Source organism: Panulirus ornatus, chromosome 66 (assembly GCF_036320965.1).
Source record: "Panulirus ornatus isolate Po-2019 chromosome 66, ASM3632096v1, whole genome shotgun sequence".
Taxonomy (NCBI): domain Eukaryota; kingdom Metazoa; phylum Arthropoda; class Malacostraca; order Decapoda; family Palinuridae; genus Panulirus; species Panulirus ornatus.
Genome location: NC_092289.1, coordinates 2,782,576 through 2,854,664, shown reverse-complemented (window position 1 = coordinate 2,854,664; position 72,089 = coordinate 2,782,576). Strand labels below are relative to the sequence as shown.

At 40.9% G+C, this 72,089-nt stretch overlaps 1 protein-coding gene across 1 annotated transcript; it reads left to right on the top strand.

Moving 5' to 3' along the window:
* Nucleotides 1-33,742: 33,742 nt before the first annotated feature.
* On the top strand, nucleotides 33,743-70,918 carry LOC139746881 (ER degradation-enhancing alpha-mannosidase-like protein 2). The gene is given in 12 exon segments (XM_071658534.1): nucleotides 33,743-33,932; nucleotides 38,285-38,395; nucleotides 42,804-42,989; nucleotides 50,689-50,792; nucleotides 52,531-52,670; nucleotides 53,507-53,618; nucleotides 58,137-58,355; nucleotides 63,504-63,595; nucleotides 66,120-66,284; nucleotides 67,124-67,313; nucleotides 69,791-70,516; nucleotides 70,519-70,918. Coding segments are annotated over 12 exon segments (2,430 nt in total). The 5' UTR covers nucleotides 33,743-33,795; the 3' UTR covers nucleotides 70,767-70,918.
* Nucleotides 70,919-72,089: the final 1,171 nt, after the last annotated feature.

The following is a 72,089-nucleotide window of genomic DNA, read 5'->3' as shown; positions in this document are numbered from 1 at the left end:
CAGAAGCAGACTCAGCTATTTCCGTAATGTGGGGATGTCCAAGATAAAGTGGAGGTTACGGTACTACCAGGCGGTGAAATTACAGAAATCCTGTCGAAGGAGGAAAGTTATGAGGAATTGTTTACAAAGAGATGGGCAGAAACTGGGTCGAGAGGATCACTTTTATGCTGGTGTATTTCTAATCACTTAAAGAGTCCTAGACTACTTAAGAAGGTTAAGTGAGGTTTCTAGGAGTCCTAGACTACTTAAGAAGGTTTCTAAGAACCCTAGACTACTTCAGGTTTCTAAGTCCTAGACTACTTAAGAAGCTTTCTAAGAATCCTTGACTACTTAAGGTTTCTCAAGTCCTAGACTACTTAAGAAGCTTTCTAAGAATCCTAGACTACTTAAGGTTTCCAAGTCCTACACTACATAAGAAGCTTAAGTAAGGTTTCTAAGTCACAGGCTACATGAGAAGGTTAAGTGAGGTTTCTAAGAATTCTAGGCTGCTTGAGGTTGTGAGGTTTCTAAGAACTCTAAGCTACTTGAGAACGTTAAGTAAGGTTTCAGCTTCTCATTTTTTTTTTTTTTTTTTTGCATTTCACTGTTTCCGCGTTAGTCACTATCATGAAGCGATACACAATGCTCCAAATCACGCTCTACCAAACTGCTGTTCTAAAACATAATATTACCGTTGCAACACCACACCATCACTCGACTGCCTAAGGCAACAACAACGACTATTCTACAATATTCTGTTTACGGTTTTGTCTCAAAGCACTTCCCATTTTATAGAATGATCCACATTGCATGAACTGCGTCTACTTCGTTTGCAACATCCTGAGAGAGAGAGAGAGAGAGAGAGAGAGAGAGAGAGAGAGAGAGAGAGAGAGAGAGAGAGAGAGAGAGAGAGAGAGAGAGAGAGAGAGAGAATGTCGATGATGATGTGTTTATGTGTCCGAGATGTAATCACAGTCATATATTTACTGTTGTTTATCTTGTCAACACAGGTAACTGTACCGGTGATTAGCCCGGAGTGATGTTGCCTGGTTTCGCTTACTTGAGGTTACAAGGGCGAGTGAAACGTTACCCCACGAGGGCTGCAGCATATCGTCCCAGACTATATATTAACGTTTCGTCCCAGACCTATCCTCACTTCAGTGGAGCACACCCTTGCTCCTCCTGCTACCGAGTGTAGCGCAGTCGTGGGAGACTGTGCCTATGATAAAAGTCATGAGTACCATCATGACCTTTTCAAAAAAAAAAGGGGGGGGGGGGTCTTAGGTAAACAATAAATAAATAAATAGATAAATAAGGCTGGAGTTGTCTGTCAACATGTTTCCAAAGGCGAGGAAAATGCGTGTATGCAAGTGCTTCAAATAATAGCTAAAACTTGTCCAGCGCCATTTTTCTCGAGTATTTCTGTCATTCCATGCCCCTGTGCGACCGACTTTATAAATGCTACAAACAAAGGTCACTAGTACTGAGGGAAAGTTATTGTACTTGATGGTATTCCAAAGCTAATGGTAGTACAATACGCCAGAGTCCCTACCAGACATCATACTTGCAGCGGAAGCCAAGTTTCTGCGACCACTCTACTGGTTGGTTGAGGTCCAGGCCTAGCTCCCTCCCAGGGTCACTGGGGCCGTCTTGGTCAAGTTTTATAACCGCCAACTGTTCCGAAGCTCTCGAACACCGTATCCAGTCGTTTACTATATTTCTTGACATATCTATTGGCTTCCTTTCTTCAGCTAACTGGTCATACACGTCTGGCGGTCGAGACGTGTATGGATATGCGTAAATATTTTGAACCTACACGTTAAGCAAGCCAGCAATATATACATATATATATATATATATATATATATATATATATATATATATATATATATATATATATATATATATATATATATTTAGAGTGATGCGAGGATGCGCCGCTGTCCGTCATGCTGGCCCCACCAAAAATTTAAGATTCATAGATCTCGCAGCGACAGTTATTGATGGTATCTCCATGTTGATAAATGTGAAGATATGTGCCATGTGTCGCCCACACACACACACACGCACACAAACATTTTAAAGTCGGAGGCAATCATTAACATTTGATATTCCACGTCTTTTGACGAACAAATATTACATCAAATTTCAAAATGCCAGGATGGTACACTACTCCCACTCTCTTTCCTTATCCCGGCGCGGGGCTCAAGACCCATCATCATCAGCGGCAGCGGGTGTGGGCGCCAGCAGGCACCAGGAACTGACCGAGTGTGGACGCAAGTGGACACACCACGTACTGGTCTCCAGCGCGGTGTGTGCCCGCGGGAGGGAGGACTCCCGCCCCGAGGCGACTCTTGTCTTACAGAAGGAGTCATGGCGAACCGTACCGCGGACTCGCACCAGACATTTTCATACAGCGCTACGTATATGTGGCTTGACGCAGACTGTAACAAACCCAAGAGTGACGCAGGTCCTACCACGAATTTCTATACGTAAGCGCATGGTTTCGAGGCCTCGCTGCATCGCATTAATGATTATAGTGACACTGACACATCTCCTTTCTAAACACACCACAATTAAAAGACTAAAATGCACTTTATCATACAGTGTACCCAGGGAAATAAATAAAGAACGGACAAAATTTGATATTGATACTATACGATCTACAGATAGGCTCCACCTGCTACAGAAGGAAACGAGTCTATATTTGAGAATTTATATCTTTTTTTTTTTCTGCAGACCGTATACGTTGACAAGCGTGAAAAAGTAGGTTTTCTTTTAATGTCATAAAGGGGCTAAATCAATGATGAATTACTATAACCATAATTACATATACACTGAAATGACTGTCCGACTTGCAAAGAGTTGGGACAGAAGCAGACATGCACAACCCATCAACAAGTGGAGTCAGAATATAAAACAGCGTAAACCTCCCTCCACTACATTACAGAACGTAACGTTATACACAATATACCTACCAAAATGTCGCCATCAGTGTGGCTTCCATAAACCTACATAATCTAAATGTCAAAACATGACCAGAGGTTTCATCTCTCTCGTGCAGAGTGAGTTAGAAATGTCTCATCTACCAATTGTCTTAATGGGTTTTCTCCCCCGTGTCCTTTGTGTATCGTTGATAATATCAATATGAAATTGAGTCTTGTAAAAAGGTTCATGGCGTCAACTGGCACTTACTGCGTCCAATCAACCAACACACGTTACGTCATCTGTAATTGTGGTCGTCCGCGTCACACAGTTAGGAAATCCTCAGCCATTTCATACATAAGTGGTTGGTCAGTCGACAGCCTAGTGCTTTCAAACAGCCGCCCACTCTGCTCGGGCAGTACATGTGATCGCCCCTCACACCACAAATCCATGAATATTGCTTGGGAAAATATAGGATAAAGAAGAAGAAGAAAAAAGAGAGCAGCGAAGTTATACATCTCACACAAACGTGATTCAGTTTGGCTGTTGGTGATGTATTGGGAGATTTGAATATCCCATTTATTTTCTTACACTGTAGAACACACGTCCGCGCGTTCATCCATCGGTTACAAAGGCTATATAAAAATGGAGTTCAAAACATTTTCTCCCCCTTCCACCGGCCACAAAGCGCCCCCCTTCACTCGTCATCCGTCAAAATTTGAGACGGGCGATGAATTGACAAGGCACTCCGCTTCCGCCCCGCTGCTCGGGGCCGCCTTTTTGATGGGTCGTGGTCAGAACTTAATAAACGAGAGAAACCTGATTCTTTTTGAGGTCTGCGGTACCTGCCTGCCTCCCCTATTCCTCTCTCTCTCTCTCTCTCTCTCTCTCTCTCTCTCTCTCTCCTCTCTCTCTCTCTCTCTCTCTCTCTCTCTCTCTCTCTCTCTCCTGCAATACATCACATCTTTTTTATTCAGCTCATCAGGAGACGCATCAATGAATGATAGTTTTCGTTTCGACAGTCCACAAGACTTAACACTACATTCGCTACACAAATTTCGGGGACGAAATTCTGCTTCTGCGTTCTATCCTGTTTGGAAGCCTACCTAACGACGCAATTACCTCTCCATTGTCTGGAAATACTGTGTTGGTAATGCACACAATCATAATGAAGCATGACGAAGGAATAATACACATCATTCTCACAAGAAAAGAATTTTCTTTTTTTTTTTTTACATAAGATGTTTAAGCCCTCTGGGAACACACCGTACGAGGTACTCTCTGCAGATGTGAGAAATTGGAACCACCCACCACCAAGGCTGAAACAAAGACAAACAAAGACATACAACTGTTTTGTTATTGTTTGGTTACTGGGATCTCCTGAAGGTACGCCCACCCAAACGTTTTTATGGGATAGGTGAGGCTAAGTTGGGCTGAGTTTGTTTACATTGTAACGCCACCATTCTGGCCGTCTTAAAAAAAAAGGAACAATTTAACGTGTTATTCTCGATGTGTGAATCTTTCCAGTGAGGAGAAGGGCGTCCCAAGGACCGAGTCAACTCTTCCGCAGACGTGTTCGGCTTTCAGGAATTCTCTCTCTCTCATCAAGCCTTCGTAAATGTGTGTGTGTGTGTGTGTGTGTGTGTGTGTGTGTGTGTGTGTGTGTGTGTGTGTGCGCGCGCGCGCGCGTAGGATGGCTGTGGTGGTGGTAGTAGTGGGTGAGCCCCGAACCACACACACACACACACACACAGCCACAAAATGAACCGGAGTGGAGTGCACCACGACCACCGAAGCTCCACATTCCTTCCACAAACCACGCGGGAAATACACTTGAGAGTCTCACCTCCGCCCCCCCGCCCCCCCCCGTGACTCACCTAAGAAAAGAAATTACCGCATGTACTTAAAGGCGAACATCCCCTCCGACAAAACGGGCTCAAGCTGAGGAACCACACCTTGAGCAACGACTCAACCAGGAGGCACAAGCGCTGTTTTCGTCCGTCACACACACACCCACACACACACGAGCAGGATGACGTCATTCCCATAATGTTCTGATCACGCCGCCACGCCCCCGCCCCCCGACACACACACACACACACACACACACGGCAGCGTGACATCATCCCGGTGATGACGTCCCACCACCCTTCAGAGGGAGTGACTTCACCCCCGTAGTGGTGGTTGGGGGAGGGAGCAGCGAGCCTGCCCCAGTCACGCAGGACGTCATGGGGGTCACCTGTCATATAACAACCTTGTGACGCGCGTGGTCAAGGCGGAATTACAATCGCGCGTGACAAAGTGTTGTTTCCAGCGGGGGCGTTTTGAGTTGCGTCCGTATCGGAGGGTGTTGCCCGTGGCGTCATTCCAGCGGAAGTGTTGGCTGGTGTGTTTCCAGTGGTTGTGTTCCCTGGGGTATAATAACTTCAGTGGGGTAGATCGCTAATCACGATGCTTCTTGGAAATACGGACACAGAGTGTGGCTGCTGGCGAGGGGGACACAGGCAACACAACCGATGTTATCAAAAACAAGGGCAGTTCTTAAGGAGCCAACCTCTGGTACGTTTTCCTTTTATGAGAAGATTCATGTTTTAAAGGTATTGAAATATTTAATGGAGGTGCAAGCTCCTGGTGGAATGACGGCGTTGGAGGATATCTTTCACACCAGTCTGCTCTTAAAATTAAGATCACTATGATCAGGTCTCTTCGCTTAGACGACTGATGACGTGATGTTTGGAATGGCCACATGCCGTACGCATCTTAATTCATCATCTACGTCTGTATTCCGGGTCACATATCGAGAGTTCTTGAAAATATTGAAATGCTGACGATACTGGTGGTTGTAGAGGTAGTGTATGTGGCTCTGATTATGAGTTGGTTTTCAGCAAGTTTAGAATTCCAGTCAACTGCTTGATCTGATAATCGGCGAAACAGAGAGGGGAGCCATCACCATATTGTAATGCAGTTCTTGGGACAAAACTTAAGTTCTATAACTGTACAAAGTATATCATGTATACATCAACACTGCCAACACGGGGCTAAACCTGAGATGAAAAAAAAAAAAAAAATCACACGTTTAATAAAGCTCGAGAGGGAATTACCGATAGCCAAATCAAACGCGTGGTTGTTCAATCTGTCATAATCCTAAAGTAAACCATGTGCTGCACACAGCTCAACAATCTTTCTAAAAACAGTATGGCTTACTGACGGGTGAAGGCTGTGTAGTGGATGTCTTAGGAAAATAATGCATCTTGTACGGGAACGTTCGTTAACAATGAGTTTGGATGGTTAGCAGGGATTTACTTAATAATGCTACATCATCATCATCTGCATACCTCAAGCTCAGCACTGAGTTGGTATATTTCACTTCCCTGCCAGTGAGTGCGTTCTTCAATACCCCACTTGCCGTTATCAAAGTAAACACTGAGCCATGGAGTGAAAGTTGTATACGTAATAATCTAGATTTACGTAATAACTGGTATGATAACATTCACATATTCCAACATGAGAGCAGTTGTAACATGTAAACACACACGGGGCGTCGAGGTGGGCCCACTGCTGAAGCGGGTGAGTGTGGGTGGCACTCTTTAAGTGTTTCAGACAACCTGTTGACAACGGACGCAACCCACTGGACAGTAAGCAACCACGACTGTACGTCAACAACATGTTGTTGTCTGTTGGTAATGACCCCTTACTCCCATGGTGTCAACATGAGAGGGCTTGAAGGACGCTGAGATGATATTCAGAAGTCTGATGATCCTGGGTTGTCAAGGGCAAGATCTGTTGGTGGTAGGTTTCGATTAGACCATAATGTCCGCATGAGTCAGCCACCTGCGGCAGGCTGGTGGGCGATGAGCTAGCCACCTGCGGTAGCCTGGTGGATGGTGAGCCAGCCACCTGCGGTAGGCTGGTGGGCAATGAGCCAGCCACCTGCGGTAACCTAGTGGATGATAAGCCAGCCACCTGCGGTAGCCAGGTGGATGATGAGTTAGCCACCTGCGGCAGGCTGGTGGGCAATGAGCCAGCCACCTGCGGTAGGCTGGTGGATGATGAGCCAACCACCTGCGGCAGGCAGGCGGGTGGAGCCAGCCACCTGCGGTAGTCTGGTGGATGATGAGCCAGCCACCTGCGGCAGGCAGACGGGTGGAGCCAACCACCTGCGGTAGCCTGGTGGATGATGAGCCAGCCACCTGCGGCAGGCAGGCGAGTGCAGCCAGCCACCTGCGGTAGGCTGGTGGATGATGAGCCAGCCACCTGCGGCAGGCAGGCGAGTGCAGCCAGCCACCTGCGGTAGGCTGGTGGATGATGAGCCAGCCACCTGCGGCAGGCAGGCGGGTGGAGCCAGCCACCTGCGGTAGACGGGCGGTTGATAATGGGTTATTTTTCGCTTGGAGTCTTGGTGGTGGTGGGCCTGTCTGAGACGTCCCTCAGTGCTGGGAGCGGATGAATTATTCGTGTGGCACACTTGGCACAGAGGAGGAGGACGACATCCAGGGCCCGCTGGTAAATTCATGAGCGGACTGAAGGCGCGATCGTCTCCAGCATCGCCATCCTAGTTGACTATATTTACCCAGCCATGACTTCACGCTGTTATCCTGGGGACGCATTTCTACGGCGAATTCCTTGCAGTGCTCTGCCTTGAAGTGGACGTTCTCACCTGGAGGTGTACAGCGAATGTCGGGATTGTACAATTTCAATGCAAACGTTCCCATGCTGGACATAAAAGTGCCACGATGAACAGTGTCCGGTAACTGTCCTCTTCATACCAGCCCTCACAACCTGACAGTCAGCACACTGCTCACTGCAGGAGGACCATGAAGGCCTAGTCTCCCAGGAGACGCTGAAGGACCCGGCAGAGGCAGCAGCAAACACTATCAAAAGGTGTAGATATGGGACACTACCTCCGTGGTGTAACGGTTACCGTCACTGGCTGTGGTGGGTTCGCGGGCCGCCCGAGGTCGAGCATGGCATAGGTTCGAATTCTAGTTGCGGCAGTCTGTCCACAGTCAACCTAGCTGTTCATTCCCCTAAGGCATTATATATATATATATATATATATATATATATATATATATATATATATATATATATATATGTGTATGTGTGTGTGTGTGTGTGTGTGTGTGTGTGTGTGTGTGTAAAATCACTGGAAAAACTAAACACAAAGGCTTTAAGCTTTCGACTGCATATTAAGTCATTTTCCTTGATATACAGCCGAAAGCTTGAAGCTTGTGTGTTTATTTTGCCGGCGAGTTTACTTAACTCAGTGTTTCACGAGTGCATGTAGTTTATGACAATATATATATATATATATATATATATATATATATATATATATATATATATATATATATATATATATATATATATAGCGTTAAAGAGATAGCTTTGATTACGGTATTCAGCTGCCTGTGTCGCCCCAGCTAACACACAAAAAAAGGCAGTTCACTGTCAATGCCTTCATATACCTGGGAAATACAGAATACACTGCACTCAACCAGAGAAACCATGACACTGTCGCGTATCACTGGACCAGTGCCTGTAGGCTCCATACTCCTGAGTGACAAGAACTTTTGACCTTTTGACCACGGGATGTTCTGAGCTGTGATGTTCTATGATTCATGATCTTCCCCAGTGTGGCTACATAATCTATCCTCGAGCCCCGTGATGTTGTTGCGGTGTCGCCAATCTACTAGCCATGATACTTCTGTGCCGCCTATCCACGAACTGGGTGGTTGCTGTGTCGCCTATCCTCCAGCCGTGATGTTGCTGTGTCGCCTATCCTCTAGCCGTGATGTTGCTGTCGCCTATCCTATAGCCGTGATATTGCTGTGCCGCCTATCCTCCAGCTGTGATGTTAGTGTCGCCTATACTCCAGCCGTGATACTGTGCCGCCTATCCTCCAGCCGTGATGTTGTTGTGTCGCCTATCCTCTAGCCATGATGTTGCTGTGCCGCCTATCCTCTATCTGTGATGTTTCTGTGTCGCCTATCCTCTATCTGTGATGTTGCTGTGCTGCTGTGCCGCCTATCCTCTAACTGTGATGTTTCTGTGCCGCCTATCCTCTATCTGTGATGTTGCTGTGAGGCCTATCCTCCATCCGTGATGATGCTGCACCGCCTACCCTCTGTGATGTTGCTGTGTCGTCTATCCTCCAGCCGTGATGACGCTGCGCAACCTATCCTCTAACTGGGATGTTGCTACATCGCCTATCCTCCCACCATAATGTTGCTATGGTGTCGCCTATCCTTCAACAGTAATGCAGCTATGTCATCTATCCTCTGAACCCCACACCGTGTCCATATGTCCAACTGATCCTCTTCCGCAGTGTTATCACCGCCAGTATAAGACTGTTCAACATACACCTTAACCCTGTCATCTGTCCACGGGCAGAGTCTGATCCTACTTCCCTGTAATGATACCCTAACCCCCGCAGACAGACTCGGACCCTCTGATGTCCGACGAACACATGAGTGACATTCTTCCCTGTCTTACCGACGGGATGACGACCCTCTGGATCCCGGGTCACACCCTTGTATTCCTGACCTCCACTCACTCAACCCCTGCTCTGTGACCATCGCCCACCTAGGGTCCCTCCGTACAATATATATATATATATATATATATATATATATATATATATATATATATATATATATATATATATATATATATGAGGGGAAAAATTTAAGGTAACAAAAGTATAAGGTAATTAAGTATACATGTCAGCTCCCAAAACAAAAAAGTCACTATTCAAGAAATTTTACTTCAAAAACTAACTTCAAAACCATTAAAAAATATAGATAATTCTCCCCACACAGTTCATTTCACAAGCAAAAATACATAAATATTACAGCAATCAATTTACTCCTTAAAAAAGAAAAACATAATCCTTGATCATGTAAAAACAGTCCAGCACCATCAAGACATAAAGGAAAGGACGTCAACACTTCCTGTGGTCAACAGCTGGGCCAGACTCGTCATACTCCTCCGTCCAGAACCACATCTGTTGGAAGGTTGGAAGGAGATGCCAACATGGATCCCACCACCCACACGGAGGGACTCCCTCCTGCGTCGGATCAGCAGCACCAGGGAACATGGTAGTGCCGCCAGACGAGACGTATGTAAGGTCCTTGTGAATCTCAACGCTGTATTTGACGACACAGTTGTTACGTTGTATCGGAAATACCGTATGTATGGTTCCCTCCCCAGGGTCGAAGGTTGGCAAAGGCCCCTCGGGACTACACCTGACCACCGGCGAGCTCGTACTGCTTCTCCAGCAGGGGTGGAAGGGGGGGGGGGGTGACGAAACTGCTGTAGCAACCTAACTCGAAGTCGAGGGGGCAACACGACGGGGTCACACACGATGTCTAGTTCCGTAGTTGTGTGTGTGGGTGTGTGGGAGAAGCTACACGTAGCCTCGCTCGTTAATAGCCTTCCTTACTGTGATCATGGTCAGCGCCCAGCCACAGACAGACTTGGAATGGCGACCAGGAAGAGCGTAACCCTCGCTGACGGAAACAGCGGCTAACCCGCCGTCACAAGACTCCACCACCACCACCATCCCAGTCGCACGAACGCCCAAGAGAGAGGAGGGAAGGCACAGCCTACACTGGCAACGAACATGGCGGCGGCGGTGGTGGCGGGAACGTACTCAAACATGACCCATCGTCTACCTCAGTCTTCAGGGCGGGGGTGAGGTAGGCGCCAGTCAGCAGAGCTAGACGTGTTCCCGAGGTGGTACCCGCAGTTCACTGTACGACTAATGCAATGCTAGGTCTCCTCCACGTTGTCCCAGTCGGTAAGAACACCTCTGATCGATGTGAGGCCTATGTCCGCCAGCAGACCAACCCTTGTCAAGTCCCTCATACCGAGCAACACAGCCAAGAAAATATATACACATAAGTCAAGCTTTCATCTCACAGACGCATTAAAATACATAAATATTACTGACTGCTTAACAACTCTTTAGAAGGTTAGAAAGTGAATATTTCAGAACTGTTTTTGACATTTACTTCAGTTCTATAAATCTTAAGTTCTGTAAAAAAAAAAAAAAAAAAGCAGTGTTCATTATTAAGCAACCTAAACAACTATATATCTGATGCCATAAAAATATTACTAGGAACATCAATTTTCCAAAAGAAGGAACAGAGAAGGGGGCCAGGTGAGGATATTCCCTCAGAGGCCCAGTCCTCTGTTCTTAACGCTACCTTGCTAATGCGGGAAATGGCGAATAGTTTGAAAGATCATCACCAAAAACATACCTGGGGTCCGGGTCAGCCATCAACGGAAGGCAAGCCAACGCGAGGCTAGGGTGGGGTGGGGATGGAGGGGTAGGGTGGATGGATGGACTAGAACCTAGGCTTCCAGATGCTTCTCATCGTCCACCCGCCGTCATTACTGCAAGCAATTGTAAATATCAAACATTTTTGTGATGCGTCAGATTATATTGCGATACGCCCTCTTTAAACATTAGTTTCCGAACAACTTAAAAGTCTCATATCAACACAAAATGGCCATAACAGGGATTACATAACCAATAAAATCACGGATTACATGCGATGCGGGACCTTGAACTGAGATTAACGAAATTTAGAATGAATGTAAACCAAACTCCCATTCACTTCCATGCCAAAATAATCCCTGGGCTTTCTTTAATCAAGTCGCACAGCCACGGATAGCCAAACCAGCTCTCTCTCTCTCTCTCTCTCTCTCTCTCTCTCTCTCTCTCTCTCTCTCTCTCTCTCTCTCTCTCTCTCTCTCTTCTTTGACAAACCACGGCTCTAAGAACACATGGGTGTGTGTGTGTGATTGTGCGTCATACTGTAAAGAGAAAAAAAAAATTTATCCCAAAGGCGCATCGCAGTAGTCGATATTCATGCAGTAAGTTCTGACCGATATCACAGTGCATGGAATAAATTTCGTGAGCAAATAGATAGCCCTAAGGCTGTGCAAATTTATTTCTTTTTCTTTATTAAGGTAAAATTCCAGTTTAGTTTTGCAGAGCAATATCCCCCCCACCCTTCCTTCCCACCGACTTTCATTACACCAGCATAAGTGTGTCACGTTATGAATAGGTTTTTGTCAACGCATTTAAATTTTCACTCGGGAGTGTCCTCCACCCCCCTGACGGCTTTCATATCCTGGGTACGGTATACGACGTTTGAACCAACTCCCATTATTTTGCCTTGAGGGAAATATCTTTTTTTCTTTTTCTTTCGGTAAATCCTATGTCCCTGGGACGAAGCGCTTCGCTTTCAGTCGTCAACTCTCGACGAAAACCATTTCAACGAACTCATCGTTCGTCGTAGCCATAGCTTAAAAAAAATTACGTCAGGTTAGGTTTGATCATATGAGGCTTCCTGGGCTGGTCTTGTGTTTATTAATACCAAACACAACGACGAAAAAGCAAAAAAAAAAAAAGACTTTACCAGCCTGAAAGTACTAGCCTAACTAACATCCTTTTAAAGTGAGCGCTACAAGAGGGTTAGGACTTTATTGACCAATCGCCTCCTCCATGAAATATGGAATTGCTCCTCTTTATCTTATATTCAAAGTAACTAAATTATGATGTATAATAAGTCGATGACTTTGACATGATCACGGGCAGGGAAATGAAGACTAGGAAAGGCGTGGAGTTTGGCGAAAAAAGACTAGGAAAGGCGTGGAGTTTGGCGAAAAAAGACTAGGAAATGCGTGAAGTTTGGCGATACTTAAACTATAAAAACTACCGAATCTTATATTTCTCTCTTGTGTCTCCCCTGATGATGTGATTATTACACGAAAGTTCACTTGGGAACTTACCGTGTTTCATTTTCCCCGTGGACCCATAGGAATATCTTGATCACGCGCAAAATTGTGATCGTTTCCAACACACACACACACACACACAAACACACACACACATGTATATATATATATATATATATATATATATATATATATATATATATATATATATATATATATATATATATATATAAGGGTGACTAAAGATATCTCACCCATTTGAAAACTAAGGCTCTTAGCATGAGAGGGTATGGTCTGGAGCCGTTCACATCAAATAACACAACAAATATTCAAATAATTTACGCCGTTCAGATAAAAAAAAAATATTCAATTAATCTAAAGAAATATTCTAATGGAAATATGCAAACCTATCTTTTCTCTTTAACAAACGTGTTACCCAGGGACTGGAAAATACGTGGAAATTTCGGTTTGAAAAGATACCTAAACCTACTTGATGTCTGTGATCCGGCACAGAATATCACTCGTAGTCGTCAGGCTTACAAGTGGCTAACGTAAACATATTCCGCGCCACTCAGCATAAAAAACCATTTCATTCAGAAAACACGAAAAATCATTATAAAAAATCAGACTTCATTTCCGGATTCGTGGGAACAACATACAAATAAAAAAAAAACAAATATGACGGTTTAACGTACATACATTTATAGTAAAGTTACTTGTCTTCGCCATATTTTACTTTGACCCACAGGTTTTCTTGATATTAAATATTCATATCGGATGAAGCAACTGATCACATTTCACACCACAAGCAAACCCACCTAAGACCCCACAACACCAATGCAGTTACGTATGGGTTGCTCTGTGCCAGCCAGGGCGCCCCGAGCACACAATCTATGCCAGTCATGTCACACACAAGACCAGGCTGTCACTGACAAGTGGCCGTACCAAGCAAGTGAGTCGCTGCACACGCACACACTTAACGATATGTTTTCATGTCTATTCTATGTAGCTTCGACACCTCAATATATCAACACACGCCCCCGTTAGCCTGCAATCATGAAGAATACGCTGGTTATTATAGTGATCCCTAGAACATATCCCTCCTGCAATGCCGACCATTACCATTTTCTGTGAACATTTTTAGCAAGAGCCTCGCGCTGAGAGATGTAGTGTGTATACATGGCGTTTGACAGCACACTTGAAATAATGAACATATGCTTCACTTGCGCTTTCTTCAGTCTATCGCCCTTGGGTGAGGTTCTTGACCCGTGACGTCATCTGCCACTCGAATACCCCACAGAGGATATCTATATCCAGATGAACATTCTATTCTGTGCTTCTTCCATGCTCGTAAGGCTAAAACTAATTCCTATGAACCTCACGTGAATATAAGAATTTCTTTTCTAGTACTTTCACGGACCATTACTTGCTAGACCGAGAAATACTCGGCAAGCTGCTGTCACGTGATTAACTGTGAAGCCGTTGGCAACTCGAGGGTAGGCCGTTTTGATAACTGTTTCTTTCCCTACACCTCGATGCTCTGGAACTCTCACCCAGGAAATGACCTGGCAAATCTAAGACAGGGTTTTTCACTTCCTCCACAATTAGCAAATGCTAATTCATCCCTTTCATAGTCCTCTCTCTATTTCAATTAATGTCGAGCCTTGTTGAGAATAAACAATTCCATTCCTGATTGCACTACGATTTATGGAACGATTCATATGGCGGTAACTAAGTGATCTGGTTCAAAAATAAAGATAACTAATTAATTATAAATTACATGATTAACGACAGACACAGTTTGTATCATAACCAATCGACCACCAATAATATTCACATAATGAAAAGGGACACATAAAAGGGAAAGAAAAAGACAAGTTGAAATGGCAAACATGCATGGCCACGGGGCGGACGAACGGTTTCAAGATGAAAAGGCATATTTTTGCTGTGACACTGTGTAGCTGTTCATTGCTTTTTTTTTTATTATTGTCAGCTTTTTCGTATAGCTGCTGAGAAATAGTTCCGAATATCTTGGAGGTGCTATGGATGACGGTATAACATGAGTGCGTACGGCTAGCGCTTCAGTAGTTGTCACGGACATTTTGGCAGTATTTAAACTGGAGTTTGAAGGCTAATGAACAGAGGAACCAACTACACCTTATAAAGCTGTTCAGAACTAACGAACATTTCAGTGGCATTATATGGCTCTTCAGATGAACATTTCAGTGGCATTATATGGCTCTTCAGATGAACATTTCAGTGGCACTTTATCGTGTGGTAAGAGCTGGTGAGAAGTATATATTCACTGGCTCGTTGCTAGACTTACAAAACAAGTGATGGCTACGAAAGCGATGTGGATTACTTCACTGTAGCTACATGGCCGTTTTAAGAGGGTATTGCAAAAAAATTTCAGTCACATTCTTCATGAAAGTAAGTGATAATAAAAATAATATTCCCCAGGACAACGGATGACAATTCAAAACAGAATAATATTCCAGTGAAAGTATACTCACCGTTGTTTGAAAGTTAAGCATTTCTAAAGCTGACAATGTTGGTGGCGACCATTTATGCGTCTACGTCTCACGTAAGACTCATCGAAATCAGTCATACCTCACCCAGTAAAATCGTAGCTACGACCTTCGCGGGTAGCATACAAAGTCTTCCCTTAAATCCCAGTAGCATAGTCACGTTCGGTTCATAACAGCCACCGAAGCCAGCCTCGTCTCACCCAGTAGAACTCTACGACTCCTTTCATTGATAGCACACAAATCCTATCCCTAAACCCCAGTATCCTAATCAATATAGCTATTCTGCAAAAAAAAAAAAAACACCCATGTCTTTTGCCTCACCTTACTTAAGAGGCCCCGGAAATGAAACAATACTTTGGGAGCTTCGTTAAGAACCAAATGACTTCGACCTTTACCGTGAACACAAAATATTGCCATGCCACGTTATCATATTCTAGGGCAGTCCAAACTGATAACCTTATGACCTTTTAATTCATTAATGTCGCCAAGGAAAAATAATCTGAGTGTAGGCGACTCTTCCCTCACTAACAGCCATAATCTCCCTTCACAGCACGAGGTTTTACAAGCTTGTGTCTGAGGCACAACACTGTTATAACAACCTTACCCAGTGGAGTTGGAATCGTCTCTCTGTAATCATTCACGCGCTTGAATGAGAATGCATTGATCAGGCACAACATGATTAAAACTCCTGCCTCGAAGAATATATACATAACTTATTATTCCTCTGCGAGTAGCCTTAAAACATACAGAAAGAACATAAACAACAACATTTAGACTTCACGCGCACCAACCAGGCTGGGCACTTGCTGGAGTTTACCCCTTTTGTTTCTACATTTGTACCCAGCAATATATGTGCCTGACTGCTGTGTAACTATAGAATTCGGATATAATTTCTACTGAACAGTACAAGATATTTTATCATTCTTATAATACTTTCTAACCTTGAATTGAGCCTGTAGCCATACAGAATTTCATTTTGTATCATGTACACAATTTGACAACAAACACATCTTATGTGTAAGCATTTCGTCCATAATGATGTTCTACATCACATAACTTGAGAAGTACCCCAACTTTGCCTCCTGTAAATAACTAACTTCTTAAATCATCCACAGTTAACTTGCTACATCCCCTCTTTACAAAACCCAGTCACTGTAGTTCAACCTTCGTTAACTACATTTATGATGTAGACAGATGAAAAATTCAATTCAGTCTCGCCACTCCCCCTAACATTTCCCCGACTGCTCAACTTGTAACAGTACTTCAATCATTGAGACCCCCCAGTCCCTGGCCCAGCAGTCGCCCAGTCTTGACCGTGCTGAACGTTCACATCAAAATCTTGGCTGGTTAGGCAAGTGTGATGAGATTTTCGTACGTTCTCGTGAGTGCGTTTCATCCCCCAACCATAATCAACTCAGATATCCCGTAATCTTTCGTCTCATTATGATGGGGTATATTCAATAGCAAAGAATGAATTATAAACCTTTAAAATCACGCTCGACACTCTTATTCTAATCATTAAACAATAAACTGCCTCTACTGAATACAAATACATTCAAAAACTAAACCCAATAGCGGAGCAAAGCTAAACTGGACTTTTACCCATATATTCAACATAACAATCCTTGTGAGAGAGATAAAAATCAAAATACAAATATGAAAACACTCAAAATAATTTTCTGCGTCCAGGGAGTTAGGTCAACTAAGCCTTAATGAGGTAAAAGGAGAACTCAATACAACGAACAGGAAGATGTGTTGTTCCCGTGACACGCCTGTCTAACAGCCAAACAAATACACGAACACAACATATGATGTTTCATATCAGAATACCTGTGTGTGTGTGTGTGTGTGTGTGTGTGTGTGTGTGTGTTGCAGAAGGAAACGGAGAGAAAAGAAAAAATAATTTCGTTCTTTTTCCAGTTCTAGGGAATATCGAGCCAAGCCTACCCCCACCTCCCTCCCACACGTCGCCAGGCACAACATAAATATCATTTCTTGACGTGATTTCATTTTAGATCGTCTGCCTTGTCACATACTTCTGGCCCGGCATTCCCACCATGCCCGCCCGCCACCCTCGCCCCAACTTTTATTTTCATTATACACCAAAAATTCTGATTCCACGTTGTGCGCCTCGCTGTTCCTTTCCTCCCAACTCCTCGCTTTCCATACTATTGCTTACCATCGCACATGGAGTCTTTTTTCTTTTTTACATTCTTTTCCACGAACGAAAAAAAGAAATCTTAGTAAAAAATCTTGGCATTACTTGCTTTCAGGTCTTTTGAACAGAAATGTATTCTTAATTGTTATACACCCAACAGTCCAAAAAAAGACATTCCTGGCAAAGAAACAAAATAAATTTTGTGCTTTGACGTTTTCAGAGCCATGCACTGGTCAAAATCTCATGGCTGCCTTACAATGACAGCAACGGAGTGTGGATGGTGCATGATTTTTTTTTCTTTAAAGCTGAGACGACACGGGCAGCTGAGGCCCTAATAGAAGCCATCCCATTAACGGTATCAATACATCCTAGCCTGAGCCAGGTATCCATTTTATCGACCAACCCAACTAACTGTGGACCGACTGCCGCAACCACGATTCGAACCTATGCGCTCGACCCTGGGAGGCCCGTGAATGCGTCACGGTCGGGAACGCTAACAGCTTTCCTTGGATACTCCGGTATACAGACAAAATGTATCGACGCAATTCTACGATGCTGAAAGATATGATATTATTACGATGGAATTCGGCAAGAACACTATACGCCAGTGTCATACGTCCGGCACCTGTACCGATTCGTTATCTTAAAATTTTAAATGTTTATTTGAAAGGAAAATAGACCAGCCAAATTACAGCGAGGTGCCTGTACCACGGATATGAAATTCTATTGCTCGTGTTCACAGACCAAGAATTGAATTACTGTACAATTATCGTATATTGTCGCCGGCAGAGAATCAACATATTTACCGGAAATGTCTGAGTGAGAAAACCAAACATGGAAAGGCACTTCATCACATGCAACCGCGGGAGCTCTTCTGAAAAGAACTTTGATATTTCTGTTTGCTTTTTCCACAACTCACAGACGTCATGGCGAAACTTGATTATAGACTTTTCTCAGTTGGCTGAGGTACGTATTTTACCTCAGCCATCGACCTTCTCAATAAATTCTCTCCACACTTGTCTGTCTCCCTTGTTTATCGTCGCTGGCAACATGCATTCGAGGTGAGTATTCAATATCTTTTCTGTGCCTTTCTATCTTGTTAAGGACGCAGCACGGGCAAAATATGCCCCAGTCAAGGCCATCTCAGGTGAAGAGAGAAAAATATCGTCCAAATTAATCAGGGCTCCGCGGGTGTTAGTAACCTTGACTCTTAAAGGTAGAAAGGTCAGAGTAAAAGAAAAAGGCTTCTCCTGCCATTATGAGGTAGAGTCAGCAGCAGACATGCGAGCCTGCGAGGAAAAAATCATCACTTGGATCTTTCTGTTCCTACTTTTAGAAAGTGATAATGAAGGAGGGGAGGAATTCCATCCCCCCCTTCCCCCTCTTGCTGTAGTCGCCTTCAGATACACGCAATAGATACGTATTCCACCAGGCCGAATGTATAACTAATAATAATAATAATAATAATAATAATAATAATAATAATAATAATAATAGCAATAATAATAATAATGACGAAGAATGGTTACCTAGTGTTTAGTTACTTTTAATGACTTTAATACCCCATTTCTCCTCACAGCTTCCCCATCTCCTCTGACGGATGTATAATTCCAACACATAACACAATAAACATACTTAACAACACTTTATCTAACCTCTCTTGGAAACCCAACATTACATAAACAGCTTTAGCCTGCATCAAAGAAAGTGGGTCCCGTCCAGATGCGGTAAATTCTTTTCCAGACAGTGGCTCCCATTATACAAGGGAATGGCTCGTCCTTGAGAGGCGTGTTCCCACATCGTGTGAAGTTCTAACACTTAAATACTTGAATATAATCATGTCTACAAGCCGTCCACCTTAACACCTCCCAGTCTGACCTCACAACCTGACCCAGGTGCCATGACCCGCAGTGCTGATTCACTATCCCCCTTCTTTTGATATTACAGCGAGTTCTGCTCCCTAGAACTGACTGCTTGTACTTCGCCATTAGCTAGACCGCGCGTAAGACTGCGCAAGCCACTGTCACATGGTTACCGCGTGCCTCTTGGCGACTCAAGCCTAACTCTTTAGACCTGACTTCGAGACGCAGGTATATATATATATATATATATATATATATATATATATATATATATATATATATATATATATATATATATATTTTTTTTTTTTTTTTCATACTATTCGCTATTTCCCGCGATAGCGAGGTAGCGTTAAGAACAGAGGACTGGGCCTTTGAGGGAATATCCTCACCTGGACCTCTTCTCTGTTCCTTCTTTTGGAAAATTAAAAAAAAAAAACGAGAGGGAAGGATTTCCAGCCCCCCGCTCCCTTCCCTTTTAGTCGCCTTCTACGACACGCAGGGAATACGTGGGAGGTATTCTTTCTCCCCTATCCCCAAGGAATATATATATATATATATATATATATATATATATATATATATATATATATATATATATATATATATATATATATATATATATATATATATATATATACACACACACATATATATATATATATATATATATATATATATATACACACACACATATATATATATATATATATATATATATATATATATATATATATATATACACACACATATATATATATATATATATATATATATATATATATACACACACATATATATATATATATATATATATATATATATATATATATATATTTTTTTTTATTATTTTACTTTGCTACTGTCTCCCGCAACAGCGAGGCAGCGCAAGGAAACAGACGAAAGAATGGCCCAACCCGCCCACACACACATGCACACACACACACACACATATATATATATATATATATATATATATATATATATATATATATATATATATATATATATATATATACTCGCTATTTCGTGCGTTAGTAAGGTAGCGTTAACAGAGTACTGAGCTTTAAAGGGAAAATCCTTACTCGACCCCCTTCCATGTTCGTTCTTTTGGTAAAGTAAATAGTGGAGGATTTCCAGCACTGCCTCTCCCCCTGCTCCGTCACCTTTTCGCCAACTTCGACACGCACAGAACAATAAATCATGGAATTGCAGCTGAGGCCCTAATCAAGGCCATCCCATTAACGCCATATTTTTTTTTCTTTTAAACTATTCGCCATTTCCCGCGTTAGCGAGGTAGCGTTAAGAACAGAGGACTGGGCCTTTTTTGGAATATCCTCACCTGGCCCCCTGTTCCTTCTTTTGGAAAATTAAAAAAAAAAAAGAGGAGAGGATTTCCAGCCCCCCGCTCCCTCCCCTTTTAGTCGCCTTCTACGACACGCAGGGAATACGTGGGAAGTATTCTTAATCCCCTATCCCCAGGGATAAACGCCATATAAATAAATAAATATATATATATATATATATATATATATATATATATATATATATATATATATATATATATATATATATACCCTAGCCTGGGCCAGGTACCCATTTTATCGACCAACCCCTAGGGGTGGATGAACAGCTAGGCTGACCGTGGACCGACAGCCGAAACAAGGATTCGAACTTATGCGCTCGACCCTGGGCGGCCCGAGAATGCGTTACCAGTGGGTAAAAATCATAATTCGAGGGAAGCACTAACCAGACGCCTTTTTTGACATACGTCAATTAACAGAGTTGCCCACTGCATGTTAGGCGTATGGAAGTCCTGGTATATTCTATACAAATTTAAACAAACATTTACGAATCTGCTTTATCAACTGATTGAGATATCTTACTCTAAATTATATATATATATATATATATATATATATATATATATATATATATATATATATATATATATATTTTATCATACTTTGTCGCCGTCCCCCGCGCCAGCGAGGCAGCGCAAGGAAATAGACGAAAGGCCTAACCCACCCACATACACATGTATACACATACACGTTTACATGTTTATGTGGGTGGCTTGGGCCTTTCTTTCGTTTGTTTCCTTGCGCTGCCTCGCTGGCGCGGGGGACGGCGACAAAGTATAATCTATATATATATATATATATATATATATATATATATATATATATATATATATATATATATATATATATATATATATATATCCTGGTGCTACCTGACAACGCGGAAAAAGGCGATCAAATTTGAAAAAAAAAATTTATTACAACAAATGAGAAATGGGTCCTGACTGGTATTATTGTAGGACAGGTAAACCCCATGTTAATCTATAAAAGCCGCCAAAAATCAGATGGCTGCTCGAAGTCTCCAATTATACGTGTCTACAGTTCCCATCGACTATGAAATAACGTATTTTATTGTCTATCAAAACCGAGGAATTTCAATAGGCTCCATGTTTTTATGCTACACTAATATTAGTTTGTCAAAAACATAAAAAGTAACAATGAACCATTGGTTTACATAGGGAATACCTAAATTCTGGGCGAGAGGCCACCATCTCAAGATGGCCAGGATACTGGCAAAATCCCCGGGGGGGCCCCTTGTTGAGGGGGGAGGGAGTCCAGAGGAGGAAAGATGAAATTCATACGTATCAAGCGACTAAATAACATAAATTTAAGGTCAATAAAATAAATTTCAAATAGATTACTACTTGCTGACGTTCACCCTGTCACCTAGGATACATAAGGTTGTCTTAGCAGGTCACTTGTTAATACATCTGATCTGCCTCATTGCCCAGAGCCCGCGCGCCAGCTCTTGGCGGGAAAAAGTTATCTGGAGGCAAATACCCGTCACTACGCCTCCCTCTGCTGACACTTTACTAGTCGTGCCTTAGCTCTACTTCTCTGGGGCTTTCCTAGATAATTACCGTCGTAAACTATTGCACTTGTAACATTATTTTTATGATCATAGAAATGTCTGGGTTACGTGTGGTTAGGTGGTGTCCATGATGCATCTCAAGTGATTCTTACATTTATATGAAATAAACATCAGAGGGAATTGAAATTATAATCTACGATTGCTATAACAAAACGACATGCTTGTAACATATGAAAATAACTCAAAAGTGGGCACATATTTGCACAAAACAATGGGCCTCAGCGACCATCTCACCTTCCCTCCTGGTCGTCTTCTTCCAAGTCTCCCACTTGGCGGCCGCCCGTCAAACTACGATCCTCTAACTCCCTATTACGCAGTAGTGTTTCTTTTGGTAATGCACTATAGATATCTTGACAAGTATGACTACTTATGAATTTTAAATCATGTTTTCATCATATCTATTTTTTCTATTTGTGACCAAGTCAAAATAATAGCTTTAGCCCCTTGAAAACTAGAGTCCAATTTTTAAGCACCATGGCCTGACCCTTAACTATGGCGGTACAAACCTTTTAGTACAACTATGGCTGTGTAACGCGTGTTCGACAGCGGGAAGTTTCTACCCTTGAACGCGCTCTACGACGCTACATTTCTTCGGTAAGATGGCCAGATTCATATAAGCTTCAGGTCAAAGGTCACACTCATACCCAGGAGGTTAATCAGAAGCGCTGAGCTGGGGTAACCCGAAACAATAATTCATGGCATACAGGAATGACGCAGGTAATGACTTTAACATTGTTTCTGTAGCGAGGGTCAAACACAGGATTCCTCTGGAAATATTTAGTAGATGTGAATCATACACGAATAAAGACGATATTTCCAGAAGTTTTGGTGAAAATCTGGCAAATTTTGTATTCAGGGGATATTTGAAGCTTCGAATGGTAATAAGACCGTATAAATTAATTATATTTCATGACCAGATCTTACCTACTAGTCTCCAGTACCAGTCTTGCATACATCCCAGTGAACAATAGATATGAAACCCCCGAAATTCCTTTATTTCTGTAGAACTAAATGCGCGGCTATTCCTGGCACATTTTCATGACGTAGCGAGGTTGGGATTTAACCGATTTAATAAACCACAAACTCAAGCCCTTGTTTGCACATGACAATTCCTAGATCTAACCAATGACAGATTAGGTTAGAATAGTAGAGGTTAGGCTTGTTTATGCTAGACTGGGTTGGGAAAGGTTTAAATTTGGTTAGGCCAGATTAGGTTTACCCCAAAACTTTTGATAATGTCACTTTATTTATTTACTCAGATTCAAACTTGCCTGTTACTTCGACACGCACAAATATAATAACACTAAGTCCATTTCATATATCATGTTTCTAGCCAAATTCAGTATGTTAAGAGGGTTTCATTTATACCGTTCTCCATGAAGTCAGATATGAGATATGTTTTATGATTTTTCAATAAATGTCTCATAATGAACAGGAATATCCACATATTTTCGATGAGGCTGTCAGACATCTTATGTAGCAGTAATACTTGTTCACAATACCGTTACATTTTGAACATTGCAACTTTTGAAACGATGAAGCGACCGTTACTAACTACGGTAAATTATACAATTTAGATGTGTTCATAGTCATAGCATTATCATAGTATTTATACTATACTAACACCACAGTACCAGTAGCATGTAATGATGTAATATTGATAATGTGCTTTGATATTATGCTGTAAAATAGACATTTTATATACTATACTGAGATGCAGCCTTAACTATATTTTGACAGCTTTAATACTGTATTGAGGTATCATAGCATTAATGCTATGTTGTGGTATCATAGCCTTGATGCTATGACAAGCGGGGAGGTTAGCCTCAGGGTGTGCTAGTCCCAGTAGGAAGTGGCAACCTCGCGCGCGCCACAGGTAGAAGCTGTTCATCGGTGCAGACATGGCGGCATTGTCCAAGTTGATCAAGAAAATTGTTCCCACTTGAAAATGCACGTCTGGCACTAGATTATATGTCTGTGAAGAGACCTTGGGTTCGTGGGGTTTTTTTTTTATGAAGAGATAAACGTAGTGAATTTTATCATGTGTACCATCAATCTCGGTTGTCTGATGATCAATTTCATGATTACTTACGTGTGAGCCAAGGGGTCCTTGATTTCTTGTTCACCACAGTCGAAGTGAGGCTGACCAAAGGTACAGACTACAGACATCTCATCGCTCCTGACCAGAGACTAGTTATTACATTATGGTATATAACTTTAACTCACGCTCTTTGTGTTTTGTTCAATTAGAGCATAGACAAGAAAACGAAATAATTTTACAATTTTTGGCTATAAAGAAGGAAATAAAACAAACCAGCTCTTGAAAACTAGTTCTCTATTGTAGATATTCATAAAAGTATTAAAACTAAAATAAATCATAAGCTGAATTTATAAATTTTACACTATACCAGCAAAAATACAACTGAATGATGGTGAAAAAGCCTAGAGATGTCGCTCAGAAGGTGCGCGACATTTTGGAACCTTCTGGATCGGTATGCCCCCCTCCTCCTTCCCCCTATATATATGACAGTGAGTCTCGTCGCGTCGCCTTATCCCACTCTCCCCGCTCAAGTCTCCCCACTCATCGCGTCTGGTGTGGCCATACCCTAATATCATGCTGTGACATAAGAACCTTAATACTATTCTTTTTTTTCCCCCGTTTTTCACCTGAGATGGCCTTTGACAGGGTTACGTTTTGTTCATGGCATGTCGGTCACTAAAGAAATGAAAATATTTGTCTAGTTTATATCAAGGCCTTCTATCGCTGAATTCCATTCTTATTACTTTACATTTACGTAGGTTGAACTTTATCATTCATATCAGACCAGTGTTGGGGTTTGTTTAGGATTCTCAAGTTGACACAATCGGCCCCTCATTTTAGTTATCTTGTGCCTCGTCGTCGTAGACAAGATCACTGGTCTCAGAACATAGACCTGCCGCACGCTACTGCTGACAACCCCTTTCAGTAAGATTTATAGACATGCGTCCTTTGTTCCCTTCTCTCCGGATTGTCTCCCCATCAGAGGAGTTCCTTCTTATCCCCCTCTCCCCTCCTTCTACTGGGATAACCTCTCAGTCTGAGTTCTTCCTTATTCCTGCCTGAAAATACAGCCATCTTCCTATGTGGTATAGTGTCAATATGCTTGTTGGCAGTCCAGATACAGACAGTCCACCCAGCCTTCTCTTTTGTCAAAAAATGACTCACTCTCTCTTAGAAATTTATAAAGTTCGTGGCACTGGAACCCCTTACCCAGAAACGTTGTCTCTCATTTGGGTAGTTTGTTCTCTGAAAAAGTCATCCATTTACCTTCTGATTATCTTTTCCAATACTTTGCAGACCACGCTCAACTGGGAAACCGATCTGTGTTTCAGTGCATTCTCAGTACTTTACCTTTCTCCAGCGACATCTTGAATAACAAGTCAGGTTGTCTGTCAGGCGTATCTACACAAGTCTTGCACGTATTGAGAAATCTTGGCAGGTCCATGAGCCGTATATTGGTCGAGGCTTCCGTGTATCGCTTTTCTAGATATTGCAATGTTTTGCTGGACCTCTTCCTCATTCCATCTCACAAGTGTTGGGGCTGAAATGTTCTCCAGTGGGAAGACATCTTTGATCGTTGCATTCAGTTCCTCACATAACCTTACATTAACAATTTATTTTAATGAATGTCCGGAAAAGTTCTGAATCTTCTACTTCCTTTTCTCCAATATTTTATTTTCACAGTTTCTCTATTTCCCTTTCTTAATTGCTCGTCTCGCTCCATGCTCTCCCATACCTTCCAGATGCTAGGACGCCATTTGGTAAAAGGCAGTTTACCAAATGGCGTCCTAGCTACGTCTCTTCGTTGTATATCAACTGACTGTTATATTTCTCTATTGTGTCTCCCCTGATGATGTGATTATTACACGAAAGTGCACTTGGGAACTTAACGTGCTTCATTTTCCCCATGGACTCATAGGAATATATATATATATATATATATATATATATATATATATATATATATATATATATATATATATATATATATATATATTTATTTATATATATATATATATATATATTGGAGGTGGAAAGATGGAGTGAAAAAGATTTTGTGTGATCGGGGCCTGAACATGCAGGAGGGTGAAAGGAGGGCAAGGAATAGAGTGAATTGGATCGATGTGGTATACCGGGGTTGACGTGCTGTCAGTGGATTGAATCAGGGCATGTGAAGCGTCTGGGGTAAACCATGGAAAGCTGTGTAGGTATGTATATATATATATATATAGGGAGAATAAAAAGATGTTCTGGAAGGAGGTAAATAGGGTGCGTAAGACAAGGGAGCAAATGGGAACTTCAGTGAAGGGCGTAAATGGGGAGGTGATAACAAGTAGTGGTGATGTGAGAACGAGATGGAATGAGTATTTTGAAGGTTTGTTGAATGTGTCTGATGACAGAGTGGCAGATATAGGGTGTTTTGGTCGAGGTGGTGTGCAAAGTGAGAGGGTTAGGGAAAATGATTTGGTAAACAGAGAAGAGGTAGTAAAAGCTTTGCGGAAGATGAAAGCCGGCAAGGCAGCAGGTTTGGATGGTATTGCAGTGGAATTTATTAAAAAAGGGGGTGACTGTATTGTTGACTGGTTGGTAAGGTTATTTAATGTATGTATGACTCATGGTGAGGTGCCTGAGGATTGGCGGAATGCGTGCATAGTGCCATTGTACAAAGGCAAAGGGGATAAGAGTGAGTGCTCAAATTACAGAGGTATAAGTTTGTTGAGTATTCCTGGTAAATTATATGGGAGGGTATTGATTGAGAGGGTGAAGGCATGTACAGAGCATCAGATTGGGGAAGAGCAGTGCGGTTTCAGAAGTGGTAGAGGATGTGTGGATCAGGTGTTTGCTTTGAAGAATGTATGTGAGAAATACTTAGAAAAGCAAATGGATTTGTATGTAGCATTTATGGATCTGGAGAAGGCATATGATAGAGTTGATAGAGATGCTCTGTGGAAGGTATTAAGAATATATGGTGTGGGAGGCAAGTTGTTAGAAGCAGTGAAAAGTTTTTATCGAGGATGTAAGGCATGTGTACGTGTAGGAAGAGAGGAAAGTGATTGGTTCTCAGTGAATGTAGGTTTGCGGCAGGGGTGTGTGATGTCTCCATGGTTGTTTAATTTGTTTATGGATGGGGTTGTTAGGGAGGTAAATGCAAGAGTCCTGGAAAGAGGGGCAAGTATGAAGTCTGTTGGGGATGAGAGAGCTAGGGAAGTGAGTCAGTTGTTGTTCGCTGATGATACAGCGCTGGTGGCTGATTCATGTGAGAAACTGCAGAAGCTGGTGACTGAGTTTGGTAAAGTGTGTGGAAGAAGAAAGTTAAGAGTAAATGTGAATAAGAGCAAGGTTATTAGGTACAGTAGGGTTGAGGGTCAAGTCAATTGGGAGGTGAGTTTGAATGGAGAAAAACTGGAGGAAGTGAAGTGTTTTAGATATCTGGGAGTGGATCTGTCAGCGGATGGAACCATGGAAGCGGAAGTGGATCATAGGGTGGGGGAGGGGGCGAAAATTTTGGGAGCCTTGAAAAATGTGTGGAAGTCGAGAACATTATCTCGGAAAGCAAAAATGGGTATGTTTGAAGGAATAGTGGTTCCAACAATGTTGTATGGTTGCGAGGCGTGGGCTATGGATAGAGTTGTGCGCAGGAGGATGGATGTGCTGGAAATGAGATGTTTGAGGACAATGTGGTGTGAGGTGGTTTGATCGAGTAATAACGTAAGGGTAAGAGAGATGTGTGGAAATAAAAAGAGCGTGGTTGAGAGAGCAGAAGAGGGTGTTTTGAAATGGTTTGGGCACATGGAGAGAATGAGTGAGGAAAGATTGACCAAGAGGATATATGTGTCGGAGGTGGAGGGAACGAGGAGAAGAGGGAGACCAAATTGGAGGTGGAAAGATGGAGTGAAAAAGATTTTGTGTGATCGGGGCCTGAACATGCAGGAGGGTGAAAGGAGGGCAAGGAATAGAGTGAATTGGAGCGATGTGGTATACAGGGGTTGACGTGCTGTCAGTGGATTGAATCAAGGCATGTGAAGCGTCTGGGGTAAACCATGGAAAGCTGTGTAGGTACGTATATTTGCGTGTGTGGACGTGTGTATGTACATGTGTATGGGGGGGGGGGGGGGGTTGGGCCATTTCTTTCGTCTGTTTCCTTGCGCTACCTCGCAAACGCGGGAGACAGCGACAAAGTATAAAAAAAAAAAAAAAAAAATATATATATATATATATATATATATATATATATATATATATATATATATATATATATATATATATATATATATATATATATATATATATATATATGTATATATATATGAGGTGCCTGAGGATTGGAGGAATGCGTGCATAGTGCCATTGTACAAAGGCAAAGGGGATAAGAGTGAGTGCTCAAATTACAGAGGTATAAGTTTGTTGAGTATTCCTGGTAAATTATATGGGAGGGTATTGATTGAGAGGGTGAAAGCATGTACAGAGCATCAGATTGGGGAAGAGCAGTGTGGTTTCAGAAGTGGTAGAGGATGTGTGGATCAGGTGTTTGCTTTGAAGAATGTATGTGAGAAATACTTAGAAAAGCAAATGGATTTGTATGTAGCATTTATGGATCTGGAGAAGGCATATGATACAGTTGATAGAGATGCTCTGTGGAAGGTATTAAGAATATATGGTGTGGGAGGCAAGTTGTTAGAAGCAGTGAAAAGTTTTTATCGAGGATGTAAGGCATGTGTACGTGTAGGAAGAGAGGAAAGTGATTGGTTCTCAGTGAATGTAGGTTTGCGGCAGGGGTGTGTGATGTCTCCATGGTTGTTTAATTTGTTTATGGATGGGGTTGTTAGGGAGGTGAATGCAAGAGTTTTGGAAAGAGGGGCAAGTATGAAGTCTGTTGGGGATGAGAGAGCTTGGGAAGTGAGTCAGTTGTTGTTCGCTGATGATACAGCGCTGGTGGCTGATTCATGTGAGAAACTGCAGTAGCTGGTGACTGAGTTTGGTAAAGTGTGTGAAAGAAGAAAGTTAAGAGTAAATGTGAATAAGAGCAAGGTTATTAGGTACAGTAGGGTTGAGGGTCAAGTCAGTTGGGAGGTGAGTTTGAATGGAGAAAAACTGGAGGAAGTGAAGTGTTTTAGATATCTGGGAGTGGATCTGGCAGCGGATGGAAGCGGAAGTGGATCATAGGGTGGGGGAGGGGGCGAAAATTCTGGGGGCCTTGAAGAATGTGTGGAAGTCGAGAACATTATCTCGGAAAGCAAAAATGAGTATGTTTGAAGGAATAGTGGTTCCAACAATGTTGTATGGTTGCGAGGCGTGGGCTATGGATAGAGTTGTGCGCAGGAGGATGGATGTGCTGGAAATGAGATGTTTGAGGACAATGTGTGGTGTGAGGTGGTTTGATCGAGTAAGTAACGTAAGGGTAAGAGAGATGTGTGGAAATAAAAAGAGCGTGGTTGAGAGAGCAGAAGAGGGTGTTTTGAAATGGTTCGGGCACATGGAGAGAATGAGTGAGGAATGATTGACCAAGAGGCTATATGTGTCGGAGGTGGAGGGAACGAGGAGAAGAGGGAGACCAAATTGGAGGTGGAAAGATGGAGTGAAAAAGATTTTGTGTGATCGGGGCCTGAACATGCAGGAGGGTGAAAGGAGGGCAAGGAATAGAGTGAATTGGAGCGATGTGGTATATCGGGGTTGACGTGCTGTCAGTGGATTGAATCGGGGCATGTGAAGCGTCTGGGGTAAACCATGGAAAGCTGTGTAGGTATGTATATTTTGCGTGTGTGGACGTATGTATATACATGTGTATGGGGGTGGGTTGGGCCATTTCTTTCGTCTGTTTCCTTGCGCTACCTCGCAAACGCGGGAGACAGCGACAAAGTATAAAAAAAAAAAATGTATATATATATATATATATATATATATATATATATATATATATATATATATATATTACTCCTGGGGATAGGGGAGAAAGAATACTTCCCACGTATTCCCTGCGTGTCGTAGAAGGCGACTAAAAGGGAAGGGAGCGGGGGGGCTGAAAATCCTCCCCTCTCATTTTTTTTTAATTTTCCAAAAGAAGGAACAGAGAAGGGGGCCAGATGAGGATATTCCCTTAAAGGCCCAATCCTCTGTTCTTAACGCTACCTCGCTGATGCGGGAAATGGCGAATAGTATGAAAGATATATATATATATATATATATATATATATATATATATATATATATATATATATATATATATATATATATCATACATATTCGCCGTTTCCGCATTAGTGAGGTAGCGCCAAGAACAGAGGACTGAGTCTAAGGGCCCCCTTCTCTCTTTCTTTTGGAAAAGTATAAAACTGGAGGGAAGGATTTCCAGCCCCCCGCTCCCTCCCCTTTTAGTGGCCTTTTATGACACTTGGGAAGTATATACCACATCGTTCCAATTCACTCCATTCCTTGCACGCCTTTCATCCTCCTGTATGCTCAAGCCCTCGATCGCTCAAAATCTTTTTCACTCTATCCTTCTGCCTCCAGTTTGGTCTCCCGCTTCTCCTTTTTCCCTTCACCTCTGACACATAGATCCTCTTTGTCAATCTTCCCTCACTTAGGAGGAATATCAGGGTATGGTGAATGGACAAGACTCTCTTATGTTCAGGGAGGGATGATGGGCAGCGTTGTCCGCTCCTATTAGAGTTTCGTGATCCTCTGCCGAGGCAAACAATATCGTGACGACCAGTGTGTTTCCAGGTCTTGGCCACATAGTATTGGTTGCCTAATCTCGACGCTGGGTATGTGCGACTTGACTTGTTGTTGGCTGGTAGAAGTGTTTTCTAAAGATATTGAACCCACTGAACTTGATTCTTTCGTGTTCTTGAAGTAGTGTCTTTTACAGCAGTATTATAAAGTTTTCTTGATATGTTGCTTCTGGAAGGTGTATCTTGCTCCTGATTCCCTGAATACTTCAGGAGAATATCTTCAGCAGTGAAGTACCGTGGCCACCACTGGTAGCTGGATGAGGTTAGGTTACACCATTAGGTGGACGTGCATGTACGGCTACGCGCTCATTGGTTGTAACGCGATGCTGGGGCGTGTAGATGTAGGATCCTGTCTTGGCCTGTATTCTGGTTTGTTGAGTTATGTGGTTGATGTTCCTTGACAGCTAGTGCCTCCGCGATGTGTAGGCGTCTTGTGTCTTGTTCACGGCGTTAGTACCCTTATGGATTTACTAATTGTCTCTCGTGTGGGGCAGTGTTGTGCTTTTGGGGGCAGATAGGTTGATGGAGCGTTCTTGTAGGTGTAGGGTAAGTCGTCTGGATAGTGTACATGTGCTTCTCACGTAGGTCATACTGGTAGGGAGCTCACAGTCTCCTTGTTGATGTTTGAATTCATAGATTACGTTGAATGCTTTTTTTTTTCTTTTTGTGTGTACAGCTTGTTACTTATGATGAGGTTGGTTGTACTTGTTTCTAGAGTAGATTACTAGCTTGACTCTGTAGTCTTGGGTTATTGATGTCTCGTAGTACACGTTCATCCATCATGTGTGCTGTGTTGATGTCTGATTACTCAGCATGGGTCAACCCGGGGCAGGACCCGCACAGGTTCAAATCAGGGGCTTGGCATTTGGCCCACACCCAACCCAGGTTTCCATCCTCCCCTTAGGGCTGGTCGATAAAAGGTTGGAGTGTTTGTGCATACATAGGAGTTTCGTGGCTGGCGGACTTCCTGGCCGGGCGACAGCAAACCACCCACTTTAAGTAAGCCACTTCGACCTCACTGCCCCTAACATGTGGTGTACCACCTGGGCGCACGCAGCATCCTGCCTCATGACATCACACAAGACCCTGACATCCTCCGGGTAGTCAAAGACTAAAGACTTCTTGGTGTCACTATAGACGACGGATTAAACTGGAAGAGCCAAGTCATCAGTATCAGCAGATCTTCCTCATACCGTCTGTACCTTGTACACCGACTGAAACCACTAGGCGTTCCACCCACTGAGCTCAGGAATGTATATACTAGCTTGATTCTACCTACCCTCACCTACGCCTCCCCGGCCTGGTCCTCCCAACTAACAGCTACACAGAGGGACCAACAGGAAAGGGCATGCAGAGTCATCTTTGGTCTTTCTCACACCACCTACTAAGAGGCCCTCATCTTGCTAAACCTGTCCTCCATCTCCGGCCAACGCAGGCAGCTTGCACGGTAGTTTGGCAATAAATTGCTAAAACACACACACACACACACACACATCACACACGTCACTGAGACCTCCGACACCCCTCCACCACAGACCGCCTTTCGTCATCACAGTCAACATGTTCCAACCAGAGTTCGTACAGACAGGTATAAGAACACTCCTATACCTACCACTGTAAACGTCACAAACAAGTGCATAGCTATGCGAGTGTACATCTCGGTCTCTTGTTTGTAAGGCTGTGTGGTATGTCAGTTACAGCATTGTTCTAACTATTCATTACTTTTTGTTCATCCTCTTGCATAATATATAAAAGCATACTATGTACTTTGTGAACATCCTTGTATATGTCACTCTGCCTTTGTAGATTTACGTACCTCATCCTTGTGTTTATCCAAAACAGTGTAAGTCTCCAGCCCACCTTGATCTTAAGCTCTTGTATGACTAGTTAGCTAGTAACTGTCATAACCCAGTTTTGTAATATCTTATAAGTCCACCGTGTAGTTTCTGCTAAATGACTGCCTAAATCTGATAAACCTTCATTAATATCTCCCAGCCCACACAGGAGGATTAACACCAAGTGTTTAGGCCGACTGTCGCGCCTTGGACTCTAATGCATGAGGGCCCGTTCGTAATGGTCAGTAACGCTAACCTGTACACCACCAGTGTGTTTACTGTGTTGTTCTCATAGTTCACCATCTCTTGTGTGTTTGTTAACTACAATCTTAGCGAGCTATTTTCAGTCTTTTTATATCTATGTTCTGTGTTCTACTTTATTGTCGAATGTAAAAGTTAGAAACGTGCGGAGTTGAAAGTTAAGTGCGTGTTCCTTTTAATTTTACAGTTAACTTTATGGTTATTTTACTTTTGATGTTTACGGTCATTTCCTGAAAAGATTCATCGTTATCAAGCGATAGATTGCTTTATTTTCGATTCTTCTTTTTGCTGTAAGTCAATCAAACATATAGTAAGTAACTACGATATGTTGTCTAGGACTCTCCGGCCTAGAAAGTAACCAATCGTAGCACACCATATGTCCATGTGAGTTTGAGTCAGCGTGCAAAATATGTAAAAGAGTTATTTACGAAAGATAGTTTGTGATGAACAGTTTAGAATATCCTATTTATATTACAGTTTAACTTTGGTCGAGGTGTACTGTAATTACCGGGGTGACAATCGAATTTCATGAATATCTATGTAGATTCGAATGTTATGTGTTTATATTAGTTAGCAGTATATTTCAGGCTTACAGAATAGAGTACTGTGAACATACACATCCCGTCAAAGTAAAAGTATTAAAGTAAATGTTTAATTATATATATTAAATGCAAGATATTTAAGATAAATGTAACAGCAAAAACGATAACTTTTGATAGTTTACGGTGGGTAAATGGCTTTTACCGGAGTCTTAAATAAGAAGATCCTGACGTATGTCAAAACATTGGCTTTGGCAATCAGTAATGCTATCAAGAAACACGATCATATATACTCTTATAGCGTATTTACAAATATGCTTTCTCGTTTCCTCTTCTATTGGCCTGACAGACCGAGAGATATTGAAATTAAGGTAAATATGTATCTTTATACCTTGAGATAAATATCATTATAGACCTTTCCATATGTACGATGTGATTATTTTCAGGACGTATATATCTCCATCTACATATGATCGAACTTTATTATGGTTAAATTGTTTACTTTGCCGTTGCCACTTTAGTAATGAAGTTCCTGTGTTGGGGGACAACAGACATGGTAAGGATATGACGTATTATTTCCGTTTCGGACATCCTTTGAATTTTGATAGGAGTAGATTAAATGCATTAAGTTGGGTTTGGTTCGGTTGATGAGGATGAAACTTGTTACCGTTTCTTATACTATTAAAAGTAATGTTAATGAGGAGGTCTGTGATGATGTAAGAAAGTGCCCAGAAAGAGTAAGGGAAACACAGAACTGTAGCTTTGGCGCTGCAACATAATCAACTTTGAATGTTAGTTAAATTTGTTCAGTAATGATTGTAATGATTGTGTAATACGTAGAAATATACAGTGGCACTTCCAGAGCTTTATTTGGAGCATGATATTAGATGGTATCGTAGAAGGCAGTTGTTAGGTTTATATATGCCAGTATCTGGGAATGAGTGGGGTTAATATAAGATTGGGTTGGTAGCACACTTTTAAAAGAGCAGAACCAATGAAACCTCACCTAACAGCCATAGCAGCCAAGATTTATGGTAACATATTTTCATTAAGAAATATTTGTTCCACGCATGATTGAGCTTTGCGCAAGTGCCTTTTAATGTCAACAGACAGATGACATGTTGAACAACCATATGATCCCCAATTATAGACCAATTTGATGTCATACTTCAACATTTCATTTCAGCTATTATGGGTTTTCATTGGTTCTTTTGCTTTTGTACAATGTATGATTTATAGTAAAGTACTTACTAAGTGTTTATGTGAGAAAGTTTGACTAAAAGTTACCTCAGGAATGTGACCCTTGTTCATAGTAGGTCTATGTTAAAATTGAATTTACTGTATGTAGTTTCACTTAAAAGTCACTTCTCCAGGACATATATAGTTTGGATTCCCAATAACTGCTTCATGTTTACAAAACTGGTCACTCTGGGTATCTGATTTAATCAGAATGTGGTTACTAACAGTGCTCGAATTTTAATTTTCATATCATTTTGGTACTGCATCTAGCAATTTCCTGTATGATAACGATGTACTTTGAGTCCCAAGATTTATGGTAACATATTTTCATTAAGAAATATTTGTTCCACGCATGATTGAGCTTTGCGCAAGTGCCTTTTAATGTCAACAGACAGATGATATGGTGAACAACCATGTGATCCCCAATTATAGACCAATTTGATGTTATACTTCAACATTTCATTTCAGCTATTATGGGTTTTCATTGGTTCTTTTGCTTTTGTACAATGTATGATTTATAGTAAAGTACTTACTAAGTAAGGGAGGGTATTGATTGAGAGGGTGAAGGCATGTACAGAGCATCAGATTGGGGAAGAGCAGTGTGGTTTCAGAAGTGGTAGAGGATGTGTGGATCAGGTGTTTGCTTTGAAGAATGTATGTGAGAAATACTTAGAAAAGCAAATGGATTTGTATGTAGCATTTATGGATCTGGAGAAGGCATATGATAGAGTTGATAGAGATGCTCTGTGGAAGGTATTAAGAATATATGGTGTGGGAGGAAAGTTGTTAGAAGCAATGAAAAGTTTTTATCGAGGATGTAAGGCATGTGTACGTGTAGGAAGAGAGGAAAGTGATTGGTTCTCAGTGAATGTAGGTTTGCGGCAGGGGTGTGTGATGTCTCCATGGTTGTTTAATTTGTTTATGGATGGGGTTGTTAGGGAGGTAAATGCAAGAGTTTTGGAAAGAGGGGCAAGTATGAAGTCAGTTGGGGATGAGAGAGCTTGGGAAGTGAGTCAGTTGTTGTTCGCTGATGATACAGCGCTGGTGGCTGATTCATGTGAGAAACTGCAGAAGCTGGTGACTGAGTTTGGTAAAGTGTGTGGAAGAAGAAAGTTAAGAGTAAATGTGAATAAGAGCAAGGTTATTAGGTACAGTAGGGTTGAGGGTCAAGTCAATTGGGAGGTGTTTGAATGGAGAAAAACTGGAGGAAGTGAAGTGTTTTAGATATCTGGGAGTGGATCTGGCAGCGGATGGAACCATGGAAGCGGAAGTGGATCATAGGGTGGGGGAGGGGGCGAAAATTCTGGGGGCCTTGAAGAATGTGTGGAAGTCAAGAACATTATCTCGGAAAGCAAAAATAGGTATGTTTGAAGGAATAGTGGTTCCAACAATGTTGTATGGTTGCGAGGCATGGGCTATGGATAGAGTTGTGCGCAGGAGGATGGATGTGCTGGAAATGAGATGTATGAGGACAATGTGTGGTGTGAGGTGGTTTGATCGAGTGAGTAACGTAAGGGTAAGAAAGATGTGTGGAAATAAAAAGAGCGTGGTTGAGAGAGCAGAAGAGGGTGTTTTGAAATGGTTTGGGCACATGGAGAGAATGAGTGAGGAAAGATTGACCAAGAGGATATATGTGTTGGAGGTGGAGGGAACGAGGAGAAGAGGGAGACCAAATTGGAGGTGGAAAGATGGAGTGAAAAAGATTTTGTGTGATCGGGGCCTGAACATGCAGGAGGGTGAAAGGAGGGCAAGGAATAGAGTGAATTGGAGCGATGTGGTATACCGGGATTGACGTGCTGTCAGTGGATTGAATCAAGGCATGTGAAGCGTCTGGGGTAAACCATGGAAAGCTGTGTAGGTATGTATATTTGCGTGTGTGGACGTATGTGTATACATGTGTATGGGGGGGGGGTTGGGCCATTTCTTTCGTCTGTTTCCTTGCGCTACCTCGCAAACGCGGGAGACAGCGACAAAGTATAATAAATATAAATGAAAATAAATACTTACTAAGTGTTTATGTGAGAAAGTTTGACTAAAAGTTACCTCAGGAATGTGACCCTTGTTCATAGTAGGTCTATGTTAAAATTGAATTTACTGTATGTAGTTTCACTTAAAAGTCACTTCTCCAGGACATATATAGTTTGGATTCCCAATAACTGCTTCATGTTTACAAAACTGGTCACTCTGGGTGTCTGATTTAATCAGAATGTGGTTACTAACAGTGCTCGAATTTTAATTTTCATATCATTTTGGTACTGCATCTAGCAATTTCCTGTATGATAACGATGTACTTTGAGTCCCATTATTTTTGAGTTATTTCAGCATTATTCAGTATGCTCTGCTGAAAATAAGGAAGCTGTTCAAAGAAAATGAGATTTATGTCTGGTTCTTGCTTCATCTTACAGTCATCATGCAGTATGATAAAACAGATTTAGAGAAAATGTGGTGATACATGTATTGATCATCAGGGAAGCAAATTGCAAAGTGAACCAAATCAACCTAACCTTGTCTAACTAAACCTAAAAATTCCCAGCACTGATATTTAGAGATGATAATTGGCAATAAATGAAAGAACATGGTATACCAAGTTTCATATGGAGGACCTGGAAGTGAAAAACAGTGGTTGATTTATAAAACGATCTACATCCCTTTGTAATCATTATTGCATGGTAGAGCTCTCTCAACTCTTTATTAATTTTGATAATATTTTGTGGACAATGAATATAACTTAAGATGTGCAGCTCCTTCATAGAAATTGTTAAAATTAGTATCCAGATAACAAGAAAGTAAACCTGTCCATATCCTTCAATATCTATTAAGGAACTGCACATTAGCAATTATATTGTCCACAAAATGGTAAAAGAATGAAATAGACTTGATAAACAGCTTGCCAATAACAAATGTGAACATTGCTCAATGATGGGGAAAAAATTTGTAACAGAACATCTGGTGCAAGGAAAGTAACTGATAATTTTTATTACCATTTATTTTTATTGACAGTTTACAAAATTTCAAAAATTTCCTCGTATACTCAGCATTTGCATTCTGTAGATGTAACCATTCTCCCTAAGTGATATGCTGTTCATATGGGGAGAGAAGAAAAACATAAATAACATTTGCAGTCCAATGGTATTTGTACAATACTGAAGAAGTTATTAGTATACAGAATTGTTATAGAGACCCATGACCCCTTTTGTGGGGCTCTTACAGCTTCAAGGCTGCACTTCACAATGGAGCAGAGAGATATTGGACTCCTTTGGAGCAAGATCCTCAGCAAGAGTGTACTCCCTTGTATCCATTGACAGTGATACAGCTTTTCTAAAAGTACCTTATCACATGTGTAACCACATGAAGAAAGAGTATTGTAATGCTGGGCTCTTTATAAGTTTTGAGATATATTATCATGTATGTGGTGTACCTGTGTATTTTATCAGGTGCTTGTAATGGAAAAACATGCAAACCCTTCACATTTTTCGTTTTTTAGGGAAGACGTTCGTGGAATGTTCTACCATGCATATGACGGCTATATGAAGCATGCATACCCTTATGATGAATTACGACCACTGTCATGTGATGGACATGATACCTGGGGCAGGTTAGTATACTTTCCACATTCCTGAATTTATGATTCATCTTTATTGGAAGTTCTGAACTGTATATCGTAAAGAGCTTTATAGAATAAGAAAATGGAAAAGAAAAGCCAGTATAAAGGTTTATAGTTTTACACAAAATCACTAACGATTAATGAGTTGTGATGTATAATAAACCTGATTTCAGTTGAGAAAATCAGGTATACTTTTTGTAGAGCTGTGCAAACGAAGTAAATATTTAATACTGGAGAATGAATTAACCAACAGAATGCTCAGACACCTACTTGCAGGGTTGGATGTTGTTGGCTGTCAAGCCATGGGATTAACCTTTTTGGTATGAAATAATTTTTTGGCCTTTGCAGTTTTCAAAACGTAATGAATAGTTGCACAAAAGAATTTTTTTCTCTGTAATGGATTAGGACTTGACCATTCTTAGTTTAGAAAAACAGTGTTATGGTTTCTGTCAGGTTAGCCAATCCTGTTTATGCAGATTACGAAACTTACTGTTCATAACTTTTGTTTTATATGACAAGGTGTAGAAAAAATGTCTAAACCAATAATTTTCTAATGAATTTAAGATTTAAGCATTTATGATATAGAAAAATACATTATCTACTGGATTAACCAGAGTAAGGTTGGGATGAGTGCAGCAGGGATGCTGCAAGGAAGGATGGGTGCCAAGGATGTAGCAAGTTCCTAGAAAAGGCACGAAGCCACCCAGTTATGGTCACTTGGGGGTTACTGAGACCTTCAGGCAGTTCCAGTATTTCATCCTTTGTTTGGGTTGCCATCTATGACCAGCCAAGGTCTGCAGTTTATGCATGATTCATCTTGTGGCAGGAAAAGAAATTTATAGATTGGCATTCAAAGCACTTGCTGTGTAACAGTAGATTGACATACATAGAACCAAAAGGGTTAAACACTGGTACTGTTACCTTCATATTCCTTCCCCACATGTAAAAACAAGTCTAACAATACATTTGTATTATACTTATTAAGTAGAATACCAGAAAAAGTGTATATTATCCTCTGTGTTGTTACGGTCAGTTGCTGAGTGGACTTTTATAGTATTCACAGAAACAGAATGTTATTTACATGAATGAGAAAGTTGAGAGTAAATGTAAATAAGAGAAAGGTTATCAGGTTCAGCAGGGTTCAGAGACAAGTTAGTTGGGATGTAAGTTTGAATGGAGTAAAACTGGAGGAAGTGAAGAGTTTTAGATCTGTAGGAGTGGACTTAGCAGCGAATGGAACCATGGAAGTGGATGTGAGTCACAGGGAGGGGGAGGAGGCAAAGGTTCTGGGAGCGATGGAGAATGTGTGGAAAGAGAGTATGTTATCTTGGAGCGGAAAAATGGGCATGTTTGAAGGGATAGTACTCCAACAGTATTATATGGGGTTGTACGGAGGGTGATGGACTTGTTGGAAATGAAATGTTTGAGGTGGTTTGATCAAGTAAGTATTGAAAGGGTAAGAGAGAAATGTGTAGAAATAAAATGAGTGTGGTTGAGAGAGCAGAATAGGGTGTGTTGAAATGGTTTGGGCATATGGAGAGAATAAGTGAAGAAAGGTTGACAAAGAAGATATATGTGTTATAGGTGAAGGGGACAAGGAGAAGCGGGAGACCAAATTGGAGGTGGAAGGATGGAGTGAAAAAGATTTTAAGCAATTGGGGACTGAACATGCTGGAGGGTGAAAGGCATGCACAGAATAGATTGAATTGGAACGTTGTGATATACTGGGGTGGATATGCTGTCAGGTGACCGAACGAAGGCATGTGAAACTTCTGGATTAAACCATAGAAAGGTCTTTGGGGCCTGGATGTGGAGCTCTGTTTTTTGGTGCATGACACATGACAGCTAGAGACTGAGTTTGAGCAGATGTGGCCTTTTTTCTTGTTTTCTGGTGGTACCTAACTGACGCAGGAGGTGGCGATACTGTTTCCTGTGGGGCTGATGCCATGAATGGATGAAGGTGAGCAAGTATGAATATGTACTTGTGTATATATATGTATGTGTATGTATATGTACATATATATGTGTATGTTGATATGTATGTGTATGTGTGTGTATGTATATATGTGCCCATGACTGGATTTATATTCTCTCCTTTCCTACTTCCTCACTGTTTTCTGCGTTAGCTAGGTAGCACTAGGAACAGACAAAGAAAAAGTCTGCATTCGCTCAAATTCATTCTCAAGCTGTTGTAGGCAATGCACTGAAACCACATCCCCCATCCACAGTTACGCCCAACAAACTTCTCCATGCTTTCCTTGGCCTCTTTACATGCCCTGGTTCAATCCATTAACAGCTTGTCAACCCTTTTATAACATATCATTCCAATTTACTCTCCCCCATGCATGCTTTTCACCCCCCTTGTTGTGTTACGTGTGTTTGCAAGGCATTCTTTACTCCTTTTTCATAATCATCTTGAATTATTTACATCAATTTTACAAGATTATATCGAGGATAATTATGTGTAAAGAGTCTTAAAGCTTAAGTCTTCTCATAAGTGTGGGAATGTGTTCATGTCATAGATGAAGTGATGATACCTGTTCTGAATTTGTATTTTTGTAGATTTTTTCTTTCTTTTTTTTTTTTTTTTTTTTTTTTTTTTTTATACTTTGTCGCTGTCTCCCGCGTTTGCGAGGTAGCGCAAGGAAACAGACGAAAGAAATGCCCCCCCCCCCATACACATGTATATACATACGTCCACACACGCAAATATACATACCTACACAGCTTTCCATGGTTAACCCCAGACGCTTCACATGCCTTGATTCAATCCACTGACAGCACGTCAACCCCGGTATACCACATCGCTCCAATTCACTCTATTCCTTGCCCTCCTTTCACCCTCCTGCATGTTCAGGCCCCGATCACACAAAATCTTTTTCACTCCATCTTTCCACCTCCAATTTGGTCTCCCTCTTCTCCTTGCTCCCTCCACCTCCGACACATATATCTTCTTGGTCAATCTTTCCTCACTCATCCTCTCCATGTGCCCAAACCACTTCAAAACACCCTCTTCTGCTCTCTCAACCACGCTCTTTTTATTTCCACACATCTCTCTTACCCTTACGTTACTCACTCGATCAAACCACCTCACACCACACATTGTCCTCAAACATCTCATTTCCAGCACATCCATCCTCCTGCGCACAACTCTATCCATAGCCCACGCCTCGCAACCATACAACATTGTTGGAACCACTATTCCTTCAAACATACCCATTTTTGCTTTCCGAGATAATGTTCTCGACTTCCACACATTCTTCAAGGCCCCCAGAGTTTTCGCCCCCTCCCCCACCCTATGATCCACTTCCGCTTCCATGGTTCCATCCACTGCTAGATCCACTCCCAGATATCTAAAACACTTCACTTCCTCCAGTTTTTCTCCATTCAAACTCACCTCCCAATTGACTTGACCCTCAACCCTACTGTACCTAATAACCTTGCTCTTATTCACATTTACTCTTAACTTTCTTCTTCCACACACTTTACCAAACTCAGTCACCAGCTTCTGCAGTTTCTCACATGAATCAGCCACCAGCACTGTATCATCAGCGAACAACAACTGACTCACTTCCCAAGCTCTCTCATCCCCAACAGACTTCATACTTGCCCCTCTTTCCAAAACTCTTGCATTTACCTCCCTAACAACCCCATCCATAAACAAATTAAACAACCATGGAGACATCACACACCCCTGCCGCAAACCTACATTCACTGAGAACCAGTCACTTTCCTCTCTTCCTACACGTACACATGCCTTACATCCTCGATAAAAACTTTTCACTGCTTCTAACAACTTTCCTTCCACACCATATATTCTTAATACCTTCCACAGAGCATCTCTATCAACTCTATCATATGCCTTCTCCAGATCCATAAATGCTACATACAAATCCATTTGCTTTTCTAAGTATTTCTCACATACATTCTTCAAAGCAAACACCTGATCCACACATCCTCTACCACTTTCTTGTTAGTTTTCTTATTTTTATTAGATTTTTTCAGTGGCCTTCCATGGCTATACACTGTGTTGACATCTTGGATAAGATTTTGGAAATGATTGTCTCGTACCTTTACAGACAGCATACTCTCCTTAATATGTATATACTTTGCTGATATAGCATGGTCCTTTACCATAGGCATTACAATAAGGCTTAGATTTTGTGAACATTTTATATCAGTTTGACAGGTCAAGTTTTGTTCATGTTACTTTTCAGTTTAAGTACAAAAACATGTCTGGCCAATTGTATAGCAAAAAATTATATATATGTCCAAGGAGGGCTGATATTTTAGGGGTCAGAGGATAATCATTAAAATGCAGGTTATATGTATTGTTGAGTGCCATATATAACACTTAATTGTGTACTGACACTGATAATATGCTTTTCATTTCCCACAGTTATTCTCTTACACTCATTGATGCCTTGGACACTCTGGCAGTAATGGGAAACAAGACTGAATTTCAGCGAGTAGTAGGACTTATCATGGAGAGGGCAAACTTCGATGTGAATATTAATGTATCTGTATTTGAAACAAATATCAGGATACTCGGTGGATTTCTCAGTGGCCATCTCATGTCGAAAAAGTAAGATAAAATGCTTTTACATTATTATTAGTTTTTGTAATGTCTGATACAAAGCAAAGGATGTATACATTCAGGATTCCCAGTCAGGTACTGCTTTGGACAAAGAAAATGGCATAGAAAATATACACGCCATGAAAAGAGGCCTCATCAGCACTGCAGGTATGAAAATTATGATGATAAGGAGTTGCACATGGGTAGATGTCAAGTTGTACTTCTTTGACTCAGGTAGCTGTCATCTGCTTGAGGACTGTTGGTATTCTGTCCTAAAACACAGAATTATCTCCTTGTTACAAATAACACTGGAGAACATTGAACTCACACAACTCATTCTTAGTAACTTGATTTTCCTCCAGTGAGTGCTGCACACTAGCCCTGCCTTTTCGTGAGATAGAATGAGCAATAGATAGAAGTATTAGGTAGGAACTTTAGGTAGATATGTTAGGTAGAATTGGTTGATTGGAATATTAGATAGAAGTAGTTGGTTGGAACAGTAGGCAAACTCATCAGGTAGAAGCAGTTGGTAGGAACATTAGGTAGAAGTCAGTTGGTACAGTAGGTAAGAACCTCTGAAAACACTGTGCTAGAGTTGACCCCTGCCAGTGATCAGTTGAGGGTGAGACACTAAAGGCTAAGAAGCAGTACTGAAATTTACCAGTTATGGAGAATCTTTTGCCATGGCCACCTGTTTGCGGGAGCTCCTGAAGGGAATGGGCATCAGAGATATAGATAGATGAATAGATAGATAGATAGATAGAAGTAGTTGCCATGTAAGTTAAGTGCAGTTCTCCTGTAATGCAAAACCCATGAATAGGTGGTGACACCCTATTTCATGCATTCTTTTCCCACAAAGCAGAAGGGTTCTGAAGAGAAATTCTTTTGAAATGTGAACAAAATCCACTATTTTTCTGGAGACAGATTTAGCTGTATCAGAGATAATAAATATCCCAGAGGAATTAAAGGTCAGTTAATAGAATGGATGGAATATTAAGACTGTGGAGACTTTGCTCAGATGAATCTTCAAAGGAAATAACAAAGTCAAGTAGAGGTTTGGAGAGAGAAGCAGAAATGAATATGGAGTAGAAATGTTAAATTTGAATACATTAAGTCCACCTGGTTGAGAAATGCACTCCCCGCATGACTCCTTCTGTTACCCCTTTTAGAAAGTTAAAATACAAGGAGGGGAGGGTTTCTACCCCCACTCCCGTCCCCTTTAGTCGCCTTCTACGACACGCGGGGAATGCGTGGGAAGTATTCTTTCTCCCCTATCCCCAGGGATTAAGAGAAGCAGCCCTGACTTATAAATTTTCCCAGTTTAACTACTAAATGACCAGCTTTCTTTGTGCAGCAATGTTGGTTCTCCTACCCTCTTCTATAGGTGTTACTTTGATGTTTGTTCCTTAGAGCTGGCTACCTGTGTGGTTCACCACTAGCTAGACTACACAGTACTTAAGTTTAGTGTCACATCATCACTGTGTGGCTATTGGCAACTCAAGAGTGGGCTGTGCTGATAATTGTATCTATACACCTTGAAGCTTTGAACTTCACTAGCCATCTCATGTTTTTCCCTACCTGTGACATGGGGAAATAAAGTTGAAGAATACTGAAGGGAGAGAAATGGTGGAAAATTGCATAGCATGGTGTATGCGGGGGATGCATATAAGGACAGAGATAAGTGGAAACTACAAAGGCCATCCCTTAGATTGGAGTTCCTGTAGGAAACAGACATTGGAGATATGGATAGATAGATAGACGGATTGTATGAAACCTTCTACAAGAAGAGAATAGGAATACACCAATTTATGACCTTTTAATACCATACTTTAATACCATACCATATAACCTGCTACTTTACATTCTATGTAAATAAAAGGAAAATCTTTTAAAAGAATCCTTAAAGAATCTTATTTCATAAAAGTGACTTAAAACTCATGTTTAGATGTGTAATCAAGCCATTATCACAACAGATGATGTACTTCAGGACCCCTATAAATCTCTGAGTCTGGGTATGTCTAACAGGTTTTAGTCTGGATTAACTCTCTCTCTCGAGTTTGGAAATGAGAGTAAATGAATTACATTTTGTGATCTGTTACAAGATGCAAATACTACTCATTGTCATCTACACTTAGCAGTCTGCTGTAACATCTCCATGTAATAACCGAAAGGTAACTGAAAGACTCATGTGTAACTGTTGTATGAGAAGGCCTTACATATCATGTGCCACCACCATATTTCAGATTAAATTTGATTGTTGGCATGGAAGCGTGGATCATACATCATCGTAAGGTCCCCTTTACCAGGCAAGTTAAATCTGTGTGAGGTCTGTTTAAAGGATAAATAAAGTTTGATTACACTGTTATGCAGTTTGTTACTGTATGAGGATATTCACTTTCAGTAAGCTTAACATTGTGCTTCAAGGTACCTTTAAAAAGTTTTTCCCTAGGAAACCAGTCAGAAAAGCTTGTGGTGTACCCAGTTGCTCACCAATGTCTGGTACTGTATTCTTCTCTATACTCTTTCCTGTGTTTAATTCTCAGTTATAGACACTGCACCATTTACTCAATAGTTTCGAGATTTAGTGAAAATATATGAAGGCTGAAAAGAATGATTTTTGAAATTGTTTGATTGGATGTTTGGAACCTTGAATTGCTAATTAGTAAATCAGATGTTAGTAAGAGAGAGGATTGGAAATATGACTGGTATTTTAGTTGAGCTAATGGTTATTGGGATAACTGTTTTGCTGAAAGAGCAGGGAAGTTAGGATTTTTTTTTTTTTTTCCCCCATCACAGTTGATGGTAAACTTGACTTTTTTTATATATGATAAAGACTTACCAGTGCACACCTTTTGGGCTGGATCTCTTCATTCTTGGCTGAAACCAGTGTTTAGAACAAGAAAGTCTCTCTTTATCAAATTGTATTGTATTTATTTTTTCCGTGATCAAACTATTGCATTGAGATTTTAGGTGAACTAACTGTAAGGTTTTGGAAATTGTTTCAGATAACATTTCAGTTACCACATGGTGTTTCTTTGATAAATCTAATTACTGAATTCAGATGGTGATTTCAAAGAATTCTCTTCTTGACATGTGTACAGTATTAACATTCAGTAGTACCTCCATTAATGGTTTATTAAGTGGAAATTCATGTCCTGTGATAGTTAGCATTGATAACAAAATTGTTTACAGAAAGTAAAATTTTATTGTACAGGTACGCCACCAATTTTCTGGCACTCCTGGTTCCAAAGCCTTGCCGGATTAACCATTTTGCCAGACCAACCATGGTTACATAATAATAATTCATCAACACTCTCGTATGTCTTAGAAGCCATAGCTAGGATTAAATTTGAGCAAAGTAAGCTAAGAATCTCACAGAATTGCAGTATCACCACCACCAAGTGCAGTGTAAAGAATGTAGATAAGCGCACCCTACACACGCCATCTGTGGCTGCCCAGTAAACTAGTCTGGTGGCTGCAGTAATTTCAAGTTCCCTCACATAATTTTGCCTGGACTAAATGATGTGCTGAACCATCAGTTGCCCAGAATTCGGTTATGTACCTGTATATGAAAAAACAGAGGGATGGAGTGAAAAAGATTTTCATTGATTGGGGCCTAAACATTCAGAAGAGTGAAAGGCATGCATGAATAAAGTGAATTGGAATGACGTGGTTTATTGGGGTCAACATGCCATCAGTGGACTGAACTAGGGCATATGAAATGTCTCGGGTAAACAATGGAAAGGTCTGAGGGGACTGGATGTGGATAGGGAGCTTCGGTTTTGGTGCATTACACATGACAGCTGGAGAATGGATGTGAGTGGATGTGGCCTGTGTTTGTTTCCAGGTGGAGGCAATACTGTTTCCTTTGGGGTAGGGTGGTGCCGGAAATAGATAATGGTGAGCAAGTATGAATATGTACATTTGTATATATTTTTACATATGTGTACATATGTATGTATTTCAGAATGACCAATCCACCCATATACACATATGTATACATGAAAGCCCATACATGCACATATACATACATATACATATCAACATTACACATATACATACACAGACATATACTTATATACATATATACAGAATGGAAGAAAGGTGAGAACAATGGAAGTAAGGGGATTGGGGGTGGAATGGGATGTATTTAGGGAATCACTGATGGATTGCGCAAAAGATGCTTGTGGCATGAGAAGCGTGGGAGGTGGGTTGATTAGAAAGGGTAGTGAGTGGTGGGATGAAGAAGTAAGATTATTAGTGAAAGAGAAGAGAGAGGCATTTGGACGATTTTTGCAAGGAAAAAATGCAATTGAGTGGGAGATGTATAGAAGAAAGAGACAGGAGGCCAAGAGAAAGGTGCAAGAGGTGAAAAAGAGGGCAAATGAGAGTTGGGGTGAGAGAGTATCATTAAATTTTAGGGAGAATAAAAAGATGTTCTGGAAGGAGGTAAATAAAGTGCGTAAGACAAGGGAGCAAATGGGAACTTCAGTGAAGGGTGCAAATGGGGAGATGGTAACATGTAGTGGTGATGTGAGAAGGAGATGGAGTGAGTATTTTGAAGGTTTGTTGAATGTGTTTGATGATAGAGTGGCAGATATAGGGTGTTTTGGTCGAGGTGGTGTGCAAAGTGAGAGAGTTAGGGAAAATGATTTGGTAAACAGAGAAGAGGTAGTAAAAGCTTTGCAGAAGATGAAAGCCGGCAAGGCAGCAGGTTTGGATGGTATTGCAGTGGAATTTATTAAAAAAGGGGGTGACTGTATTGTTGATTGGTTGGTAAGGTTATTTAATGTATGTATGACTCATGGTGAGGTGCCTGAGGATTGGCGGAATGCGTGCATGGTGCCATTGTACAAAGGCAAAGGGGATAAGAGTGAGTGCTCAAATTACAGAGGTATAAGTTTGTTGAGTATTCCTGGTAAATTATATGGGAGGGTATTGATTGAGAGGGTGAAGGCATGTACAGAGCATCAGATTGGGGAAGAGCAGTGTGGTTTCAGAAGTGGTAGAGGATGTGTGGATCAGGTGTTTGCTTTGAAGAATGCATGTGAGAAATACTTAGAAAAGCAAATGGATCTGTATGTAGCATTTATGGATCTGGAGAAGGCATATGATAGAGTTGATAGAGATGCTCTGTGGAAGGTATTGGGAGGCAAGTTGTTAGAAGCAGTGAAAAGTTTTTATCAAGGATGTAAGGCATGTGTACGTGTAGGAAGAGAGGAAAGTGATTGGTTCTCAGTGAATGTAGGTTTGCGGCAGGGGTGTGTGATGTCTCCATGGTTGTTTAATTTGTTTATGGATGGGGTTGTTAGGGAGGTAAATGCAAGAGTTTTGGAAAGAGGGGCAAGTATGAAGTCTGTTGTGGATGAGAGAGCTTGAGAAGTGAGTCAGTTGTTGTTCGCTGATGATACAGCGCTGGTGGCTGATTCATGTGAGAAACTGCAGAAGCTGGTGACTGAGTTTGGTAAAGTGTGTGAAAGAAGAAAGTTAAGAGTAAATGTGAATAAGAGCAAGGTTATTAGGTACAGTTGGGTTGAGGGTCAAGTCAATTGGGAGGTAAGTTTGAATGGAGAAAAACTGGAGGAAGTAAAGTGTTTTAGATATCTGGGAGTGGATCTGGCAGCGGATGGAACCATGGAAGTGGAAGTGAATCATAGGGTGGGGGAGGGGGCGAAAATCCTGGGAGCCTTGAAGAATGTGTGGAAGTCGAGAACATTATCTCGGAAAGCAAAAATGGGTATGTTTGAAGGAATAGTGGTTCCAACAATGTTGTATGGTTGCGAGGCGTGGGCTATGGATAGAGTTGTGCGCAGGAGGATGGATGTGCTGGAAATGAGATGTTTGAAGACAATGTGTGGTGTGAGGTGGTTTGATCGAGTAAGTAATGTAAGGGTAAGAGAGATGTGTGGAAATAAAAAGAGCGTGGTTGAGAGAGCAGAAGAGGGTGTTTTGAAATGGTTTGGGCACATGGAGAGAATGAGAGGAAAGATTGACCAAGAGGATATATGTGTCGGAGGTGGAGGGAACGAGGAGAAGTGGGTGACCAAATTGGAGGTGGAAAGATGGAGTGAAAAAGATTTTGTGTGATTGTGGCCTGAACATGCAGGAGGGTGAAAGGAGGGCAAGGAATAAAGTGAATTGGATCGATGTGGTATACCGGGGTTGACGTGCTGTCAGTGGATTGAACCAGGGCATGTGAAGTGTCTGGGGTAAACCATGGAAAGTTGTGTGGGGTCTGGATGTGGAAAGGGAGCTGTGGTTTCGGGCATTATTGCATGACAGCTAGAGACTGAGTGTGAACGAATGGGGCCTTTGTTGTCTTTTCCTAGTGCTACCTCGCACGCATGAGGGGGGAGGGGGATGGTATTCCATGTGTGGCGAGGTGGCGATGGAAATGAATAAAGGCAGACAGTGTGAATTGTGTGCATAGGTATATATGTATGTGTCTGTGTGTGTATATATATGTGTACATTGAGATGTATAGGTATGTATATTTGCGTGTGTGGACGTGTATGTATATACATTGTGTATGGGGGTGGGTTGGGCCATTTCTTTCGTCTGTTTCCCTGCGCTACCTCGCAAACGCGGGAGACAGCGACAAAGCAAAAAAAAAATATATATATATATATGTACATATACTTGCCTTCAATCCTTTTCTGGCACCACCCAACCTCACAGGAAACAACATCGCTTCCCCCCACTTCAGCTAGGTAGCATCAGGAAAACAGACAAAAAAGGCCACATTCATTCACACTCAGTCTCTAGCTGTCATGTGTATTGCACCAAAACCACAGCTCCCTATCTACATCAAGGCCTCACAGACCATTCCATGGTTTACCCCAAGCATTTTACATGCCCTGGTTCAATCCACTGACAGTACGTCAACCCTGGTATACCATATTGTTCCAATTCACTCTATTCCTTGCATGCCTCTCACCCTCCTGTATGTTCAGGCCCTGATTGCTCAAAATCTTTTTCACTCCATCCTTCCACCTCCAATTTGGTCTCCCGCTTCTTGTTCCTTCCACCTTGTCAACCTTTCCTCTCATCCTCTCCATATTTCCAAACCATTTCAACACACCCTCTTCTCTCTCAACCACACTTTTTTATTTCCACACACTCTTTTACCCTTTCATTACTTACTTGATCAGACCCCCTCATACCATTTTTTGTCCTCAAACATTTCATTTCCAACACATCCATCCTCCTCTGTACAACCCTATCTATAGCCCATGCCTCGCAACCATATAATATTGTTGGAACTACTATTCTTTCCAACATGCCCATTTTTGCTCTCTCAGATAGCGTTCTCTCTTTCCACATATTCTTCATTGCTCCCAGAAGCTTCACTCCCTCCCCCACCCTGTGACTCACTTCTGCTTGCATGGTTCCATTCACTCGCAGATATCTAAAACACATCACTTCTTCCAATTTTCCCCATTCAAACTTACATCCCTACTAACTTGACCCTAAACCTTGCTGAACCTAGTTACCTTGCTCTTATTCATGTATGTATGTGTATATGCATATATTTGCATAGATGTGTATGTGAGTGGATAAGTCTCTCTTTGTCTGTTTCTTGGTGCTACCTTACTAACACAGGAAATGGCTATTAAGTATAATGAAATAGATATATATGAAAAAAAAAAAAATGGTAAGGTAAGAGAAAGTGAGGGCAAATATATATGGATTCTTATTTACAATTCAGAATGGATATTGATGTTGAGGAAGGATGGCCCTGTGCTGGACCGCTTCTGAGGATGGCGAAGGATGTAGCAGATAGACTGATTCCTGCTTTTGATACTCCTACAGGTTAGAAAGTAATTGAATTTTAAATTTGAACTAAACTGCTTTATAAGATGGATAAGGTCTTGGAGTGTACTTGTTCAGCTCTGTTTGTAGTAAGGCTTGCTGTTCTTGAGAAAAAGCTATAAAAATATATGTCTTTAATCTGTCTTGGTAATAGACAGCACTGTTCTTATGAAAAGGGTGATCAGATCCTTTTGTGCCTCGGGGAGATATAGACTTTCCTGTAATAGGTGCAGAAAATTATATCTGCTCACATTCACTCTCTAGCTGTCATGTGTAATGCACTGAAACCACAACTCCCTATCCACAAACAGGCCCCACAGACCTTTCCATAGTTTACCCCAGATGTTTCATGTGCCCTGGTTCAGTTCATTGACAGCGCATCAACCCCAGTATACCACATTGTTCCAATTCACCCTTCTGCATGTTCGGCCCTAATTGTTCAAAATCTTTTTCGCTCTATCCTTCTACCTCCAGTTTGGTCTCCCACTTTTCCTTATTCCCTCCACTTCTGACACATATATCCTCTTTGTCAACAATTCCTCACTCATTCTCTCCATATGTCCAAACCATTTCAACACTCCCTCTTCTGCTCTCTCACCCACACTCTTTTTATTACCACACATCTCCCTTACCCTTTTGTTACTTACTCTATCAGACCACCTCACACCACACATTGTCATCAAACATTTCATTTCCAACACATCCACCCTCCTCCGTACAACACTATCTATAGCCTATGCCTTGCAACCAGATATTATTGTCGGAACTACTATTCCTTCAAACATATCCATTTTCACACTCCAAGATAACATTCTATCTTTCCACACATTCATGATCACTCCCAAAACCTGCTCCCACTCCCCACCCTATGACTCACTTCCACTTCCATAGTTCCATTCGCTGTGAAGTCCATTTCCAGATATCTAAAACACTTCACTTCCTCCAATTTCTCTCCATTCAAACTCACATCCTGATTTATTTGTCCCACAACCCTGCTGAACCTAATAACTTTGCTCTTATTCACATTTACTCTCAACTTTCTCCTTTCACACACGTTTCCACACTTGGTCACAGATTTCTGCAGTTTCTTATTCAAATCAGCCACCAGTGCTGTATCGTTGGTAAACAATAAGTGACTCACCTCCCAGGCTTTTTCATTCCTAACAGACAGCATACTTGCCCCACTCCAATGCTCCTGCATTTACCTCGCTGACCACTACATTCATGAACAACTTAAACAACCATGGGAACATCTAACATCCCTGCCACAGACCGTTACCTCAGTAAGACAGCAGAAGCATTTGTGTATAAAAAGATAATTACTTGGATTCATACTTACATGTGTAGTAGTGGCTGTAGTTGTTTTAGAACATTTGTCAGAAACTTCACATGGGCAGTGTTAAATTTGAAGCTGAATTCTGGCTTTGGAAGTGTGTTTACTCTTCTGTCTGCCTGGAAACCTTAAAAAAAATAATTCTATTCATGTTATAATTCCAGATTTAGTAGTGGTTGCACCATTTCCTCTTTTGATTGTCATATATCCTCAAGCTTAATTTACTTTAGACATTATGATGTCATTCATGCTTATTTCTTGCAGTCAGGTTGCTGAGCTTTATTTGCATCATAAAATTTCCACTTATATTCCATAGCACTTTTTATTTAGTATGTCCTAACTCCATATTTATGTCCACTTCTGTTTTATAGTCATGCCATTATATGTATTTATTTTTTTTGACAGGTATGCCATATGGTACAGTTAATCTTAGGGAAGGAGTACCGGAGGGGGAAACACCAGTTACCTGTACAGCTGGTGTAGGCACGTACATAATAGAATTTGGCACGCTCTCTAGACTCACAGGAGACCCAGTATATGAAGAGGTAATAAAGTAGATTTTTTTGTGTGTTGTATTTTGCTTGTGGAAGGAATCAGTAAACACAGCTATCACATTTTTTTCATCTTGTGTTATGAGGTTCATAATGTAGATGGGGAAGATATGTATAAGTAATGATCAGTTGTTCAATGGATCTTTATTAAAATAGAAATTGTAGAAAATTAATTATTTGATTAGATTGGTAAGGTGCTTATAACTGTTCTTGAAGATACATGAAACACTTTTATCATAGGCAAAGAAATGTGAACTTTAGAACATTTTCCTTATATTCCCTCCCCTCAGACAGGGGAAGAGGGAGGCATGGAAAGAAGGGACAAAATGATATGGATGATTATCTTAGAGATGGGTAGTGATTATATGTTTAGTGGGAATTCTGCATGGGTGATATGAGTAGTGATTATAACATTTAGAGAGGCCTCTGCATGGGTGACTTGGGTGGCAGTTATAACACAGAGGATTTTGCATGGGTGATCTGGGTAGTGATTATTATATTTAGTGAGGATTCATGCATGGGTGATTTTGTACTCTGGAAAATGATTCTGTACATTGCATGTAGGTAGGCAGAGCAGGTTGAGAAATGATTGAGATTCCTTGAAGTGCATCATCTTGTAATAAAATTTATGTTGGAATGATTAATAGGTATTGCACTCTGTTTACTGAACCCTGTAAATGAATATATTAATCTTACAAGCAGACATTTTTTGTCAAAACCTTATGGTAATGGGTGGTCAGGACAGTAAATTTAGTCTTCAGACCAGTATGTAATAATACTCAGCTCTAACTTACATTCATTGGCCATGGAATTTGTGTTTTGGATCTCAGGTGGCTCTGCGTGCTTTGCATGCTGTTTGGGATCATCGTTCATCAATCAATCTTTTAGGCAACCACATTGATGTCTTAACAGGAAGATGGACAGCTCAAGATTCTGGTATAGGTAGGTAATGTCACAGTAAGGTACAGTATCATCAGTATCATGAAATGCATATTTACAAATCTTTGGTTTATCTTATAATGAAAGTAGCATTCAGACATCAATAATTTATGTAAATGAATGTGCATCTTTTACATAGTCATCTTGAAATGTAGCATGTACACAGAATTATGTATACTTTAAGAATTAGATTGATGATAAAGAATATTGTATGTATATGCATAATGCTAACCTTATCTGATGTTAGTAAAGTGATAATTTTAGTATGTTGTTGTTGGTAAATGGAAGGGAGAAATTTTAAGTGTTGTTAGTAAATGGAAGGGAGATGCTAGCTACCTCTTAACAGATCCATTGCTAACTGCCTTGCCCCACCAGCTAATAGTATTTACAAAAAGAGAAGTACTTGACTTCCCTTGAAAATTTTGGTGCATTACACATGACAGCTAAAGACTGAGTGTGAGTGGATGTAACCTTTTTTCGTCTGTTTCTTGGCGCTGCCTCGCTGAAGCGGGGTGGTGATGCTGTTTCCTGTGGGGCGGGTTGGCACCAGGAATGGACGAAGACGAGCAATTATGGATATGTACATATGTAATGATGTATATGTGCATGTATGTGTACATGAGTGGATGGGTCTTTCTTTGTCTGTTTTCTGGTGCAGTCTCACTGACATGGGAAACAACAATCAAGTATAATAAATAAATTAATAAATAGGTAAATGATATGTATATAGACTTAGACATATATACAAATGTACATATTCATACTCGCTTGCTTTCATCCATTCCTGACACTACCCAGCCACACAGGAAACAGCATCACTACCCCTTACTTCAGCAAGGTAACACCAGGAAAACAGACAAAAAAAGGCCACATTCGTTCACGCTCAGTCTCTAGCTGTCATGTGTAATGTACTGAAACCACAGCTCCCTACCCACACCCAGGCCCCACAGACTTTTCCATGCTTTACACCAGATGTTTCATATGCCCTGGTTTGTTCCATTGACAGAACATTGACCCTGGTATACCACATCATTCCAATTCACTCTATTCCTTGCACACCTCTTACCCTCCTGTATGTTCAGGCCTCAGTCGCTCAAAATCTTTTTCACTCCATCCTTCCACCTCCAATTTGGTCTCTCGCTTCTCCTTGTTCCCTCCACCTCTGACACATGTATCCTCTTTATCAATGTTTTCTCACTCATTCTCTCCATATGTCCCAACCATTTCAACACATCCTTTTCTGCTTTCTCAACTACACTCTTTTTATTACCGCACATCTCTCATACCCGTTTATTACTTAATTGATCAAACCACCTCACACTGCATATTGTTCTCAAACATTTCTTTTCCAACAAATTCTCCCTACTCTGTACAACCCTGTCTGTAGCCCAAATGCCTCTGTTTTCACTTTCACTAGCAGCTTTACTTTTTCATCCTACTCAGCCCCCTCTCTGATCTGTCCATGTCCCACTTTTCACATGACACATGCATCTCATGCATATGCCATCACTGCTTCCCTAAATACCTCCCATTCCTTTCTTACCCCCCTCACTTCATTTACTCCCACCTTTTACCATGCTATACTCAATCTCTCCTAGATTTCATCACATACGTCTCCTTTCCAAGCTCACTAACTCACACCACTCTTCTCCCAAACATTGTTTCCTCTATTTTGGAAACCTCCAAAAATCTTCCCCTCACCTCCACAAATCCTTCTCAGGACATTTACAATAAAGAATTTTCTTTTACATGCCTATCAGTTGATATGTAATTTAATAATGTTTTTTTGTACGTCTCTCCTTCTCACATATGTATATTTGTGTATATTCTTTTTAAATCAGGTATTACCGATCAATATATTTTTTTTTCAGCACAGAAATTCACAAGATCTTCACTATGTCCATTAAAGTCACTGAATACTCCATGCTCCCGAATCATACCCTCAACTACTACATTACTTACCTTCTCATTTAAATCACCCATCAGTAATATTCAGTCTCGTATATCAGAAAATGATTTTGGTAAACAGAGAAGAGGTAGTAAAAGCTTTGAGGAAGATGAAAGCCGGCAAGGCAGCAGGTTTGGATGGTATTGCAGTGAAATTTATTAAAAAAGGGGGTGACTGTATTATTGACTGGTTGGTAAGGTTATTTAATGTATGTATGACTCATAGTGAGGTGCCTGAGGATTGGCGGAATGCGTGCATAGTGCCATTGTACAAAGGCAAAGGGGATAAGAGTGAGTGCTCAAATTACAGAGGTATAAGTTTGTTTAGTATTCCTGGTAAATTATATGGGAGGGTATTGATTGAGAGGGTGAAGGCATGTACAGAGCATCAGATTGGGGAAGAGCAGTATGGTTTCAGAAGTGGTAGAGGATGTGTGGATCAGGTGTTTGCTTTGAAGAATGTATGTGAGAAATGCTTAGAAAAGCAAATGGATTTGTATGTAGCATTTATGGATCTGGAGAAGGCATATGATAGAGTTGATAGAGATGCTCTGTGGAAGGTATTAAGAATATATGGTGTTTGAGGCAAGTTGTTAGAAGCAGTGAAAAGTTTTTATCGAGGATGTAAGGCATGTGTACGTGTAGGAAGAGAGGAAAGTGATTGGTTCTCAGTGAATGTAGGTTTGCAGCAGGGGTGTTTGATGTCTCCATGGTTGTTTAATTTGTTTATGGATGGGGTTGTTACGGAGGTAAATGCAAGAGTTTTGGAAAGAGGGGCAAGTATGAAGTCTGTTGGGGATGAGAGAGCTTGGGAAGTGAGTCAGTTGTTGTTCGCTGATGATACAGCACTGGTGGCTGATTCATGTGAGAAACTGCAGAAGCTGGTGACTGAGTTTGGTAAAGTGTGTGAAAGAAGAAAGTTAAGAGTAAATGTGAATAAGAGCAAGGTTATTAGGTACAGTAGGGTTGAGGGTCAAGTCAATTGGGAGGTAAGTTTGAATGGAGCAAAACTGGAGGAAGTAAAGTGTTTTAGATATCTGGGAGTGGATCTGGCAGCGGATGGAACCATGGAAGCGGAAGTGAACCATAGGGTGGGGGAGGGGGCGAAAATCCTGGGAGCCTTGAAGAATGTGTGGAAGTCGAGAACATTATCTCGGAAAGCAAAAATGGGTATGTTGTGCGCAGGAGGATGGATGTGCTGGAAATGAGATGTTTGAGGACAATGTGTGGTGTGAGGTGGTTTGATCGAGTAAGTAACGTAAGGGTAAGAGAGATGTGTGGAAATAAAAAGAGCGTGGTTGAGAGAGCAGAAGAGGGTGTTTTGAAATGGTTTGGGCACATGGAGAGAATGAGTGAGGAAAGATTGACCAAGAGGATATATGTGTCGGAGGTGGAGGGAATGAGAAGTGGGAGACCAAATTGGAGGTGGAAAGATGAAGTGAAAAAGATTTTGTGTGATCGGGGCCTGAACATGCAGGAGGGTGAAAGGAGGGCAAGGAATAGAGTGAATTGGATCGATGTGGTATACCGGGGTTGACGTGCTGTCAGTGGATTGAATCAGGGCATGTGAAGCGTCTGGGGTAAACCATGGAAAGCTGTGTAGGTATGTATATTTGCGTGTGTGGACGTATGTATATACATGTGTATGGGGGTGGGTTGGGCCATTTCTTTCGTCTGTTTTCTTGCGCTACCTCACAAATGCGGGAGACAGCGACAAAGCAAAAAAAAAAAAAAATCAGAACTGCTGACACACTTGGCTGCTCCCAAAATACATTCCTCTTATGATCTTTCATCTCATGGCCACATGCATAAGCATCAATGATCACCAATCTCTTGCCATCCACTTTCAGTTTTACCCACATCACTGTAGAATTTACTTCCTTACACTTTTATCATACACTCCCACAACTCCTGCTTCAGGAGTAGTGCTGTTCCTTCCGCAGCTGTTGTCCTCTCACCAACCCCTATGCCCTTGAATTCTGTTTCACTCTGAGCCAGAACATCCAGGTTTCTTTTCTCAAACATACTACCAATCTCTCCTTTCTTCTCATCTTGGGTACATCCTTACACAGTTAGACTCCCAAGCCTGAGCCTTCGTGGAGGATGAGCACTCCCAGTGTGGCTTCTTTAGTTTCCACTTTTTCAAACTGAAATACGTGAAGGGGGATTTCCAACCTCCCCTCTTCGCCCCCTTTAATTGCTTTCATCAGCATGCTGGGAATACAGAGGTACCCATTTTATCAAATGCCATAATGGAGGATAGAAAGCTGGTTTAACTGCAGACTGATTGCCACGAACAGGATTTCAATCTACGCTGGCTCAACCCTGGGCAGCCTGTGGATGTGTCACTTATAGCATTGCTGACAGCTATACTATGGAGGTCCATAATTGTGCATTTTACTGTGGACATTTTGTCTTTAACCGTGCATGTTATTTAAGATTTACACTAATTAATGTGTTTATATATTATATGGTAACACTCAGGCCATCCTACTTTGAATACTGTATAGAAAATGGCCCATTGATTATATCATAACATCAGCAGTAAGCTCTAACATATCTTTCCTTTTACAGGTGCAGGTATTGATTCATATTTTGAATATCTCGTGAAAGGGGCAGCACTTTTGCAGAAACCTGAGTTAATGGCTATTTTTAGTGAAGCCAGAACTGCTGTTGATAAACACCTTCGCCATGAAGATTGGTATTTATGGGCTACAATGACAAAAGGCTATGTAACAATGGCAGTGTTCCAGTCTCTTGAAGCCTACTGGCCTGGGGTACTGACCCTCATAGGTATGCTTAATTTTATGGTCATTGGACATGTATGTGCGTGTAATTACCTCTTTACAATTATATAAAGTTTATGCTTATGGGCCCCCACCTCTGGAACATTCTCTACTATGATACAGCTCCTTTATGTATGTTGTAGGCATAAACCATGTCCTCAGCCAACTTGTTCCATTTATCCACCTCTCTTATACTATAAAAGTACTTTGTATCTTTTTAACTAGATTCTTGTTTAATTTCATGTTATGTGCTATGACTGCTCTATTACAACATTTCACTGTCTGCATCATCAGTCTGTTTTAAGAAAAAGGTTGTAATCAGGTCACCCCTCAATTTTCTCTCTTCTAAGGTTGGCAGATTTAAGGCCTGTAGCCTTTCCCTTTGATTCAGTTCTCTTAATTCAGTGTTGCTCTTCTCTGAACCTTTATTTGCTCTTTGTCCTTCTTTAGGTGCAATAACCATACTCAAGAAGCATCTTTCTTTTTTCTTTTAAACTATTCGCCATTTCCCGCATTAGCGAGGTAGCATTAAGAACAGAGGACTGGGCCTTTGAGGGAATACCCTCACCTTGCCCAATTCTCTGTTCCTTCTTTTGGAAAAAAAAAAAAAAAGCATACTCTAGTTTTTTCCAAATGTAGGATATAACCAGATTGCTAAGTATTTCCCTATCTATATACTTGAAAGCTATTCTAATATTTGCTAGCGTATATTTTGTTTCCTTAGATATTTTCCTGATGTGTTACTCTGGTGACAGGTTAGGGATTATGTGAATGCCCAAATCTTCCTCAAACAGAATCCTGAAGCTTGCTAATAATCATGTTTAGGCCTTCTTTCACATTCTCCCATCCTCATTACTTAACATTTGATTGGATTAAATTTCATTGACCATGTATTAGACCAGCTTTGGAGTCTGCTTTGGTCCCTTTGTAAATAGATGCAATCCTCCTCACTTCCCATTTCCCTCATAACCTTTGCATCATCTGTAAGTGTATTCAGTGAGGAGACCATACCTTCATGCAATTCATTTACATAGGTCTACAAGAGTGATGTTCCTGGATAGGAACTCTGCGACATTCCAATGATCACTTCACATTTAGGAAAGGTCTGTTGACATGCATCCTTTGTTTGTTTCTGGTGAGATAGTCTTCAGTCCACTGACGGAGTTTTCCTTCAAATCCTTCTTGGTGATACATCTTCTCAATCGTACTCCCATGTGGAACAATGCCAGATGCTTTCTGGCAGTCCAGATGCAAACAACCATGCAGCCTTTTTGTCTAAAACAGGGCTTGCTTTCTCATAGAAATCTAAGAAGTTGATTACATATGACCTCCTTTCCCTAAGACCATGCTCTGTTGTAGAAAGCCAACCATTTGCTTTCTGATTTTCCTTTCCTGATAATGTCTGCATTTGTATGTAATTTATTCCTATTTGTACAGTATAGGGAGGGTCTGCACTCATGGGACCCCAACTTTAATTACTATTTGTTCTGTAGGGGAAGAGACTTTTGGACTTATGGTTCCTCATCTCTTGAACATTTTCTGTCATGCAGTTTCTTAGATTTTCTATTACTGTCAGCATTACCCATGTCTTCAATAGTTTTATTCCACTCATTCTTCATTCTTATACTATACTGTAAAAGTACCTCCTCACACCATCTTTAACAAGTTTCTTGCCTAATTTCATGTTACATCCTTTGGTTGTTCTGTCCCTACATCTTTCGAAGAAATGTTTCCTGTCTATGTCATCTGTTTTAAAAACTTAAAAGTTGTGATCAGTTACCCTTCACTCTTCTCCATTATAAGATGGGCAATTTGAATGCCTCTTTTATTTGAATGTAACTCTGCTTTGTCAATTCTGGTAGCATCTTTGTTGCTCTCCTCTGTACCTTCTCTATTAGCTCTTTGTGCTTTATGTGTGGTGGCCAAATTTGAAAAGTATATCTATTTTTGCCCTTATGTATCACATAACAGCTTTATTGATATTTCCTTATCCATGAACTTTGAAACAGTTTTGATATTTACTAGCAGACACTTGGTCTCCTCAGTTTTTCACCCGAAATGGGACTACTGCAACAGTCGACTCCCAAGTCTTTTTCACACAGATTCTTGTAGCTTGTTTCCTGCTAGAAGTGCATGTGTCTAAGTATTTTGGATGGTTACCAGTTTGTGCTTACAGGATGGAAGTTGGATGTTTAGGAACTCCTTCTGTTAATGTCTTTTTTGAAATACAGTCTCTTAAGTTTCGTTGTATTCTCTTTGCTTACTGCTTCTTCACTTGTTTAGTGCTTTGTTATTATGAATGTATTTTGTCATACTTTTTCTGATCTATATCTTGGTCAGTTTCCTGTTATATCTCTTACCTGATAAATTGCCCCTTGTAGCAGTGTTGCATTTACATTGTAATATCCATTTAGGAACTTAAAAGTTGCTATCATCACTCATGTCTTACAGCATTGGGAAGTTTATAGCTGTTGGACTATCTTTGTATCTGTCTACCTTTTTTTCATGTAACTACTTTTTCCCGGGTTAGCAAGTTAACAGCAGGAAACAGACGAAGAAAGGCGCCTCTGCTCACAATATATTTTTTTTTCCATGTTTGCTATTTCTCTCTTTCCACACATACTTCAGCACTCTCAGAATCTTCACCTCCTCCATTATATAACTCACTTCCACTTCCATGGTTCCATTTGCTTCCATATCCTCTCCCAGTTATCTAAAATATGTTACTTCCAACTTTTCTCCATTCAAACTCACACCCCCAACTAACCTTTCCCTCAGCCATGCTAAACCTAATCATCTGACTTATATTCACATTCACTCTCAACTTTCTCCTTTCATGTACTCTTCCAAACTGTCACTTACCTCAGCAGTTTCTCATTTGAATTTGCCACCAGTGTGTGTATCATCTGCAAACAACTGACTTACTTTCAAGCTATGAAGCTTTTCCTTGTTCTTGAGAATATGACATTGTTTCTTTATCCTGTATTCCTTACACATGTGAATGTGCATTACATCAGAGTTGAACCTCTTTTTTAACTTTAATTTTTGCTCATTGCTTAAAGTCACCTTATATTTTGATAATGCAAAAGCAAACCTTGACATGAGAGCAAAACATGTGCAATGTGGACAATGTTGTCAGCTGGGTTTGAGAAGGATATTGCTAGTTCAAGGGTGGGCTATTTTGATAACTTTATTTCCCCACACCTTGAAACTTTTGAACTCTCTACTCTCTAAAGTCTTTCCCGATATCTGTGACCTGGCACATTTAAAAAGTCAAGATTTTCATTTCCTCAAAAATAAAATTAATACTTTTTCTCATCTTCTTTCTTCCTTCCATTAACTTCTTTATGTTTCTGTTAAGGCCTGGCCTTGATATAAACTTTTGTCTGTGACTAGAGGCTCTAACATAAAAAAGTTGGACCATGTACAAAGTTTTGGACTAAGCCCATTTCAATACTGACTCATTTTTGTAGACAGCTTCCATTTTTTCTGGTCTTTCAAACCTAAGGTTTTACTGTATAGTTGTTTGTGATATAAGGCATCACTACGGACTGATAAATCATGCCTTCCCTTGAAATTGAGTGCAGGAAGAGGCAAACCAGATTTGGCTGAGTATGAACTCAATTAACCATTCAAGTACAATCCAGAGTCCCATAAGGGTCATTGAGGTATGTGGAGCAAGGGTGAAGTGATGTCATTGGACTGAATTAGGTCATATGAAACTGTCAAAGTCAACAAAGAAACAGCCTGTGGGGCTTCTCTGTGAGTGGTAGGTACTGGTTTCAGTATATTATACATGGCAGGTAGAGAGTGGATGTGTGCAAATGAGGCTGTCAGTCATTTGTTCCTAAAACTTCCTCACTGAGGCTTGAGAAGAAATATTATGATTGTTTCAAATGTTGAGGGATAAGTTAATTGGGATGTAAGTTTGAATGGAGAAAAATTGGAGGAAGTGAAGTGTTTTAGATATCTGGGAGTGGACTTAGCAGCAAATTAAACCATGGAAGCGTAAGTGTCTCAGGATGGGCGAGGGGGCGAAGGTTCTCGGAGCAATGAAGAATGTTTGGTAGGAGAGAACGTTATCTCAGAGAGCAAAAATGAGTATGTTTGAAGGAATGATATTACCAACAATATTATATGGTTGTGAGGCATAGGCTTTAGATAAGGTTATACGGAGGGTGGATGTGTTGGAAATGAAATGTTTGAGGACAGTTATGTGGTGTGAGGTGGTTCGATCGAGTAAGTAATGAAAGGGTAAGGGAGATGTTTGGAAATAATAAGAGTGTGGTTGAGAGAGCAGAAGAGGGTTTGTTGAAATGGTTTGGACATAGTGAAAGAATGAGTGAGGAAAAATTGACATAGAGGAAGTATGTGTCAGAGGTGGTGGGAACAAGGAGAAGCAGGAGACCATATTGGAGGTTGAGGAATGGAGTGAAAAAGATTTTTAGCGATCAGGGCCTGAATGTGCAGGAGGGTAAGAAGCGTGCAACAAATAGTGTCAATTGGAACAATGTGATATACAGGGTCAATTTGCTGTCAATGGACTGAACCAGGGCATGTGAAACGTTAGGGGTAAACCATGGAAAGGTGTGTGGGGCCTGGATGTGGATTAGGAGCTGTGGTTTTGGTGCATTACACTCGACAATTAGAGACTGAGTGTGAATGAATGTGGCCTTTTTTTGTCTTTTTTCATGGCGCTACCTTGCTGAGGCAGGGGTTAGCAGTGCTTTTTCCTGTGGGGTGGGGTAGTGCCAGGAATGGATGAAGGCAAGCAAGTATGAATATGTACATGTGTACATATATATATGTTTGTGTGTGTGTATGTATGAATATGTATATGTTGATATGTATATGTATGTATATGAGTGTGTATGGGCGTTTATGTATATATATGTATGTACAAGTGGATGGGCCATTTTTCATCTGTTTCCTGGCGCTACCTCGCTGATGCGGGAAACTGCGATCAAGTATAATAAAATAGAAATAATACAAATGTTGGCCTTTCATGCCTCAGCGAGATAACATTAGAAATGGAACTTTTTCCCTGGGTGTGAGTATATAATGGTGTAGGACTAACTAATTTACATATCATAGATATTAGGATCTTTGAAATATAACATATTTGAAATAACGTAACGTTAAAATGGTTTTGCAGGTGATGTTAATTCAGCACAGAAGATAGTTTTTAATTACCATCAAGTTTGGAAGCAATTTGGATTTACTCCAGAATTTTATAACATCCCAAAGGTAAGGAGTGCCTCTGAAGCAGTAGCATATGATAGCAGTTGAGTTACCTCCCACACTGAAAGGTTAATGATTCCTAATAAGCCTTAGCCAAAATATTTTATTTGCTGTACACTTTTTTTTCCCCCTTGGAGGCTCCTGTCACGGACAAAAATCCACATCAAGGCCAGATCTATTGAAATTTAGAGATTTAATGAAAGGGAAAAAGAAGGGACAAGGAAAAGTACATTGGGATTTCCACAGTGGGAACAGACCTCCTAGTGGCCAACACACAGACACTGGGATGGTGTTGGTTTCCCACAGTGGAACCAGACCTCCTAGTGGTCAACATCTAGACACTAGGGGCGATAGTGTGGGCTTCCCACGGTGGGACCAGACTATGATTTGTAGAGGAAGTGAAAAACCTGGCCTTTAAAATGTGCCAGGTCATAGTTGCTGGGAAGGACATGAGAGGGTAGAGATTTCCAAACTTTGAGGTGTAAGGAAAGAAACAATTATCAAAACAGCCAACTCTTGAGTTGCCAACAGCCACACAGTGATCATATGATACAACAGCATGCCGAGTATTGCATAGTTTAGCTAATGTTGGGCGAACACAAGCAGCCTGCTCTTGGAAGGAAAACCAAAGTAATTCCTTTAGAATAGGGAAAGTGAACTGACATTTATGGCATAGGGTAACTGGGTCACGGTTTGAGGTTATGCCTGGGAGACTATATAAGTTGAGCCACTTTCGACTCGACTCTTTCAAGGAAGGATGCAGTGTTGAGACTTGAGAGTAGTGCTCCTTACTAGGATGGACCAGTCCTCTGTATACATGGAATAACCGTACAGAGGAAAAATTTTGGCATCTAAACAGGCCTTCCAGTTTCATAGAGGCTGACTTCATATTTCATTAATTTCTTTTGTGGATTTTGTCATAATTGCCAGTTCTTGATATCCTACCTTATCTACATCCTTTTCTGGCTAGTATGAAATTGAGAAGGCCAGTTTTTCTGCTTACATTTATTATCTTTTTAGTTTCGTAGTTTAGGCAGGGTAATATTCCCAAACAGTTCCCTCAGTAGAAAGAATAATATCTATAGTCATTTGCACACAAACAAGTGTTACCCAGGAAATAAGTTTTGATAAACCAGTGTCATTGTTTCCATCACGTAGTATATATATTACCATCTAAAGATTTATTCACAGTGATACCTCTTTACATTAAATCTTTATGTAGTTGTTCTCTGCACACAGCATTTGCCATTTTCTCCACAACTGAAGAACTCCAGTGCCGCTTCATACCCTTTAGTACATTGCCCTTAACAGGCCATAGGCAGTGAACAAATCTAGCACAGTATTTGCAGAGGCTCCTACCTAATGTTTCTATTACTGCTTATATCTAATGCTCCTACCTGCTACTTCTGTCTGATAATCATGTCTAAATGTTCCTATGTACCACTTCTACCTACTGCTCCTACCATTTTGCCAAAAGGCAGGGCTAGTGCATAGTGCTCATCGTACGAAAATTTAGAGTATTGAAGAATGAGCTGCATGAGTCAAATATTGTTAAGTGTTACATATGACAGGGGGAGATTGTATGTTGTTGACAGAATACCAGTAGTCCACATTTTAGTGAGGTAGAAAGAGAGAGAGAATAGACAGCTACCTGGGTCAGAGGAGTGCAAATTGACAACCACTACAGTGCTGGCTCACTAAACAGGTGTCTCTAATCCTCCTGGTACCCAGAAGGGTATTACTGGTAATATCCCTCCCTTGTTGTTGGCTGCCTTTCATCTACTACCTACATTATTTCAAACATTTGCTGAGAGCTGATTTCTTCTATCCCACTGTTCTTGAAAACCTTAGAAACAGTATGGTCAGACTCAATGTTTAATATTTCTGTCATTCAGGGGCCCCACCACAATCCACTACCCCCTTACTTTTATGTAATTAATGCGCCTGCAGGAATGATAACCCTCCAAAATCTTTAGTATGCCATACCGAGTCCAGGGAGCACCTCCACCACCTGTGTGTGTGTCCACCTTTGTACCTGCTTCTTACTGTTGTGTACGTTCTTGACTAGTCCATTGTTTGTACCTGTTCCTGTTTGTACCCATTGTAGCCCATCGTTTGTACCTGTTGACTAGCCCCTCATTTTTTGTTTGCTGTACTTGACTATATGATTCTAAAATCATGTGGAAAAGGTGGGAACTGGGGTAATGCCATTCAAGTTGAGCTTATTTTTTCATGTATGTCAGCCACCAACTCCTTTGATTTAGTTGTATTTGGTTGTAGGCAGCTATACATGAATGTATGGTAAACTTTCCATGTAATTATTCATCCACTAAGTTCTGGACTAGATATGGGCACAAGTGTCCTCAGCTTGTGTTATTTAAACTAAAATATGTCTTCCATAGATTAAAACCTGTTTTCTTACTAAATTTTCTTAATTTACATAATGTTTATCAGAATTACTACATTTTAAGGCACTTGATTAAAAAACCCAATGGGTAATAAGTAATAATGAAATGAATTCTTTTGGCAGGCAGAAACTCCAGTTAATCGTGAAGGCTACCCACTACGTCCAGAACTTGCAGAGTCTTTGATGTATCTGTACCAGGCTACCAAGGATGACAGAATTTTAGAGATGGGTGCCGATATAGTGGCTAGTATACAACACACTGCTAAGACCAGCTGCGGTTATGCCACTGTTAGAAGGCTCTTTATTTGTTTTATTCTTATTTTTTAATATTTTCACAAGAAACTTGTGGTTGTAATATATAATATCTGACACTGCAGACGGTGTTAGATAAAGTAAGTTATAGATTTTAAAGAACGATCATAAGCAATTCAGAGATCTGTACATATATGAACTGGATTTTCTCTTTTGTGACCTGTCGCATGAGCATAAGAGATTCTCTAGGATTATTCCAAGGAAAATTAGGGTCAGCATCTTCCATCCCGGTAATATAGGGATGGTCTTTTTTGTCCTTTGCTAAACAGTCATCATTGATCATGTTGGCTTGTTTGTTTTGGACCCTTGGCCAGTGAGTGACTACCACCTGGATAATGTCAACCCATTCAGTGCCAGTTGCTACCAGCACTTTGTGAGGACATTGCTGCAACAGACCAACTTTTTCCATCCTGTGATCAGCATCCTCTTTCCTTTTCCTTTTATATGTGTATATGTAGTAATATTGAAATTTATTTGGAGGGTATGCTGGTACAATTTTTTTTTATTTCTATAGAGTATTTATGGTAATTCTAGAATACAAAGGTGAATTGTTTGTTGTTACCATTATTCCCTTCCAAGTTTCTTTCCTTCTTTAACATTTTACTGTTGTGATTGTGATCACACCCATATTTACCTCAAGTTCTTCCAAAGTCTGACACCATTTCAAATGAGTTATGAATGCTACTTTTCACATTATGTAGTTTGATAATTGAAGTCCTTTTTATAGTTTCAGATTTCAGTTTAGACAATTTTTGCTTTGTTTACTCTATATTCCATTGAATACATATTTCACTATAGACGTTATTCTCTTTCAGGTAAAAAATGTGAATGATCACACACTAGAAAATCGTATGGAGAGTTTCTTTTTGGCAGAAACAACCAAGTATCTCTTTCTGCTGTTTGACACAAAGAACTGGATGCATAACACTGGGGGAACAGGACGCATACATAAAGTTGGGAATAGGGACTGTATCATTGAAGCTGGTGGCTATATTTATAACTCAGGTAAATATGCAAAGATAGTAACTGCAAGTATGCAGTCTGTTTTGAATGAGAGGGCTTTGGAAGTGAATGAGTTGTTGTTTGCTGATGATACAGCGCTGGTGGCTGATTTGGGTGAGAAACTGCAGAAGCTGGTGACTGAGTTTGGTAAAGTGTGTAAAAGAAGAAAGCTGAGAGTAAATGGAAATAAGAGCAAGGTAATTAGGTACAGAAGGATTGAGAGACAAGTCAACTGGGAGGTAAGTTTGAATGGAGAAAAACTGGAGGAAGTGAAGTGTTTTAGATATCTGGAGTGGATTTGGCAGCGGATGGACCCATGGAAGCAGTGAGCCACAGGGTGGGGAGGGGGCGAAGGTTCTGGGAGCATTGAAGAATGTGAGGAAGCATGTCGACCCCTGGTATACCACATTGTTCCAATTCACTCTATTCCTTGCACGCCTTTCACCCTCCTGCATGTTCAGGCCCCAATCACTCAAAATCTTTTTCACTCCATCTTTCCACATCCAATTTGGTCTCCCACTTCTCATTCCCTCTACCTCTGACACATATATCCTCTTGGTCAATCTTTCCTCACTTATTCTCTCCATGTGACCAGACCATTTCAAAACACCCTCTTCTGCTCTCTCAACCACACTCTTTTTATTACCACACATCTCTCTTGCCCTTTCATTACTTACTCGCTCAAACCACCGTACACCACATATTATCCTCAAACATCTCATTTCCAGCACATCCACCCTCCTCTGCACAGCTCTATCTATAGCCCACGCTCTCAACCATATAACATTGTTGGACCACTATTCCTTCAAACATACCCATTTTTGCTTTCCAAGATAACGTTCTCAACTTCCACACATTTTTCAACACTCCCAGAACTTTCGCCCCTTCCCCTTCCCTATGATTCACTTCTGCTTTCATGGTTCCATCCGCTGCCAAATCCACTCCCAGATATCTAAAGCACTTCACTTCCTCCAGTTTTTCTCCATTCAAACTTACCTCCCAATTATCCTGTCTCTCAACCCTACTGTACCTAATTACTTGCTCTTATTCACATGTACTCTCAGATTTGTTCTTTCACACACTTTACCAAACTCAGTCACCAGCTTCTGCAATTTCTCACCCGAATCAGCCACCAACGCTGTATCATCAGCGAACAACAACTGACTCACTTCCCAAGCTCTCTCATCCACAACAGACTGCATACTTACCCCTCTTTCCAAAACTCTTGCATTCACCTCCCTAACAACCCCATCCATAAACAAATTAAACAACCATAGAGTCATCACACACCCCTGCCACACCAACATTCGCTGAGAACCGATCACTTTCCTCTCTTCCTACACGTACACATGCCTTACATCCTCGATAAAAACTTTTCACTGCTTCTAACAACTTTCCTCCCACACCATATATTCTTGATACCTTCCACGGAGCATCCCCATCAACTCTATCATATGCCTTCTCCAGATCCATAAATGCTACATACAAATCCATTTGCTTTTCTAAGTATTTCTCACATACATTTTTCAAAGCAAACACCTGCTCCACACATCCTCTACCACTTCTGAAACCACACTGCTCTTCCCCAATCTGATGCTATGTAAATGCCTTCACCCTCTCAATCAATACCCTCCCATATAATTTCCAAGGAATACTCAAATTTTGAGCACTCACTTTTATCCCCTTTGCCTTTGTACAATGGCACTATGCAAGCATTCCGCCAATCCTCTGGCACCTCACCATGAGTCATCTTTCTTTCTTTCAAACTATTCGCCATTTCCCACATTAGCAAAGTAGCGTTAAGAACAGAGGACTGGGCCTCTGAGGGAATATCCTCACCTGGCCACCTTCTCTGTTCCTTCTCTTGGAAAGTTAAAAAAAAACAAGAGGGGAGGATTTCCAGTCCCCCGCTCCTTCCCCTTTTAGTCGCCTTCTACGACACGCAGGGAATATGTGGGAAGTATTCTTTCTCCCCTATCCCCAGGGATAACCATGAGTCATACTTGCATTAAATAACCTTACCAACCAGTCAACAATAGGGGATAGGGGAGAAAGAATACTTCCCACGCATTCCTCACTTGTCGTAGAAGGCGACTAAAGGGGACGGGAGCGGGGGGCTAGAAACCCTCCCCTCCTTGTATTTTAACTTTCTAAAAGGGGAAGCAGAAGAAGAGATAGATAGATGAGCTAGATTTATGAGATGACTGATCATTTTCTTGAAAGATGGTACAAGATCTGTGAAATAGCAGGATGATGTGAATTATTTTGAGGATAGGATGTGTAGCAGGCTATTAGGTTTCTGGTGATGCTAAATTGTAATGTATTCAAAGAAAAATACAGTTACTGTCAGAAAAGTCTTAACATTTATTCAACTTGATTTTGATGGATGTCTTTTTATCCAGTCCTTTAGATTAGTATAGTTAAGTAATTTTGCTCTTCATACACTTTTCAAGTGCAGATATTTTTCTTCCTTTTTCCAGAAGCCCATCCTGTGGACCCAGGTGCTTTGGCATGCTGTTTTACAAAAGATGTGGATTGGTCATTGTCTGTTGCTGACCAGGTCACCCTTATTTTGGATCCAACAGCACCTTGGATTCAGCACAAAGGGTATAGAATGAATAAAGAAAATCATGTAAGTGGTTTAGAGGACTGTGGAGAGGCAGACACTAAGTCTTTATCTCAAGGTGAAAAATTCAAAGAAGATTTGTGTGAGAGTGAGAATTCCGAAGATGATGGTGTTCAAGCATTAAAGGAAGATAGCAGTGTTCTAACACTTAAAGAGCCTCCTATTGATGTCACTAAGAATGAGGATGACTCTGAAAACATGGCCTCTGAGGATGTGATTGCTGAAAAGGTAATTGTAGGCTCAGAAAGTATAGAGACTAAAACAAAAGTAATTAATGCAGATCCTAAGAAGATACTAGATGATTTTGACAACACTATTCAGGAAAATGAAGATATTGATGCAGGAGGACCTTTAAGCAGTATATTCGAATCTGGAGATGATGACTGCAGTGATGAAGCCTTGAAGACAAATTCAGCCAGGGAAGAAAGTGGCATCAAGAGGAGAGATATAATGATAGAGAATGAGAGTGGGGATACTAAAATTATCAAGAAAGATGGTGGTCCTCGATTTTCATCCCTAAGTGAAACTGTAGAAAGAGGACTTGGTAGCAACACATCTGGTATGGAGGCTGCCAGTATCACTCTAGTGTGTCCAGCTCTAAATATAGCACAAGTACTGGGACATCTCGCATTGTTGCAGAACCCAAAGACACCAAGGCTACAAAGCCCAAAAAGAAAGAATTTGTGCTTGCAGACCTCAAGGAAAGACTAATCACTGATCTTGCAGGCTATAAGAATTTTACTTTATCCTCAAGTTATTCTCTACTTTCATGTGTTCATCCACCCTTTACCCATATGTTAAGCTTTAAAGGTCAGGTATTTAATCCATGATATCTATCATTGATACTGAAATTTTGTACATACATATATTTATATGTCCTCATTTGCTCTTCCACTCTATTGCTGTCATGTATAATGCACTTAAACCAACACCCCTAATCCTTAACCAGGCCTCACAGACCCTTCCGTGGTCCTTCCTGACTGCTTCACTCCTTGATTCAACCCATTGAAAGCATGATGCCTCCTGTATACCACAGTTCCCTCAATCCTTTGCACACCTCTTTTTCCTGCATGTTTAGGCCCTTAACATATATAGTATCCTTTGCTATATCCTTTCATCTCCAGGTCAGTCTTCTCTATCTCATAGCTCCCTCCACTTCTGAAATGTATATATTTTCAGTCGTCCTCTTTGAACTCAACTTTTCAGTATGTCCAGACCATTTCATTGCACTCTCTTTGGCTCTTTCATACAGAGGATTAGAAGCTATATCATTCAAAGCGGAGTTAAAGGAAAACAAGATGCCATAAAGAGTAGCTTTATCATTTGGAGAGTTTGCAGTAGATTGATCAGATGAGATAAGAAGAGGAAAGGTTGACAGTTGTTGTTGGAGATGCTCTAGGTTAAGAACCAAAAAGAATTGTCAGTAGAAGTCAATTGAGCACTTTCTTTTTATAAAAGTGTGCTTTGCAATGATTCTGAGCAGAAGTGAAAGCAAAGTGGATTTCAGAAGGGAAACAGACAAAGAAAGACCCATCCATTCATATACTCACATAAACATACACGCATCTCTGATAAGCAGGCATCAGAGTAGGAGTGGTGAAGCCACAATTAAGGAGAAAAAGATTTAGAAGGGCTGTAGGACTCCATCCCAAGTAAGATAACCTTTGGCATGTGTTCAGTACAACTCCGAGGCATCCCAGCCAGAGAAGCAGTACCCATCCCAAGGAAAGTCAGTAAATGAGCTGCATAGTGATAACCTTTGAGCTCTTACAAAGTCCCAGAGTTGGCATTTCTAGGGGCGCATAGAGGATGGGCTTGCCTGGTAAGAATTAGCAGAAATCAGATTGTTGTCAGAGGACCCTAAGTGGGCAGAAATGGTTCACGAAAGGTTGGACAGTTCTGAGGTAAAAAAAAGAAAAAAGTGAAATGTGTTAGAAGATAGGTTGCGATGGTCAGGAACTCAAGTAAAAAGCAAATTGATTGTTCCAATTAATTAAGGAAAGAAAAGGAAAAGGCCTCAACTTCACTAGGATCATACCAGTTAGAGCCTTACCAATCCTTATGGTGTGCACTGAAATCCCCTGCATAGAGAATCTCAGTACATTGATATGAAGAGAGCAGAGCTTCATGGCAAAAGGTCAAGTAGTTAGAGG